The sequence below is a fragment of the Prionailurus bengalensis genome, chromosome C1 (genome assembly GCF_016509475.1).
Source record: "Prionailurus bengalensis isolate Pbe53 chromosome C1, Fcat_Pben_1.1_paternal_pri, whole genome shotgun sequence".
In the NCBI taxonomy this organism is placed as follows: domain Eukaryota; kingdom Metazoa; phylum Chordata; class Mammalia; order Carnivora; family Felidae; genus Prionailurus; species Prionailurus bengalensis.
In genome coordinates this window covers 17,727,307-17,798,386 of record NC_057345.1, presented here as the reverse complement: position 1 = coordinate 17,798,386, position 71,080 = coordinate 17,727,307, and the positions used below count along the sequence as shown (strand labels likewise).

General features: G+C 43.2%; 2 protein-coding genes, 1 long non-coding RNA gene and 1 pseudogene across 10 annotated transcripts; 2 read left to right on the top strand and 2 right to left on the bottom strand.

Annotated features, from left to right (window-relative positions):
* The first annotated feature begins 15,518 nt into the window (after positions 1–15,518).
* LOC122482058 lies at positions 15,519–17,498 on the top strand (annotated as a pseudogene).
* Positions 17,499–30,742: 13,244 nt separating this feature from the next.
* On the bottom strand, positions 30,743–33,367 carry LOC122482094. Its single transcript, XR_006296987.1, has 2 exons — positions 33,254–33,367; positions 30,743–31,057 (listed from the first exon to the last, which is right to left on the bottom strand). It is a non-coding gene; the product is annotated as an uncharacterized LOC122482094 (long non-coding RNA).
* An 81-nt stretch (positions 33,368–33,448) lies between these two features.
* On the top strand, positions 33,449–47,171 carry SRSF10 (serine and arginine rich splicing factor 10). Of its 6 annotated transcripts, XM_043578583.1 has the most exons (7): positions 33,449–33,554; positions 35,018–35,122; positions 38,695–38,798; positions 40,606–40,768; positions 40,996–41,049; positions 41,183–41,284; positions 44,649–47,171. In XM_043578583.1, exons 1-7 carry the CDS (start codon positions 33,490–33,492, stop codon positions 44,707–44,709), a joined length of 654 nt encoding a protein of 217 aa, XP_043434518.1. In that variant the 5' UTR covers positions 33,449–33,489; the 3' UTR covers positions 44,710–47,171. The 6 variants fall into 6 exon arrangements, with proteins under 6 accessions (XP_043434518.1, XP_043434516.1, XP_043434514.1 ...); XM_043578581.1 differs by lacking the exon at positions 41,183–41,284 and having other exon boundaries at positions 40,999–41,049; XM_043578579.1 differs by lacking the exon at positions 41,183–41,284.
* Positions 47,172–48,289: 1,118 nt separating this feature from the next.
* Positions 48,290–67,677, bottom strand: PNRC2 (proline rich nuclear receptor coactivator 2). 3 transcript variants are annotated; one of them, XM_043578586.1, is made up of 4 exons: positions 67,665–67,677; positions 51,715–51,857; positions 50,640–50,845; positions 48,290–50,369 (listed from the first exon to the last, which is right to left on the bottom strand). In XM_043578586.1, exon 4 carries the CDS (start codon positions 50,349–50,351, stop codon positions 49,932–49,934), a length of 420 nt encoding a protein of 139 aa, XP_043434521.1. In that variant the 5' UTR covers positions 50,352–50,369; positions 50,640–50,845; positions 51,715–51,857; positions 67,665–67,677; the 3' UTR covers positions 48,290–49,931. The 3 variants fall into 3 exon arrangements, with proteins under 3 accessions (XP_043434521.1, XP_043434520.1, XP_043434519.1); XM_043578585.1 differs by lacking the exons at positions 51,715–51,857; positions 67,665–67,677 and adding an exon at positions 52,335–52,655; XM_043578584.1 differs by lacking the exon at positions 67,665–67,677 and having other exon boundaries at positions 51,715–52,287.
* Between the last annotated feature and the right edge of the window lie 3,403 nt (positions 67,678–71,080).

Sequence of the window (71,080 nt, the reverse complement as noted above, 5' to 3'; positions counted from 1 at the left end):
GAGAGAGAGAGAGAGAATCCCAAGGAGGATCTGCACTGTCAAAGCAGAGCCCGACCCAGGGCTTGATCCCACAAACCATGAGATCATCACCTGAGCTGAAATCAAGAGTCTAATGCTTAACCAACTGAGCCACCCAGGGGCCCCCAAAGCATTTGATTTTTAAAGAAGCAATACAATGTCCCACATTGTATTGAGGAGGAGGGAAAGGAGAAAGAAGGAGAGGGAGGAGAGGAAGAGGAAGAGGAGGAGGAGGAGGAGGAGGAGGAGGAAGAAGAAGAAGAAGAAGAAGCAGCAGCCAGAATGAACCAGGTCAGGACCAGTGACCTCCTCTTTGAGCTCAAAAAACAAAAACCAAACAAACAAAAAAAGAAATCAACCCTCTTTTACTTAGTGACTTCTTTTATCTGATTTTGCATTAAGTAGCTCTTCTCCCCTTCAGCCAGACCCTTTTCTGCTTGCCCTTAAAAAATCCGTGACTCTTCCCTTTGGAGAAGCGGGTTTGAGGCTTGTGTCCTCAACACTCCCCCACCCCCTCCACCCCATTCATTTGGCAGCCTTTCGAATGAACTTTTTCCTTGCGGCACATTCAACGTCTCCGCGATCAGCTTTGCTGCACATCGGGCTCATGCACTTGGGTTCGGTTACAATGGCAACCCAAACTAGTTTGCCATTTAAAATTTGGGAGCTCACTGTGTCTTTTAAGATTTTTTTTTTTTTTAACGTTTATTTATTTTTGAGACAGAGAGAGACAGAGCATGAACGGGGAAGGGGCAGAGAGAGAGGGAGACACAGAATCGGAAGCAGGCTCCAGGCTCTGAGCCATCAGCCCAGAGCCCGACACGGGGCTCGAACTCACGGACCGCAAGATCGTGACCTGAGCTGAAGTCGGACGCTTAACCGACTGAGCCACCCAGGCGCCCCTTTTAAGATTTTTAAAAAATTATTGTTGAAGTATAATTTGCACGCAGAAAAATGCACAGGTCTTAAGTGTACAGTTTGATGAGTTTTGACAAATATATAAAACAATAATACCAATACCTAAAACAAGTAGAAAGGGTTAGGAGTCCCCAGAAAAAGAAAGATGAGACATAGCTCTCTTGACATAAGAGAAGTCATTTTAGGCCCTGGGACATCTTACTGAGGTCTATGCCTAACCGGCACTACTTTCCCAAAGCACAAAATTTCCTGGGATATGTTGACATTGCAAAAGAATAGATCCCAGGAGTCAGTGATTTTAAGGGAACAAAAGAATATAAGAACAGCCACTGTCAGGCCAAGAGATGACCTAATCACATCAGGGACAGTAAGTCAGTGGTAAAACTCCCAGTGCTGATTCAAAAGTAAAGGTTGACCTGATACACATTCCTAAGTTATCTTTGCAGGATTTAAACCCCCTTCAGTACTCAGGTACAGGACCAACTGAAGCCAGAAAATTGATGGTGTTGACCCTTACTGCCCTTGTGACTTCGACCTGGACTCTGTCATCTTAAGATGACTTTTGCCCCAATGCCATGCTGAATTCCCCATCGTGCAGCCCCTGCTTGAATACATGTGTACCTTCCCGAGTTTTGTTGTTGGAGGAGACACCGCTTTGGGAAATTTCCTTGGTGGTCTTTGTTGCAAGGAAAACCTCTTTTTCCTATTCTTTGGCTTGGTTGTGTCTTTGGCTCAACACCCACCAAGAGGTGAACCCAGGTGTGGGTAACAGTAGGACCTTTTTATCAACCCAGTTTTTTTCATGAGACTTCATGAAACTTTGCTGGTCAAGCCCCTTCAGAGGTTACACTGTTCAGACTCTTACAACCATATAGTAGTTTCTACCTGCTCTTGAACTTCATATCAAGTGCAAAATTGAGCTTATCTTGCTTCTTTCCCTCGACCCTAAATATATTTTTAAATCTAAAAAACAGAGCTAACTTTTGAATATAGGTTGGCTGAACTCCTCTAGCAGAAGCCCTTGTGTCAGCGAAGCACCATTTACTTTGGGTACCTACTCACTTAGCATGAGCCCAGCTCCACTTATCTGGGAAAAAATATTTGGAACAACAGTTCATCCTAGCACAAAAATATAGAAGGAAACCTAGTTGCATAATATCACAAACATTAAGTCCTCATATAACACGTGAAGATCACTGAAATCCAGGCTTGAAATTATCACTCTTCATCCCCAAAGGGCAGGCAAGGACCTCTCGTGCCTGTCTGTAGAGCAAGGCAAAAAGGTATTAGCAAAATGCATACAGGCTCTTTAAGGAACCCACCTCGAAATAGCCATAGGCCCTAACTGACCAGTTACAGACAGGCACAGGTCCTAAGATTACCAAAAAAGAGAAAATTCCATACGTCCCCATACTCCCTCACTCTGCCCTATAACTATAGCCCCTCACCACCACCACATGGTGAACAGTCTCCTTTGCTGTCCTGCCCTCTGTTCCCTTGCAGTGTATTCAAAAACTTCTATTGCTTTTGTTCTGCCTCCGGTGAATTCTTTCACTGCCATGCTGCAGGCCTCCCCCTGATTGGAGGACCCCACATTTATTTGGTGGCCCCTCCAACCCATACAAGTCCCCACACCGTCCTGAGCTCTCGGCTTCATACTGTTTCCAGCTATCTTCCCCCCTGGCGGGCCTTCCTTAATTTCCCAAAAGTCTGACCTCACCCTGGGAGCCCTCTTATATTTTCCAAGAGCAGAGGAAGCCTTCCAAATCATTTCCCACTTACTAGAATTTTCTTTTCACCATTTTTTTTTTCCTCCTCCAAAGGAAATTTTCTCTCCTGCTGGAAAAAAAGAAAAAAAAAGTCTTTCAGTCAAAAGGTCAGTGACTCTGACCTCCAGAAAAGATACCCAACAAAGAGATTCATAGGTGAACAGGAATCTCCCAGAATTGCCACAGTGACACATGGGGGTTTGCTTCTGTGGTTTGTGTGCACATATGAAGGCCTATCAACAGATAGAAAGGTTGCTGTTTCACCAGCTAACACGTGTGATAGGGCAAGACGCCAGCTCCTCCTCTCTGGGGCTCCTGGCCCCCTACTGGATCTCTCCAGGGAGTGTCTCTCATATCCTCAGCCCACATCGAGCCTCTCTGACTGAACATCTTGCCGCCCCTCTTCGACCAAAGCCCCTGTGCACCATTGTAGTGACCCCTAATGTGGTCGCCAACACTGCCCAAACCACTCTTGCCCTAAGGCACCAGTCCCATTGGTCACCTCCCCACTGGCGTCACATTGACTTGAACACCCAGCTCAGCTCTGATTGTCCCTTATCTGGCTTTGAGTTCTCCACAGCCATTGCCACCTCCTTAGCGACTGTCAAACAAAGCTGGACATGAGCTAAAGCAGCAAAAACAGAGTCTATTCAGTAACCACTGACAGCTGGGAAAATTTCTGAGCTCTATTCCAATTTGTGCAGAGGTGACTGGGTGTTTTAAAGGAAAGAGGAGGGAGTAGGGAGGGAAGACACTGGGACACTATCCTTCCTGACAATTACTTTCCAAAGGAATGGCTCTTGGGACCTCGGGAAAGCCACTCCTGACTTGTAGGAAATACTTACACATCTCCAAAGGACAGAAGAAGGACTTCTAAGCCCTTTTTAGTAAATGCTCTAAGAAAGAGGTCAGAGTCTATGCCAAGTTCTGGCTAGAACACAGTAACTTCTTTTGACAGCCCTGAGTTTTTCCAGACAGGACCTCAAAAGGGGGCTGAGTCAACCCAGAGACTCCACCTTAGGCTTCTAGAAGCCCTGCTAGGGTTGGTCAGGTCTCAAAGTGCAGAGGTTTGGACAGAGCTATTGTGTGCCAAAATTTCTTGCAACTCTCACTAGCCATCACCCAGATCCTCACCCTCAGGCTACGGACCTTGCTGTTGCTACTTGCCTGCCTGCCTCCAACCTCTCTCTGTTCCTGCCCACAAGGTGCCAAATGCACCACCACCAGTCGCCACTTATATATCTGTCTCTGCTGTTGCCAGTCTGCTGCTGGCAGGGGAAGAACTCCATTTTCTCTGTTGCTTGGCTGGCCTCCCGTTGCTACGACCCTCTCAGCTTTTCTGCCCAGAGCACTCTCCTTGTCCTGTGTAACCAGGAGCCACCACCAAGGGATTCCAGATACAGCCTCAGCCTGGGCAGAGAGCCACTGCTCACATCCCACCCAAGGCCCCAAATCTGAGCTCAGAGGGGCCAGATTCCTTCTTCCCCACTGTCACCTCTCTCCCTGGAACATAGTCCACCTACAGTGAATTCATCCACTCCCTGCCAATCCACTCCACCCACCCACCCACCCACCCCCACCAAATAAGCCCAAACAAATTCTATCCCAAGTGAGAGCAAAGTTCAAATTATTTCCCTTGGCGCTCCTAGGCCTACGTACATAAACAGCTCTAACCATGCAGCGGGTACTTTTTTTTTTTTTTTCCTCCTACTTTACAGTGTAATCTGATGTGGATTTTATCTTTGAATCCTTCCCCTCAGCAAGAAGCAGCCAGGGCATTTGAAGCTCTCCCTCTGGGAAGTGATGGAGGATATAGCAGAACAAAGACTCCATTCTTAGCTTTCGAGTTTCAAAATAGACCTTGAAATTCATGGCCAAGGCCATATTTGAAGGAGGAAAAAAAAAAAGCAGGCAGAGGGAGGTGAGGGAAAGAGGATGTTGAATTTTAAAATCTTGGTCATGAAAGGGGAGCCTGGTGGCTCAGTCGGTTGAGCGTCCAACTTCTGCTCAGGTCATGATCTCGCTGTTGACGAGTTCGAGCCCCACACTGGGCTCTGTGCTGATGGCTCGGAGCCTGGAGCCTGCCTCGGTATCTGTGTCTCCCTCTGCCTCTGCCCCTCCCCTGCTCATGCTCTGTCTCTCTCTGTCTCAAAAAGAAACATTTAAAAAAAAATAAATCTTAGTCATGAAAGATTCAGAGCATAACATTTATATCTCAAGAAATTCAGAAGCATGTGAAATAAAGTAAGAGAAGTTTTTCCAGGCCCAGGGTTGCGAGGACAGCAGGGAAACGTGTGGGGGCCCTTCCCCCTGCCACCCTCAGTTTCTGGTCCCTTCCCAAGAATGGGAATGACAGTGGAATCCCATAAAGGTTCACTGAGGGCCCAAGAGCAGAGAAGGCCATAAGTGGATGTACCAGAGGATCATGAAGCTCAAGTTTTTGGGTCCCTGACTTCCAAGGTCCTGTGCCTGATTTTATAGTAGTAATTTTTTTTTTTTTTTTAATTTTCATGAGAAGGCCCCCAGAACTGCGTGAGTTCCAGGATCTTCCCCTGAAGGTCCCTGAACTTCACTCCTGAGCAGAGCCTGGGAAAGCAGCAGACTTCCAAGGACCCCAGCCTGCCATGCCAAGAAGCCCAGGCAGCCTATTTGAGGATAAAACCACGAGGAGCAGTGACTCATCCTCACTGAGGGCCCAAGCAACCCACCCGCTGACTGCAGCTGTAGAGTGATCCCAGGCAAGACCTGCAGAAGAACTGCCCTACCCGGCCACATAGCTGACCCACAGAAGCCAGAGCAAACAAAACAATGGTTGTTATAAGCCACAGAGCTTGAGAGTGGTTGATTACACAGAAACAGATAACTGATATAGTGAATTTGGACAAAACATTGGTGGGAAAAAGAAATAAATTATATAATCACTTCTAGAGCATGAGCCTTCTATTTTTAAAGGTGTGCATTCTGGGTATCTGCAGAGAAAATATCTGGAAGATCACGTAAGAGACTGACCAGGGGTTAGAGATGGGAGCTGTGGGGGAAGTAAGCACACTCTCAGTAGGTTTAGGTGTTTACAAATGTGCATTACATTTAAATAAAAGGAAATTCACTGAGTACTTGGCTATGTACCAGGCACTATGCTAGGCGTTAGGGTCCAAAAATGAGCTAGACACCATTCCTCCCTTCAGGAAGCTCCAAGCCTGAGTGTGATGACATGCAAACAGACCAGTGGAGTCATGGAGACACTGTGATAGTGATGGGGGGGGGGAGGGGGGCGCGCGGCAGGAGGGGCAAAAGAAGCACATGACTGATGCTATGGGACAGAGCGGGAAATGAAAACACTGAACACAGGACAGATTGAAATAGTCCACAGGGGAGCCTTAAAAATGACTAGGTCCTGATTGAGCAAACTGGGAGAGGGCCTGAGAGTTGGGGCGGTGGTCTGGGGGAGGTACTTCCCTATCTGGGCTTTGGATCTTCATTCCAAAATGAGGGAATCAAGCTAAATTATCTTAGGGCCACTTCTAGTTCTGAAGCTCTACACCTTCACCTTCTCTCTCTCTCTCTGCTCAGGTGGCATACTTCTCACACAGCACAAATTCCAAAACTAACCCCATATTTAGGGGGTGCTCAATATGTGGACAGAGCTAAAAATATGAGTTTCTTAATCAGACATCTGCAGGCAAATACTATTTTGTGTTTCTGTGATTCAGATGCCATATGTGTGAATTTCCGATGTCAGGTGTAGGCTAGGAAACGTTTTTTTCCTCTACCCATTTTAAGTTCTAAGTCCATAACAAAAGACAGATTAACAAGAGAAAAACAAAGAGAACTTTATTAACATGTGTATGTGGGAGAAACTCAGGGCTGAGTAACTCAAAGAGTGGCTTAGAACTCAGGCTTATGTAGCATCTTCAACAAAGAGAAATGGCAGGACACAGGAAAGTGGCTTCAGGCTTCCAAGGGTGGCAAACTGTATGAAGATAAATAAATGAAGAGTAACTAACAGAGTAAGGATTCCTCAGGTGCCGTCTCTGGGCTGACAAGAGTCTAAAGTAAAAGAAAACTTATATCCTGTCTTAAGGCAAAAAAGGGGAAGGTATAGAGAACTTTTCCTGATTTTGTGGTTTCTTAATTGCCTTTAGCACAAAATAATTCTTACATGAAAGAGGCATCTTTTAGGGTGACATATTCTTTTATAGATAGATAGATAGATAAAATTTACTGTCAAATTGATTTCCACACAACACCCAGTGTTCATCCCAACAAGTGCCCTCTTCAGTGCCCATCACCCACTTTCCCCTGTCCCCCACCCCCCATCAACCCTCAGTTTGTTCTAGGGCGACATATTCTGGTCTCCTTCACAGGTTATATGGACCAGCCACATTGCACCTGCAGTTGGAATCTTGGAAACATTTGGAAATTATGAAACAGAAGATGGTGTCTTGCCCTGGCATCCAAGGCAAGTTCTTAGTAGGACTGAGTAGTGAAATAGGAAAAAAAATACTGAACTCAGAAAATTGAGTTCAAATCTGGATCCGGGGTACCTGGCTGGTTGAACATGTGAGTCTTGATTTCGGGGTCATGGGTTTGAGCCCCACATTGGGGCTCAAAATTTTAATAAAGTCTTTTTAAAAAAATCTGGATCCAGATGTGGGATCTTGGGCAAATTATTCTCTCTCAAATCAATTATTCTTGGTTTCTCCATTGACATGTCACTCAAATGTAACTAAGCGTCCTTGGACCTACCCAAGACTTAAAGTCAATCTCACATGTAATCACATTAAGGGGTGCCTGGGTGGCTCAGTTGGTTAAGCATCAACTTTGGCTCAGGTCATGATTTTATGGTTCATGAGTTCGAGCCCTACATTGGGCTCTGTGCTGACAGCTCAGAGCCTGGAGCCTACTTTGGATTCTATGTCTCTGTCTCTTTCTGCTCCTCCCCCACTTGCTCTCTCTCTCTCTCTCTCTTTTTCTCTCTCTCAAAAATAAATAAACATTTTTAAAAATTTATATGTTCACACACACACACAACTGCAAAGGCAAAGATGAATAATGTGGTCTTATTTTTCCTTCAAGTGCCCAAGATCCCACATCTGGATCCAGATTTTTTTTAAAAGATTGTATTTAAAAAATTTTTGTAAGTAAATTCTACACCCAATGTGGGACCCAAACTCAGGACCCCGAAATCAAGACTCACATGTTCTACCAACTGAACCAGTCAGGTACCCCTGGATCCAGATTTGAACTCAATTTTCTGAATTCAGTGTTTTTTCCTATTTCACTACTCCGTCCTATTTCACTACTTGGAGGAGGGAATCACTGTACATATCACATAGAAAACTTCCCCAAAATCTTGATTCTGTAAGGGAGGAAAAACAATTTTCCCTTTACACTTCTGAATTCTTGGCTGAGATCCCTGTAATGAAAGACTAACAAGAAAGATTAACGAGACAAAAAAGCCACCAAAGAGTTAGCTTTAGACTTCAGGATTAAACACCATCTTAATAGGGAGAGGGGAGAGGGGACGTAGGAGAGGAGAGAGGGTGATTTTCAAGAAAGCTGAACGGGCCATTAGAGGAACACACGGGAGACGCGTTAGCTTTCCTAGTGCGATGTCACTTCTAGTCTCTCCTGTGATAAGAGTCCACTCGATCTTTTCTGACTGATGAAGCTCCCAGGAAGCGGATTTATGACAATTGAGTTCCTTTTGGAAGACTTAGTTTTAGGCAGATGAGAAGAGTTCAGAGAAAGCCTCTCCCTGCTTGTGTTGTCTTTCAAGTGCCTATGGCTCAAAATAATCAATATGCCAAAGCAACGTATTTGAGGGTGGAAGGTCCTGAGGTCCCACAGTCATATATTGGGGTAGCATGTTGTGCTGGCCTTCAGTGCTTTCCTCAAATTTCTCTCCCTTTGGCAGTGGCCACAGTTGTTCCCTCCCTGTGTGTGTGTGTGTGTCTCTCTCTCTGCCTCTGCCTCTCAGTCTCTCTCTCTCTCTCTCTCATCTTCCAGTCTCTCTTTATTCTCTCAGCTACTGATTACCCTGGTGCCTTAGCCCCCAGGTCCGGCTGCCCCTTTTCTATGAATAACAATGACTCCACCTAGCACTCTCCTTGGAGAATTCTCTATAACCACTGCTGGTCTCAAAAACCAGAAGAATGCAGACCCCACCAAGTCACTGAGAAGATTAAATAGGTGTGTCAAGCACCCAGCACCGAGTGGCAAATGTGTGTTCCGCTTTTTGCCTTCCTTTCTCCTGGACAAGAGCAGATAGACCAAAGAGAAAAATGGGACAGAAAAGCAAGCTGGCCTGAAAAGAGCTGTTGATCACTGAAAACCAGACGTTGTGCTGAGATTTTGGTGTATGTGATCTTGAATCCCGCTCCCCCCACCACATCTTTCTAAATTCCCCTCTATCCCCCCTTCACCCAGTCGCCGGCCATTGTCTTCAGACATTACTTCTTGCGGCCACTTCCCTACCTGGCCCTGTTCACAGCTACCTACTGATTTGAGAAACAAAGGCAGAAGAAAATGGCAGATAAAATCAAATTTCCTTATAACCAGCAGCCCATTGAGAACTACTTGAGGCAGGCAAAGAGGAATGCGTCTCCAGGAACTCCCTGCTGTCTTAACGCTAATGCTTTGCTAGAGGAAAAAACAACCTTAGCTTGACAACAGCTAGGCCTCCGGTATCCAGAGTCTTCTTTAGCATATGAAAACCTCACTGGAAACTTCCCCTGGACTTTACCTCCCCCAACCCCATAGTATATAACTAGTCTCTCTTCATGGTCCCAGGCGGGTAGCTCTTCCTGCCCACAGGTCCGGTCCCGTTCTTTAATAAAATCACCTTTTTTGCACCAAAGACGTCTTCAAGAATTCTTTCCTGGCCGTTGGCTCTGGACCCCACAAAACCCCACTATCACCCCAAAAACCTCATCACCGACCAAGAGGTGTTCATGGACCTCCCCAAGTAAACAGGCAAGTTACCATTAAAGGACCCCAGTCTCCCTTCTTGCTACCTTGGAATCCCCCTGCATCATACTCAGGAGCCATTGATTGTTCCAGTCCCTGGGAGCAACCCCTAACTGCCCCCAGGTCTTCCTCCACGCATGCTGTCTGGCAGCTTCTTAAAAAGGTAAGTATGGGGGCGCCTGGGTGGCGCAGTCGGTTAAGCGTCCGACTTCAGCCAGGTCACGATCTTGCGGTCCGTGAGTTCGAGCCCCGCGTCGGGCTCTGGGCTGATGGCTCAGAGCCTGGAGCCTGTTTCCGATTCTGTGTCTCCCTCTCTCTCTGCCCCTACCCCGTTCATGCTCTGTCTCTCTCTCTGTCCCAAAAATAAATAAACTTTGAAAAAAAAATTTTTTTTAAAAAAAAAGGTAAGTATGCATTTGCCACCACGTGGACGCAGCCATTCCTTGGGGTATTACCCAGGGCCATGAGAGGAGAGGATATGTTCACACAAAGACTGGTACACAAATGTACCTGGCAACCGGATTTGCGGTAACCAAGGCCTGAAAACAATCCAAATGCCCATCAACAAGAGAACAGACAAATGGCGGCCACTCCGCACAACGGAACCAGCAATGAAAAGGCGTGGAGCGCGGAGTGTGGCCACTCAGATGAATCTCAAACACACGCTAAGAAAAGAAGCCCGCCACCCAAGTGTATGCGCTAGATGAGTCCATTTGTAAGAGCTTCTAGAATCTGTGGTGACAGACCACAGATCAGCCGTGGCTGGGGGGGGGGGGGGGGGGGGGGGGGTAGGGGGCAAGGGGGAGTGGGGGGGAGGGGGTATAACTGCAAAGCGTCAGAAGAAACGTTGGGGGTCGACGGAAAAGTTTTATACCTTCATTGTAGTGGTCATTACCCCAGTGTATGCATTGTCAAAACTTATCAAACTGTACGTTCGAAATGGGTGCATTTTATCATGTGCGATCCATACCTCCACGAGGCCGATCTCTTAAAACAGCTTCTGTTTCAGCAGGGCTCTCAGAAGCGGGCTCTGAATCTAACACCTGGAATGTAACAACTGGAAGAAGGAGCTGTCCCGGCGGCCTAAGGAAAGCCATCCCCAACTCTAAACCTGCGGGGCCCCACAGCACACTCCCCAGAAATCTTTCTCACCCAGGGTCCCGGTTTCCTAACTCAGTTCGCCATGCCAAAGTTCATCCTGCTGTGGGCTGGGAGCAGGGCTGGGAGCAGGCCTGGACTATTTCAAGCCCAAGGGCAACATCCCTGAGAAGTTCTATCTGGAAAGAGTGGGAGATCGCCACGGCAACCTGTCCCAGGCCCAGCCCTGGCAGAGCTCCAAAGCACACAAATAAAGCCATAGGAATGTGGTGCAGGGCTGGGCGGGGCAACTAGGAAGTTGCCAAGTTTCCATGAAAATCAACTGCGGGAGGCCTCAGCCTCTGGAAGGGGTCAGTAGGGAATCTTTCCAATTTTAGTATATGTGCTGCCGAAGTGAGCACGGGAATCTTGAGTCCCAACAGCAGGATCAGCCCAGGGAAATGTAACACATTCTCAAACACACACACACACACACACACACGCACCCTCCTTGGAGCACAGCCGTACTGCCTCTTGAAAAAGAGAACTGGTTCCATAGGAGCACTGGCTTCTGAGCCTGACAAACCGAGTCTGGTGCCCTAGGTCACTTCCTGGCAATCTCAGCAAGTTTCTGAACCAGTTATCCACATGGTCCCCTCCCTCCCCTCTCCTCCTTGTCTCCCCTTCCCCAGGAGACCTTCCCTGATCACCTTAGATCAAACTGCAGCCTCCCCTCCACCCTCAACTCCTGCCCTGCTTGATTTTTCTCCATGGCTGCTAAGCACCACCCGACACACCATGATTTACTTGTTTATCCTGTTTGTTGCCTTGTTAGTATCAGCTCCGTGAGGGCAGGGAGTTTTGTCTGTTTCGTCAACGCTCCGTCCAGTGCCTAGAATGGTGCCTGGCACTTGGTAGGTGCACGAGGAACATTATAGAATGCACGGACTGCTCTGAAGCAAAATGGGGATAATTCTACCCCCATGGAGTTCGCGTGAAGGTTAAAGCAGTGGGCTTAAGGCTGTGGGTTAAGTCCCCAGCCCTTAGTGGGGGCACTAGTGTTATTCACAGTTATAGCTCTCCTTTGGTGAGACGTAATCACGAACACAGTTTTCATTACCGCCCCTTAGCGCTTTGGTCCATATCTAAGAACACCTTTCACTGGATCTTACCTTGCCTCCCCGACCCCGGAGCCCAAGAGCTTACCCCTGTCCTAATTCTGCAAAACCACTAGATAATAAAGACAATGGAACCAGAGATGGAGTCCACAGAGAAACTCTCTCGCTCCAAGTATTTGTTAGGAGACTGAATACATGAACTAATTCATTCATAGGAAAGCAAGCTCTTCAAAAATGTAACGACGATTTGAACAGGCAGGAAATGCTTCACCTGTAAAAGAAGAGAACAGGTATTTCTTGTACCCTTAACACGTGCCAGGTGGTGTGTTAGGTACCTGACATGTCTTATGTTGTTTCACTTTTGTATCAACCTTACCAGGAAGGTATCTAAGAATGAGGAAATTGAGGCCAGGAGGTTATGACACCGGCTTGAGACCTCAGAGCGCTAAGCAGTGGGGCAGGAGTTGAACCCAAAGTTGCTCAAGCCCCAGAGCCTGTGTTCTTCCTGCCACCCTACCCCACCTCCTTTGAAACTACTTGGGAAAAGGTCCCTCTGCCAAGCGAGGGAGTTTGGATATATTCTGTAGGCAATTCTAAAAATAAAAAGGCGACTGAGTATAGATATATCGAAACTCCTAGGAAGGAGGAATTATTTTTGCCTGCGAGAAATCAGAAAATCTACCAAGAGGAGCTGCAGGGGACTTGTATTTCTGGTTCATTAACTCATCTTTGTGGAGGTTATCACTGGCTTTTGGTTCTAACGCATGACAATGAACAACACTCTGCATTCATACACGTTTTCCATCTTGTCATATTTTCAGCAGGTCATCCCTTTGGGATCCTTTATTGTTATTTATAGCCGCGTGCATCATTTCATCGCCAGAATTTAGCGCGTTCTGGCAACAGCTACGCTCTCAGAGGCTGGAGCCTCCAGCACCACAAGCCTGAGAGAGAGCAGAGAGCATGGAAATTTGGAGCCTGCTCGGACCAGCTCTCGTGTTCAACGAGTTCGTATAGGTGGCTTGAAATTAGCCAAGGTGAAAGTCTTGACACCCCAGAAAATGACAAATGCTACAAATCGAGGCTTTTCGTTCCCCCTCTGGGGAGCCAGTTGTTAAGCATTGCACCAAACACACACCTGGCTTAGCCAGTGGAAAGAGCGGATAAGAATTCTGGAGAGGAGTCAGAGAGCTTGAGTTTTAACTTCGTGTCATTATTAACTCACCGTAAACCTTACAAAGTCATTCCTCTTCCCTCGACCTCACTTTCCTGATCAATTAAATTTGGGGAGATTGAGTATATTCGAAAACCAGGGGTGCCTGGCTGGCTCGGTTAGTGGGGCGTCTGACTCTTGATCTCAGGGTCGTGAGTTCAAGCCCCACGTCGGGCGCGAGGTCTACTTAAAAACACAAAACCCAAACACGAAACAAAAACAAAAGCAAACCCAAAAAACAGGACTGCTAGGTGCTGAGTTATTCCCCCAGAAGCAAACAGCTTGGCAAATCTTCAAGCAATTTTCGATAATAAAAGAAAAAGAACCCCACTCATTAAATCCCCTGAGAAGTCCAAATAGGTTAACTTAATAACTAAATCGTGTTTAGTGGTGCAAAGCTTTCAAAATCTGAAACCTGGGCGAAGGACAATAAAAGGCGGTCAGCCCTCTGTTGCCTTCAGTCCAACATACTGAGCACCTGAAATGGGGCAGTCACTGCTGGCCATTGATGCTGTCACACTGTAGAAGACCCAGACCCTGCCCCCGGGAGCTGATGAGGGAGGTAGACAGACCTTAGGCATGTATCATAATTAGTGGAATCTGGGCTCTGATGGGGTAGGAACCAGGTTTTAAGACAGCATGCAGCGGGGGCACTCTCAGTGTTTGGGGAGCCAAGGATGGCTTGGGAGAAGGGACTGCTAATCAGAATTAAGTCCCGAGGTCAGACACCACAGGAACTTTGGGGAATTGCAATCTTCAAGAGGAGCTGGGGAGCATGATGCAAATCAATGCTAGAAAGCCACGTAGAGCCTTCGGGATCAGGTAAAGGAGTCCGGAATTGATCTTTAAGGGCAGGAATTTGAGCTTTAGAAATCTTGTTCAGGCTCTTATATGGAGAATGAATGGAAAGAAAGCAACACTGGAAACTGGGAGGCCAGTTCAGTGGCTTTTGCAGCCAATGAGGGATCCAGTAAACCGAGGCAGAGAGTGAATGAATTAGGGCCTGAGGCAGAGAGTGAATGAATTAGGGCCTCGTGATACTGTGATTTATCATAAGAAATACAGATTTGGTCTTTGTTGCCAGTCCCTGACACAGGGCTCTCAAAACTCTTGTAAATGCCTAAGTGAGAAGAGCACTGGGAGCTTCTTTTGTTTTACTGAAGGGACCCTGAGTGGGCTCCTGATGGCTCTGGATGGGGGCTGCTCCCCAGGAAGACCAAGCCATCATTAGAAACTTAGAATTTCCAGCCACTCACCACCACCACTTCTCTAGACAGGCGAGAGGGGCTGGAAATAGAATTAATAATCAATCATGCCTAGGGGCGCCTGGGTGGCTCCGTCGATTAATCGTTTGGCTCAGCCCATGATCTCACAGTTTGTGAGTTCAAGCCCCATGTCAGGCTCTGTGCTGGCTACCTCGCAGCCTGGAGCCTGCTTCAGATTCTGTGTCTCACTCTCTCTCTCTGTCCCCCCCCCCCAGCCGCCCTTTCTTAAAAATGAATAAACATATTTAAAAAAAAATAACTGATCATGCCTATATGAGGAATCTTCCATAAGACCCCAGTAGCACAGGGTTTGGAGAACTTCCAGGTGGGTGAACCTGTCCACATACGGGGAGGGTGACAGTCCCCACCTCCACCGAGACAGCAGCTCCTGTGCTCGGGCCCTCCCAGACCTCACCCTACGTATCTCTTCATCTGGCCGTGCATCTGTACCCTTGATCCTATCCTTTCATAAGCTGGCAATTGTTTCCCTAAGTTTTGCCAGATTATTCTAGCAAATAATCAAATCCAAGGGGGAATAAGTCATGGAAACAGAAGTTGTGGGTAACTTAGGGACCTACACTTGCAGTGGGCATTTGAAGTGGGGGGAGGGGGGTGAGGGGGGTTGGGAAACAGTCTCCTGAGACCAAACTCTTAACCGGTGGGATCTGACACTATCTCTTGGTACACAGTGTCAAAAGTGAGTTAAGTTGTAGGGTACCCAGCTGGTGTCACAGAATCGCTTGGCATTTGGAAAAAAAACCCACAAACTCTTGACCAGAAGTGTCGGAAGCATTCTCTGTGAAAGTAAAGAAGACACAGGTTTTTCCGAGACAGGCGTGTATGAGTCTCCTGGGGCTACCATCACAAAGTGCCACAAATTATCTCACGGTTCTGGAGGCTAGACGTCCGAAAGCAAGGCGTCAGCCAGGCCACGCCCCCTCCAAGAGCTGGGTAGGATCTTCCTTCCCTCTCCCTAGTTTCTGGAGGTGGCCATCAATCATTGGTGCCCCTTGGCTCGTAGCTGCCTACTCTCGTTTCTGCTTCTGTAGTCCCGTGGCGTCTCCCCGGGTGGCTGTCTCTTCATATCCTCTTCTTACAAGGACACCGGGTGTATCGGATCAAGGACCCACCCTGTTCCAACATGACCTCCTCTTAACTAATCATACCCACGATGACCCTCTTTCCAAACAAGGTCACATTCTGAGCTTCTGGGAGTTAGGACTTCAACATATCTTTTGCCAGGGGCGGCGATGGATTAGAGATTGATTACGTCTTTAGGGGAAGGGCAAACAAAGGACAGACGTCGAGTGTTCACACACTGATTTCTGTGAGCGGATGGTAGTCAGGTGAACTGGGTAGGGAACGCAGGAAGGGAAGTGCATTTCAGGGGGAAGGTGGTGAGTTTTATTTTGGACGTGCGTCAGTTGCCTTCCGGGCAGCACAGGCTGCGTGGGACAGCCATGGGGCTCCTTTGACAATCCACACCTGGAGATCTAGCCGCCTTTCTCTGTTTGCTTCACTTCCATGAATAACCCTAATCAAAAGATCTTGTCCAGGCAGAGCTGAAGAGTGGCAGAATACCCCACCCCAGTATACGCCACTTTGGCATAGGATTGTTTTAAGCCAAAGACACTTGAAAAACAGAAGGTACAAAGGACAGTCTGCTCCGGCCCCCCGCCCCCCACCGCCCTTTTCTTTCTGAAAGCAGGAGATTAAATTCTCATGTGAAAGATGTCCTCCTATGCCAGGAGGAAAGAAAAATTCTGATCACCAAGGATGGGGAGTAATTCTGTCCAAACAGACCTTGTCAAAATAATTCTTACCTTCCCTTGGCCCCCCTCCCCCCCCATATATTTCAGTTACTTTTCCACAACTGTCTCCCTTTGCTCAACCTGGTATGTAAGCCCTTGGGCCTTTCTGCTTTTTGGAGCTTCATTTTCCTCTGGGGGCTCCCATGGCCACGTAAACATCCACGTGCCCTTCTCCTGCTAATCTGTCTTGGTCAACTTAATTCTCAGGTCTGGCCGGAAACCCAGATGGAATGGGGGTGAAGCTTTGTCTCCCCTACGGAGCCTTTAAGGCTCAAGACCTGAATTTAAGAGTTAAGAAATGAGAGGGTCCTAGGTGAGGCAAGGCGCAGGGGGCAGCCACTTAGGGGAAGCAGAGGTAAAAGTCACTGGTATTGAGGGTCACAGGACTAGCAGGTTGCCCTTGCTGTGTCACTGGCAGCCTGTGCTGCCCACTCCTCTTCACCTCTCCCGTCACCGGCAGAAGCCCAAGGTAAAAGGGCAAGGAGCTAGGACCATGCCGCAAGCATGGCAGCTTCAACTGCAAAGACGATACACGATTCAGAAACTTTATTATTTAGCCCAAAGACCAGGAAATCAGACCCTACAGGATCGAAGACAGAAGTAATTTAAGAAGCATCCGCAGCGGAGACTGGCCCAGTGTCTCTGAAAAGTGTTTCAGAGATGTTAACTGTCCTTTCAAGATTCAAGATCGCCAAGAAGCAACAGACTGCCTTCTTGGGTTAGCTGTCCGATTTGAACACGGAGATAATGCTGAAAAACACAAGAACTTGGTACCAGATAATGCAAAACGTATTGGCGGTGCAACGAAAAATGCAGAACCATCCATCAGGCTGGATGTAAATAACTCTGGTTTTCGGGCTGGTGCCATGGCTTCGGTTAACCTTCTTGGGGAAGTCAGGGTGACGACCTGGTTGTGCTTAAGGCGATTTACGGCTCCTGACGGCAGGATGCGGTTGCCAAAGCAAATCAAACAAAAGAGGGCTTGCCTGGCGCCTTAGATAAGACTATCTCAGAACAGGAAGTGCAGTTCTTAGGAAAGCTGCTCAAATTCTGCTATCTCTGCACCTGGAAGAGCTCCGAGGGCTGCAGACAAAAATTCATGAAATCATAGCAGCTGTTCAGGTGATTCTTGTGGATCCAGAGACCAAAGTGGGGGCAGTAAGGTGGGGGGGGGGGCCGGTGGCAGCGGGAAGACAAACCAAGACCGGGGAAAGTTGGAGGATGAACATTTTAGGATTTCAGCTTTTCACCTACTTTGTGCAACTGGGAATCACGTACGCTCTGGCATGCGTTTGGAAACCCAATGCCACCTTTTCCAGGGAGGGACCCCGGAAAATTGAGGATGTTCTAGAGATTGACCGTCATTGCTTTTTCTTTAATAAAGTTCAAGGAAGTGGGGCGCCTGGGTGGCTCAGTCGGTTGAGCGTCCGACTTCAGCTCAGGTCACGATCTCACACTCCGTGAGTTCAAGCCCCGCGTCGGGCTCTGTGTTGATGGCTCAGAGCCTGGAGTCCGCTTCGGATTCTGTGTCTCCCCCTCTCTCTGCCCCTCCCCTGCTCATGCTCTGTCTCTTTCTGGGCCATCTGCATAGACATTGAAGATGCAGAAGGAGGCTCAGAGCCAGGTGCCCAATACAGCAACACCAACAGAAATCATCATCACTAACGTTTATCGAGTGCCTACCGTGGGCCAGCACTGTGCTGAGTGTTCGCACGTATCTTCATCCCATTTAATCTTTCTTTTCTTTCTTCAGGTTTCGGCTTAAATGGCACCCCCCTCTCCAGACCCCCCTCCCCCGATGTAAGCCCTCTGTATTCTCTACCTCAAGCCCTTCACAGAATATACACCGATTGATGATTATTTGCTTACTTTCTAGCTGAATGAGCATGGAATGCCAAGGTATTATTTCTATCCCATTTTACATCTAAGGCAAGGGAAGTTCAGATATTAAGTAATTTGCCCAAGATCACATAGCCACAAAGCGGCATGCCTGAAACCAGAGCCCGGGAATACCTGACTCCTCAAGCCTACATTCTGGATGATACCACCTCCAAAAAAATCTGCAATGGATGAGAGGAAATAACCTAGGAAGAGGACAGGGCAGAGGTGGGTGAACTGGATGATAGGATAGTGGTAGGAACGAGGCCTTCATGCTAGAAATGGTTCAGAAGCAGCACTGGGAAGGAAGGAGGGCTCCTAACCCAAGTCCTGCCCCAGGGATTGGAGAAGTGGGCAACGAGGAGCATCTTTTTGAGAAAGCTACAGACAGAAAACTTTCAGAGGAGTAGTCAAACCCCGCAGCCTAGGTTTAAGGACCTGCTAAGCTAGACCAAACTCCCTTTCATAATTTCTCCATACTCCGTTTATTTTCTTTTAATTTTTAAATGTTTATTTATTTTTGAGAGAGAGACAGAAACAGAGACAGAGCCTGGTGGGGGAGGGGCAGAGAGAGGGAGACAGAATTCAAGGCAGGCTCCAGGCTCTCAGATGTCAGCCCCGGAGCCCGACGCGGGGCTCGAACCCCCGAACCGCGAGATCATGACCTGAGCTGAAGTCAGACGCTTAACCGACGGAGCCACCCAGGCGCCCCTGATTTTGAATTATAATTTGAAGCAATTTGTCAACTCTGCACAGCAGACTTTAAAGGAGTTCACTTGGCCTCCAGAGACACTGTTCTTGAGTTAATACCAAGCTAACAACCTAGTCGAGGGTGTTAGTAAACTACACAGCTTGCCAACTAATATCAAGTCAAAAACAGAAGCAAACAAAGTGCTTGCAAGGGGTGTTGCTCAATAGGGATTTTTCGGCCTGAGGAAACTTCCAAGACACTGAAGTGCAAGGGCCCAGAACTAAATAAATTTCTGCTGAGCCCTCCTGAGTCTATTCTGAACAAAGTTTAGAAGACGCAAAACAGCCACAGATCTTCTTTCTCTGTGGAAGTTTTAAAATATGGTGCAGAATACTAACTCCTACCAACAAAGAAAATTATTCACAAACACAAAGGGCAATTACCAAAGAACCTAGAGACATGATTTTTGTCCCAGTTCTGCCCTGGATGATGCCTGTCCCTTTCCCTCTCTGGATCTCAGTTTTCACATCTGAAAAATGAGGAAGTGGAACCATATAATCTCCAAGGGACCTTCCAACCATAAAATTCTTTAACTGCTTTCTGCTCTCCTTGTTACAAAACATCCCATTATTAAATGAAGACCATTAATCATATGTTATCCTCGGGGCCACCACCATGACTGTTCAGGTTGCACACTGAGCAAATCCAGAGGTCACCATTCACATTACACTCTGTGTAAACTATACCCCTGTGTTGGGGGGTATATAACCTAAACATCCATACATGGCAACCTTGATGATGCTCTTCAATCTTATAAATATTTAGTGTTTCACTTTTTATTTTCTTAATACCCATTGTTTCCCTACCATGGGTCCCCACCAGCAGAGATCAAACTACATTAATAACGATACTGAACAAAGTACTCTCAAGGATTAACTCTTACTCATGGTCAGCATACATATATTTAAACCCGATGAAACCCTGTGATTATCATCTTTATCCTTCAAATAAGGGATATTGAGGAAACTGCCCAGGATTCCGCTAGAAAGTGGCTGGGACAAGAATTCAGACCCACCTCTGACTCCAAAGTTCATTCTCTTTTAACTCCACTGTCCATCTCGCCTGCTGTATGCTTTGGAATCCCCCCACAATCCTGACACTCTTGGGACATCAGTGAACAAGTGTAAGTAATTACAACATTCGGTTAGCTGGAAACGGCAGTGATGCAGCATAAACACACTGGAAGGAAAGTCGGCACCCGCCAATTTCCATCCCGATCTTGTCACTAACTACAGATGTTTTTGCCTCTCCGTGGGCCTCAGTGTTCTCATCTGTCAAACAGGGGTGATGGCTTGGGTCCTTTTCAGGATATGCAAGTAGCAGCAATTCCTATAGCGACAACTATTTAGCCGTTTGCATTCTCTGACTTTTAAAGTGTATTAGTCTTTTGGGCTCCAACTAAACTCCTGTGCCTCTCTTATGATGACTATAGCCACCAAGGAGAATTCCTTGTGGCCCCTGCTTCTCTGGGCCTCCCTAAGGGCACTGCTGTGCTTTCCTCCTCACCCTCAAGACCCCAGATCCGAGAGTTTATTCCATACAATTGGTAGCCTTTGAGACACTCGCTTCTTATCATCAACGCTTGTTTCCTTCCCTCTCACGTCTCCAGCTTGCTGGGGATCTTTCCCAATGGATCACGCATTGCATTCCCAAAGAGGGTCGATGTGAGAGTCACGGTCCAGCAGAGGTGAAGCGTTTGCTCTTCCACAGACGCTGTCTTTTGATTTGACATCGCTCAATAGAACTAGAAGACATCTGAATGAGCAAATGCCCAAGTTTCAGACCCAGACCCAGTTTTCCCTCTCGCTACGAATGGTCAAGTCACTGTGGGCGTGATGATGAGGGTGGACACAAGCTGAGATCTGAGTAAAATTAAGAACATGTGTGCATTATTTCCCAAGTACAGCTAATATTTTATGCTCCCTAGTACTTGGATGCAAGATACAAACCTTTTCCTTATTTTTCTACACCAAAGTATAGCTGGCTCTGAACTCTTACTTATCAGGATGGGAAAATGTAATCCCAGTTGCATAGAGGCCCGCATCCTTCTCAGAATTGTACTTGGGTGTCAGAGCACTTAGGCAATCCTGCAATTTGGGGGAAGATTCTCTGTCTTCGTTCTATCCAAGTTGACAGTAAGATGCTCATTACCCAAAATGATATGGCCCATTAAAAGATGACAGGGGTGCCTGGGTGGCTCAGTCGGTTAAGCGTTCGACTTCGGCTCAGGTCATGATCTCGCGGTCTGTGAGTTCGAGCCCCGCGTCGGGCTCTGTGCTGACAGCTCAGAGCCTGGAGCCTGCTTCGGATTCTGTGTCTCCCTCTCTCTCTCTGCCCCTCCCCAGCTCATGCCATGTATCTCTCTGTCTCTCAAAAATAAATAAACATTAAAAAAAAAGTTGACAGCCCATAGCATCCCCTTCCTCCATGCCCAGCCCAGCCATAGAGACCCCACTCATCCCAAAACCCCCATGATGCTTAGAGTTTGAACCCCAGGGCTCCAACACCACACTTAAATCAGAGGAGCTGCCCGTCCTGGAGTGCTGAATGATGACTGGCCAGGTACTGGTTCCTGCCACTCTTGTGACCACCACAGCCACCAAGGAGAGTTCTCTGCGGTCCCTGCTTCTTTGTGACTCCAGCCCAGGCTATCCAAATCCTCAAAAGAGGTATGTGATGGGTTAAGCCTAGATCGCAGGTTCACACCTTAGCTGCAAGGGAGGCTGGGAAAAAAAGCGTCCGCTTCTATAGCATCTAAACTGTGAGGCAGGTTTTCCTTCTCAGTGAGACACATAAAGTCGGGAATCCCCCGAACAGGAAATAAGAACAGCAAATGTCAACCCAGTTTCAGCCTGTGGATCTTGGGGAAACCCCTTGTCTTCTCTTAGCCTCAGCTTCCTCAGTCAAAAATAAGGATAATAATACGTACTTCACAGGGTGAAAGTCCAGGAGACAAAGACAAACCTGAGGGATTTGCCCGCCGCCCCCCCCCCCCCCCTCTCGTGGATATGGCAAGATTGGGAAAAAGAAGACTGGATACCAGGAGAGAGTTGAACCCATAAGGAGCACAGCTAGAGGTGATTATGTTTTGATCATCAGGGCAAGGAACTAAGCTGAAATGCCCATTAAAAATGGGTATGGTGGGGCGCCCGGGTGGCTTAGTCGGTTGAGTGTCTGACTTTCGCTCAGGTCAGGATCTCGCGGTTCGTGTGTTCGAGCCCTGCATGAGGCTCTGTGCTGACAGCTCAGAGCCTGGAACCAGCTTCGGATTCTGGGTCTCCCTCTCTTTCTGCCCCTCCCTCCCTCTCAAAAATAAATACACATTTCAAAAAAATTCTTTAATAAAGAAATAATTAAATAAAAATGGGTATGGTCCAGGGGCACCTGGCCAGTTCAGTTGGCAGAACATGTGATGCTTTACCTAGGGGTTGGGAGTTCAAGCCCCAGGTTGGGTGTAGAACCCACTAAAAAAAATTTTTTGAAGAAACAAATAAAAGCGGGAATGGTCCAGAAGTTATTCCATTCCAACAGTTATCAGTGAGCAAAGAGGATTCTAGAAAGCGTCAGACTTAAAGAAAGGAAAAAGAGAAAGAAACAGATGCTCTAAAGTGGGACACACTGTGCATAGGAGCCAGGAGAGAGGAAAGTCAAAAGATGGGCAGAGGTCATCTTGCCCTAAATCAGAACCCAGTAACACCTGGAACTTTTCACTGAGAGCTCCAAGTCACCTGATCCTCCCACATGCCAGCAGGCTGGCCGGTCACCAAGTCACATAGTCGTGAGTACAGTAAGAGTAAATAATTAAATCTCTGTGTCTTTGCGTTTTGTGCCTAAGTTCTCTCCATGTGAAAAATAAACCTAATGCGCTTTTTCCCCATAATCGTGGGCCTCTCCTCATGTTCCAGATACAGAAATAAATAACAAGTGGTTATGAAATATGGTTCCAAGAACATTAATAAGCTTGTTTACTGGTATTTTTTAAATCTCTGCAATAATTTGAGCCCCAAAATAACAAGAAAACTATAATTACACACAATGAGTGTATATATGTACGTGCGTGTGTGTTTAAAAAAAACTCCCTACACAATTCTTTGTTACCATATATTTATACGCCATAGTGATAATATACACAAACTCTATATTACATATGTACACATATATACATAAATAAATACATGTACATACATGCATATATATATATATATATATACATAACACATACAAACTACAAATTTTATTTTATTTTATTTTTCAAATTTTATTTAAGTAATCTCTACCCCCAATGCGGGGCTCAAATCCACGACCCCGAGATCAAAATTAGCACGCTCTTCCTACTGAGTCAGCCAGGTGCTCCTAAATTTTACTTTTTTTTTCCAGTGGGTGGAGGCTGTCTTTATTTTTTTAAGATTTTACTTATGGGGCGCCTGGGCGGCTCAGTTGGTTAGGCAATCTCCTTCGGCTCAGGTCATGATCTTGCTGCTTGTGGGTTCGAGACCCACATCAGGCTCCGTGCTGACAGCTGGGAGCCTGGAACTTGCTTCAGATTCTGTGTCTCCTTCTCTCTCTGCCCCATCCCCACTCATGCCCTGTCTGTCTGTCTGTCTGTCTCAAAAATAAATAAACATTAAAAAAAATTTTTTAAAAACTATTTTATTTTTAAGGGGCGTCTGGGTGGTTCAGTCGGTTAAGTGTTCAGTTCTTGATTTCGGCTCAGGTCATGATCTCATGGTCATGAGATCGAGCCCCAGGTTGGGCTCCTCACTGGGTGTGAAGCTTAAGATTCTCTCTCTCTCCCTCTCTCTCTCTCTGCCCCTCCCCTGCTCGTGCACTCTCTCTCAAAATAAATAAACATTTTTTAAAAATCACTGATGTATAGTATATAAATTAAACCTCAATAAAGCTGTTTTTAAAAACCACCCTGCAGGAGATTTGAAAGCAAACTACAAATCGGCAGTATACATTTGCCATGAAAATAACTGGAACAGAAGCGTCCTTACAATAAAAAGAACTCCTCAAAATCCTAAGATAAACCTTTATATCCCAATGGGGAAATGGGCAAAAGAAGAAACAGAAATAAATAAGCGGTCAATGAACGTGAGAAAAACCATCTTCGCTAGCAATCAAATAAACATGGTTTTAAGCAGTAAAAGTTTTGGGGCGCCTGGCTGGCTCAGTCAGAAGAGCGTGCTACTCTGGATCTTGAGGTCCTGAGTTCGAACTCCACGTTGGGTGTAAAGATGACTTAAATAAGCTTTTTAAAAAATGTTTAAAAGAAAGGGAAGTAAAAGTTTTCATTTCTAAAAATGGCAACTTCTTTTTTAAGGTTCTGTCCAGAACTGGAGAGGGTGGCTGGCCCAGGCTGAGAAACCTGGGTTTCCTAGGCATCACCTCCCTTGGCAACCAGGGCTGAATTAAGTCCTCCTGCTCACGTCCCGGGTCACCCTAAATTTACATCTGTCATGCCTTCTTGTTACCGGTTACGTGACTATATCACCCAGTTAGATTTCAAAGCCCTAAGAACTGTAGCTTATTCTTCAGATATATCCCAGTGTATCCCAGCAGCACAGAGTATAAACCCCACACATATTTATTGTCAGTTTCTTGAACGAATAAGGAGGGTGAATTAGTAGAATCTTTCCAAAGCGTATTTTGACCATATATATTAAGTTCTTAAAATTCATATTCTTTGACCCACCAAGTCAACACTTAGGAATGTGTCCCAACCAAAATGTACAAAACGTTGGATATGCAATGACATTCCTCTCGCGGTGAGTTTTTTTTTTTAATTTAATTTTTTTTTTTAACGTATATTTACTTTTGAGACAGAGAGAGACAGAGCATGAACGGGGAAGGGGCAGAGAGAGAGGGAGACACAGAATCGGAAGCAGGCTCCAGGCTCTGAGCCATCAGCCCAGAGCCCGACGCGGGGCTCGAACTCACGGACCGCGAGATCGTGACCTGAGCTGAAGTCGGACGCTTAACCAACTGAGCCACCCAGGTGCCCCACTCGCGGTGAGTTTTAATAATGAAAATTTGGGGGGAGGGTAAATGCAAAGGTCCAGCATTTTACTGAATGATCAAAGTCTTTTCTATTTTTATAGCCTGGTGTTTTTCTTTAATGTGGGGAAATACACATAATATAACAATTTGCCATGTTAACCATTTTAAAGTACATCAGTAGGAAGAGGTAGGGTTATTATTGTCCCACCATGGGGGTTGGGAGGAATATGTGTGGAACCCAAGTGATCTAGTTAGATCCCTCTGGACATCCCTTAACAGTTGTACTGTGAAGGGACAAGTGCTGTCACCCTGGCCTGAGAAGGGCATGGTGACCAGGAGCTCAGACTGCCACTGGGCATGCATCAGGACTTGCAGAAGCTCTAGTGAGGAAGAGGAGGAGGAGGAAGACAGAGTAGGAGTACCAGCTGTGGCCTGAGACCAGCTGCAGCTACAGGGGCTATCGTCCATCACAATAGCCTCCCTCTTCTGAGTTTTCCTCTTAGTAAGAGGCACTCATGGGACCCATAACGGAGCTGCTCCTCAGTAATGCACAGAGAAGGGGATCTGCATGGAGCAAGGCTTGAACTTTGACCGCCGTGGAAGTGTGCCACTTACATCTCCCATCAGGGGTGACTCTACCCCCCAAAGGCTGTAGTGAGCCTGCAGTCTCGGCCACAGAGCCTTCAGGATCCACTGCAACATTTGAGCCGAGGCCATGCTCTTCCCAGGCAGACCCAACCAAAGACTGAGCACAGTGGGGATCCTAGGGCCCGGCCATTTCTGTCCAACAAAGGACCCCTCAAGGGGTGATGAGTTGGTAAAACTTTCTCAGAGCTGCGCTGCAGTATGAGGTTCTTCCTAGTCAATCTTTCTCCTTCCGCCTCTCCTTTCACAGGGTGAGATCCGGTCTGAAGACCTTCCCTGCCCTCTCTTACTCCCTTCTCCCCTTTTTATTTCACAGACATTAACACCAAGTAATGTCTTGCCTTTCTCACCCATCTTGGTATCTTCTTCCTGGAGGACACAACAGATAACCTAACCTAGCAATTCCATTTCTAGATATTTACTCATGAGAACTGAAAACACACACACACACACACACACACACACACACACACACACACACATATATAAAGACCTGTGCACAGATGTTCATGGAAGTTTCATTCATAATGGCCAGAAATAATCCAAATGTCCAGAAATTGGTGAATGGATAAACAAATTATAATACAGCCATGTGTGTTAGGGTTCTCCAGAGAAATAGAACCAATAGGATATGGGTGTTTATGTATCCATTCATTCACTCTTTTGTTCATTCATATAGAGAGACTTATTGTATGGAATTGGCTCACCTGATTACAGAGACTGAGAAGTCTCAAAATCTGCAATTAGCAAACTGGAGACCTACAAGAGCCAATGTTATAAGTTCCAATCTAAGAGCCCACGAAGACAAATGTCCTAGCTCAATCAGACAGGGAGGCAAAATTTCCTCTCATCCAATTTTTTGTTCTATTTCAGTCTTGCACTGAGTGGATAAAGGCCCGTCCACATTAGGGAGGACAATCTGCTTTACTCAGTCTATGGGATTCAAATGTTGGATGAGATCATCCAAAAACACCTTCATAGACACACCCAGAATAATGTTTGATCAAATGTCTGGCATCCCATGGCCCAGTCAAGTTGACTGTTTGCTTACTTTGTGTGTTTCGAACAACCTCTGACTATAGTCCGTGGCACTCATAAAATAAGTAGATAACTATAAACAAGTCGGCAACAGCCTTTAGGACTTGGCCTATCCTATCTCTGGGATTGGATAGTTACTGTTGAGCAGCTTAGCTGACATAGACTAATCTGATCAAAATTGAGACAAATGAATTACGAACAATATAAAACTAACCTGAAATTCAATTTTACAAATACCGTGTACTTTGCTGTACCCCTTGAACCCCTTGAAAACACAGGAGGTATCTTAAATTATCTTTTATCCTGTAAGCCTTATATATTGTCAGAGAGCATCACAGTGTCTCAAAGTCTCAGTTTCTTCATCTATATAATGGTCAGAGTCATAATACCTCCTTCAAATGAAGCCTTTTATCATGTTGACAAAATCCTTTCTTTCCCTTGTCCTTACAGACTCTGATTTTGTAGACAGTAACAATGGTTAGCCTCCCTTGAGGAAAAGGTTGGCTATGAGACTCAGTTCTGGCCAATTAAGTATAAGTGGGAATTGCTCGAACAGGTTTAACAAAAGTACCTTGGGTGTTGGGGGTGGGTGGTGACTTAGCTAGCATATGCCTTTTGAACTTTGTCCTTTCCTTTTTTTTTCCTGGGATATAGACATGATGCTTACAGCTCCAGCAGCCATCTTGTGACCATGAGGCAATTTGGGTACAGAAGCCAGTACTGGGGTTAATGGAGAAGAAAGAAAGAAGGAGGAGCCTGCATATCTCAAAGCTGCCATACCAGTCCTGGACTCCCTATTTCTGACTTGTAATTACACAAAAAAATAAGTATATAAGTGAAACTCCTAATTTGTTTAGCCCACTCTGTAAATCTGCTTCCCCATCAAAAAATGGAAAGGATAATAGTAATGTAGCCTGTAAGTTTAGTGTGAGGATTAAATGGGTTCATATATGTGACTCTAAAAAACTATAATTGAAACCATAAACTACCTAGGAATAAATCTAACCAAAGAGGTGAAAATCTATACACTGAAAACTATAGAAAGCTTATGAAATAAATTGAAGAAGACACAAAGAAATGGAAAAAGATTCCATGCTCCTGGATAGGAAGAACAAATATTGTTAAAATGTTGATACTACCCAAAGCAATCTACATATTCAACACAATCACTATCAAAGTAACACCAGCATTCTTCACAGAGCTAGAACAAATAATCCTGAAATTTGTATGGAACCAGAAAAGACCCCGAATAGCCAAAGCAATCTTGAAAAAGAAAACCAAAGCAGGAGGCATCACAATCCCAGACTTCAAGCTATACTAAAAAGCTGTAATCATCAAGACAGTATGGTACTGGCACAAGAACAGACACCCAGATCAATGGAATAGAATACAGAACCCAGAAATGGACCCACAAATGGATGGCCAACTAATCTTCGACAAAGCAGGAGAGAATATCCAATGGAATAAAGACAGCCTCTTCAGCCAGTGGTGCTGGGAAAACTGGACAGCGACATGCAGAAGAATGAGCCTGGACCACTTTCTTACACCATACACAAAAATAAACTCAAAATGGATGAAAGACTTCAATGTAACACAGGAAGCCATCAAAATCCTCGAGGAGAAAGCAGGCAAAAACCTCTTTGACCTTGGCTGCAGCAACTTCTTACTCAACACGTCTCTGGAGGGAAACAAAAGCAAAAATGAACTACTGGGACCTCATCAAAATAAAAAGCTTCTGCACAGCGAAGGAAACAATCAGCAAAACTAAACGGCAACCGACAGAATTGGAGAAGATATTTGCAAATGACATATCAGATAAAGGGTTAGTATCCAAAATCTACAAAGAACTTATCAAACTCAACACTCAAAAAACAAATAATCCAGTGAAGAAATGGGCAAAAGACATGAATAGACACTTCTCCAAAGAAGACATCCAGATGGCCAACCGACACATGAAAAAACGCTCAACATCACTCATCATCAGGGAAATACAAATCAAAACCACAATGAGATACCACCTTACACCTGTCAGAATGGCTAATATTAACAACTCAGGCAATAACAGATGTTGGCGAGGATGCGGAGAAAGAGGATCTCTTTTGCGTTGTTTGTGGGAATACAAGCTGGTGTAGCCACTCTAGAAAACAGTATGGAGGTTCCTCAAAAAACTAAAAATAGAACTACCCTAGGACCCAGCAATTGCACTACTAGGCATTTATCCAAGGGATACAGGTGTGCTGTTTCAAAGGGACACAGGTACCCCCCATGTTTATAGCAGCACTATCCACAATAGCCAAAATATGGAAAGAGCCCAAATGTCCATCGATGGATGAATGGATAAAGAAGATGTGGGATATATATTACAATGGAGTATTACTCGGCAATCAAAAAGAATGAAATCTTACCATTTGCAACTACGTGGATGGAACTGGGGGGTATTATGCTAAGTGAAATTAGTCAGAGAAAGACAAAAATCATATGGCTTCACTCATATGAGGACTTTAAGAGACAAAACAGATGAGCATATGGGAAGGGAAACAAAAAGAATATAAAAACAGGGAGGGGGACAAAACAGAAGAGACTCATAAATATGGAGAACAAACTGAGGGTTGCTGGAGGGATTGTGGGAGGGGGGATGGACTAAATGGGTAAAGGGCATTAAGGAATCTACTCCTGAAATCATTGCTTCACTATATGCTAACTAACTTGGATGTAAATTTTTAAAAATAAAAAATAAAGTTAAACAATTAAAAAAACCATATAATTGAAAATCATGAGTTAAATGGCTGCTAAAACTGTAACATTCTACTATGTGAGTTTTTTTCTTTGCTTTTCTGTGAGAAAAGTGCCTGGCATTGAAGTGCTCAATAAGTGTTAGCTATCATCATCAAGATTATTTCAGGCTTCTGTTACCAGCAATTGAACCCAATTTATACTTGCTACAGCAGCTATTAAAAACTGTATTTATTAAAACTATTTAATGGCCAGGGAAGATATTCTTTATAATCTATCTGGTGGAAAAAAAAAACAAACCATGTTATGAAACTATACAGTATGACTCCAATTTTAACAATTAGATACATGCATAGAATGCATAAAAGTGTTAATAGTAATGAATTCTGAGTTGTAGGATCACAGGTGATATTTGTTTTCATTTTTAATACTTTTTTAAGTTTATTTATTTTATTTTTAGAGAGAGAGACAGAGAGAATCCTAAGCAGGCTCCGCACTGCCAGCACAGAGCCCGAACTCTGTGCTGTGGGGCTCGAACTCAGGAACCACGAGATCATGACCTGAGCCGAAACCAATAATCGGACACTTAACCGACTGGAGCCACCCAGGTGCCCCTGTTTTCTTTATAGTAAAGAAATTATTTTGGAAATTAAAAAAAAAAATTTTAATGTTTATTTATTTTTGAGAGACAGAGAGTATGAGCAGGGGAAGGGCAGAGAGTGGGGGAGACACAGAATCTGAAGCAGGCTCCAGGCTCCGAGCTGTTAGTGCAGAGCTCAATGTGGGGCTCGAACCCATGAACCTCGAGATCACGACTTGAGCTGAAGTTGGACACTCAACCGACTGAGCCCCCCAGGAGCCCCTCGGAAAATTTTTAAATACATGCTGGACACTTATAACTACAAAAAATGTTATTTTAAGATATTAAAATGAGGCCAAGATATACCAAGTAATTTTTTCTTACCTTAAGCAAATTCAAGGTAGCAACCTATGTGCTAATAGATTATCTAAGGAATATGATGAACACATGTGCATATTCACAGTGTCTTCACCCTCAGAGCAGAACTAGTGAGAGCCAGAGGTTATAAGAACCTGAACACAAGTAAATCGATAATGTGTACATAATGCGTGTGCTCCAAAATTCCCAACCCACAAATAAGGAATGTTTAAATCTTCCTCAGTCTGGGGAACTTGGCCTGTTGCCTACTCATTAGTGAGAAGGCTTATAGGAAAATCAGGCATGTCTTATGAAATAAATTTAAAAAGCATGCTTCTAATTGACTGTTTGCCCATGGAGACAGAGGCCCCAGTGCTAAGCACCGTCTGTGACAATCATCGGAATTCAACGGTTATCCCAGTAAAGTTAATCTTGATATATTGACGCAAGGTTTGGGTTCTGCTGATGGAGACAGGCTCATCATTCCAAGGCCTTAGCACCTGGATTTTGCGTTTGTGAGTCTCCCTCTAGCAAATAGCACAACTCACTCAGGCATGACGTCTGTGCTACGGCCCGTAAATCAAGAAAGAGCAGTCTCAGGATCAAGGAAATTCATAGCTGTATTATTGTACGTTTTGGTCTTCTTTGTGTGGTTCTGAGAATACTACCCAAGGAAAGTGGTTTTCTGACATAAACCCCAATAAAACATAATTTCCTCAAGAAGCAGCACAGTGCTGACAGACCATTTTCCGAGATTAACGTTTGGTCTTCGGAAAAATGACCAGTCCTGGTATTGTGTGCTCGGAGTGAAATGTGGTGCTTTTATGGCAAACCGTCTACCTCAAGCTCCTGCTGGCTGAAAGACGCTGGCTTTCTCTGCTTTTCCCAACAGCATCTTTTTTTGAGGCTCCGGGATTCTAAAACACAAAAGATCAAAGGGGCACTTGGTATGTGAAGCCGAAAGCAATTCCAGTTAGTAAATATTCACACCTCACCTGCTCCTATTTATTTCTCAAACATTATGAGTAATGACAGTAATGGCTAACATTTAGAACAGCCTTCATGGGCATATGCCACCTGTGCAGTTACACGGGGCACCACACTCAAAACAACCTTGCACTTGGGGGCGCCCGGGGGGCTCAGTCGGTTAAGCATCTGACTTCGGCTCAGGTCACGATCTCACAGTTTGTGGGTTCGAGCCCTGCGTCGGGCTCTGTGCTGACGGCTCAGGGCCTGCAGCCTGCTTGGGATTCTGTCTCCTCCTCTCTCTCTGCCCCTCCCCCACCCGTGCTCTATCTCCATCTCTCTCTCAAAAAATGAATACATTAAAAAAAAAAAAAACCAACCCTGCACTTGGCTTAGTGCTCTGCTATTGTCTATCATCTTAATAATTTTTGAATATTTTTTTTCTCTACTCTTTCTTTTTAGAGAGAGAGAGTGTGTGTGTGTGTGTGCGAGCGAGGGAGAAGGGCAGAGGAAGACAGAGAGAATCTTAAGCAGGCTCCACAGTCAGCATGGAGCCTGATGAGGGGCTCAATCCCTTGACCTTGGGATCACCACCTGAGCCAAAATCAAGCATCAGATGCTCAATGAGCCGAGCCAGCCAGGCACCCCTTGTTTTATTTTCTATGAAAATGTTAAGTTCCATGTTTTTCACCCCTGAATTTCCAGCATCTAGCACAATGTCTGACACATAATGGGTAATTAATAAGTGTTTTAACAAACTGTGTCCAAAGCTTCTTGGAAAACATAAGTGCAGGAAAACAATAGCTCTGCTACAGAGCAGAGCCGACCATCACCACCCTTGTCACCTAACTGCTTTGGATTGAAGCAAAAATAATGCTTTTATTGCCTTTTATAAAATAAAAGTTCATATAATCAAACAGTACTTGAGTTCCCGCTATCTGTTTGACATTATGCTACATGCCAGAGGCATTTTAATAAGTGATCCCTCATCTGCAAAAATTGAGTCTGATAGAGCAGGGAGTGGTTCTCAATGTCTGGTAGGGGTCCCCAGGACCCTTTCAAGGGATCAAAACTATAGTAAACATTATTTATCTTTTTCATTTGCACAGTCTTTCACAAGCAGAGAGCGGAGCTTCCCAGGGGCCACAGGATGCGTGATGAAGGGCAGTGGGCTGTGTGCTTGTGTGTTAATGCGCCCTAAAATTTCCTCTGTTTGAAATTCTAGTTCAGTAGGGGCGCCTGGGTGGCTCAGTCTGTTAAGCGTCCCACTTCGGCTCAGGTCATGATCTCACAGTCTGTGAGTTCGAGCCCCGCCTCTGGGCTCTGTGCTGACTGCTCAGAGCCTGGAGCCTGTTTCAGATTCTGTGTCTCCCTCTCTCTCTCTCTGACCCTCCCCCGTTCATGCTCTGTCTCTCTGTGTCTCAAAAATAAATAAACGTTAAAAAAAAATTAAATTCTAGTTCAGTAAATATTAGTTAACTGTAACCCACACAAACAAAACCCTTTGGGGTCTTCCATAATTTTTAAGGGCGTAAAGAGATTCTGAGACCAAAAAGTTGAAAGGACTATTGCGACACAGGCCGTTAGCAACAAGGGCTAGCTGTGGATGACAACGGAGACTAAAATGTGAGGTTTGCGGTCCAATCAAAAGGTTGAGAAGGGCCTTTGATCAAGAGGCAACAGGGTGGGCAGGTGGAAGAAGGGTGGGAGAAGGGTGTGAGCGAGGGGCAGCCCTGGCACAGGCCCTCTGGGAGTGCACCCACGGCGTGCTGAAAGCCCTGGAGAGGCAGGCCCACCTCCTCTCAAGGACACACACTTCCTTCCCTTTCATACTCAATACGAGCGGCTGATCAGCAATCTTATAAAAGCCAGGGCATTACTTGGACCAGACAGGAAACCGTATGGCAGTCTCTCTCAAGGCTAAGGTTTAAAACTCCGTCTAAGTTGGCAATAACTGTAAAGTTTGGCGTAGGGGTTAAAACGTCTGTTTCCTGACTTGGGGTGGAGAGGGGAAGGAAAGGAAAAAACCGCTGCAAGGCAGAAAAGGGCGGGAAAATAAAGCACCAAAGAAAGAAAGAGCGGGCTTGGGGGAGGGGAAAGATACAGCTCAAGAAGCCAATGAATGAGACCGAGGCTGCCGCACGTACCCTAGCCGCCCGCCTGCGCAGGCGTACGTCGGGTGATCTCGCGGGAAAGAACCGTTGCCGGTCCAGGCGTTGCGCCCAGGTAGGGGGGGTGGGGGGGTGGAGGCGGGAGTGAAGTCTCGCGAGAAGAGGAGGTTTCGTAGCGGAGCCCTCTGGCTGAGCGTCTGAGGATCCGCCGCCGGATCCGCGGACGGTTTAGTGAGCCCGTTAGTGCCCCTGCCGAGACTCGCGTCGCCGTCATGTCCCGCTACCTGCGCCCCCCCAACACGTCTCTGTTCGTAAGGAACGTGGCCGACGATACCAGGTATGTACGAGGAGGTACTCCGGGCCTAGCCCGGGAGGCCGCAGGCGCTTGGGGAGGACCCGTGCGGCGGCGGCGGCGCGCTGGGCCGGGGGAGGGGAAGCGCGAAGATGGCGGGTCCCGCGCGGGCTTTCGGGCCCAACTAGGCCGCGTCGCCGGCTCAACCGCCTCGTGGGAGCGAGGGCGGCGCCCCTGGTCCTCCCAGGCAGCCGCCGGGAACGCGGACCGCGTGGCGCGAGTTCGGTGCCCCTCCCCCTCCGCAGCTCGGCCTCTCTTCCTCCTCGCTTCCTCTCGGCGCGTCCAGCCCCCGCCGCGGCCGAACATCCGCTCCCCATGGATTTGAAGTTCACGTTCCTTGGGGTACACGCCCCCTCGGCCCAGAGATTTTTTTTTTTTTCCCGTAGTTAAAAAATCGCAGCGAAATAACGGGATCGGGGGAGGGGCGTTATGGCGAAGCATTCGCTACCCCTTTTTTGTCGTGTTACGTTTGTGATTTTTTAAAACATTGGAGATGTTTAGAGAAAGAGAATGTCGAAAATTGGGAGGTAAAATTATTCCAGTAGACCCTGCGAACTAGCTCTTCTCATTTCCCGGAAATATAACTGGTCACCCTTCGAGAAGTGAGGTTTAGGAAGCATCTACCATTTGGGCCTTGATAAGCTAAATTGGATTAATCCAGTCCGTGCCTTTGTTCTCACCAATTCCCTTAATTGCTTGTAGTTGCCGTCAGAATTTTTTGGAATAGATCTTATCACAAGGAGAGACTGCGTTTTCACAATCACTCTGACACCCCCCACCCCCACCCCCAAAAGTCAGTTTTATTTTGGTAGCCTTGTGATTTACATTATTCTGTCCTAACTTTAAGTAGGAAAGTAAGCAGTATTCTAGCGTCCAGAAAAATTCCTCCTTAGGTCATTTTGACCTTTATTATTTAAGGAGTTACATATATTTTTGTGCCTTTTATTTTTCCAACTTTTGTCTACCTCCTATTAAGTGTCTAACCCTGTTTCTGTAATTTTGGGGATGAAAGTGATTGGTATTTTTCAGACTACTAATGTTGGTTTGATAGTGTTAAAAAAACAAACAAACACACTAATACTTAATACAACCTAATGTTACTGTACCCTCTACGAAAAATTAAAAGATGCGGTTAGAAACAATAGGTAAACTGTGACCAAGTTTCCTTAGATGTGTTTTCCTGTTATAATGTAAAATAGTAATGGGTTTTATTACAAACTGCATTATCTTCCAGAATCTTGGATCTTAGCTTTCCTTTGTTTTTTGTATGTTCTTAAAGTTGGCTCTTGATGTTGAGATTTAGAAAGCTTGTCTGTTTCAGGTAACCCAGGGATACATCACAGTCCCTTTCGTTAAATGACAGATTACAGAAAGTTATCTATTTCTTACAGAGACATTCTTTTAAGGGAGTGAACATAAAAATTGGGGGTCTTTTTATGATGTTTTAGGTCCGAAGATTTACGACGAGAATTTGGTCGTTATGGTCCTATAGTTGATGTGTATGTTCCACTTGATTTCTACACGCGTCGTCCAAGAGGATTTGCTTATGTTCAATATCCTTTCTTCAGATGGCTGATTAGTGAGGGGTGTTGAAGTTTGAAATTCAAGTTTATGTAAGAGGTAACATCTAAAAAGTAGTTTACTTTTGTCCTCTAATAATAAATGTTTTGTCTTCAAATTTTTGAAAATTAATTATGACTCACACATTGCTCTTAATTATTTCTTAAAGTTAATCCAAAAATAATAAAATATTTAAATTCCCATTCATGCTGCTGAAACTCAAATCAATGATTATAATATGTGATTTAAATTTGAATACACTCTGGTTGCTACCACCTTTAATGTAAGTCAAAAGTTAATATGTTCTTGTGCTTAGCAATTAAAGTTTGGTATTGTCTGTTAATTTGAATCACTTGATCAAAAACAAATTGTATAACAATGAGGTAAACTTCTTTAATATTGTCCCCTAATTTGCTGTCCTCTGTTGTTACCTCAGAGAATGTAAAGCTGTACAGTTATGGCGACCCCAAAGAGAAAGCATGAAAGAACCTTTAGAGTAGAATTCAACACTTAAGGCAAGTAGACAAGCCAAAGACCTCTTAAGGATCAGGCTTGAAGAGAAGGGAGAGTTTGGGAAAAGAAAAAATAAAGAAAAGCTGGAAGAAGGACAAGCCTAATGGGAGACAAAGCCTCGCTTTATCTACAAAAGGGGGAAAAGGTTGTTTTTCAAAGTTAAAGATAAAGCCATCTGTCATATTTGGCCAAGCATCTCATGACAAGTCCTTCTGACAAGCACTTAAAGAGTTAAAGGTCAAGATGAAGTTGAATGATGGCCAAGATTAAAGGAGTCATACCTGATGTATCCTACAGAATAACTATTTTCCTTTTTTTTTTTTTTTTTTTTTTTTTTAATGTTTGTAAGCAGTTAATTTTCAAAACTTCTGGTTTGGTCTAGTGACAAAACCTGTAACTTGATTTATGTGGGCCTTTGATGTTGTGATTGTGGTCTTGTATAAATGCACTTTCTCTTAGATTGTCAAGTTAAAGTGTATCAGGATGTAATGTTGTTAAGCTTAAATTCAGCATATTTTTGTTTTGGGCCATATGGTCAGATGCCATAGGGTAATAGGCAATGCTCTTTGGAGTAGCATGAGGTTCTAGGGTCAGGCTAACTCCACAGAGCCGTGCTTAAAGGGAGACAGGTGCTTGCACTGGGACCTCCTTAGAAACAACTCTGGTGGTCTTGTAAGGTCAAATCCACTGGAGATACTACCTGTTTAGAGATTTTAAAGTGGCTGCTATGGGCACACACATACTCTTGACTTCTAAACTTAGCTCTGTGAAGTCTGCTGGTCCTGCACTGCTTTAGCACATAGGATCAGTTGGCTCTGAGTGGATTGCAGAAGGCCTTATCCCTGCTATAGGTATCTAATCAGGACCTATGGGAAGTCATGCCCTGACCCAGAGTTTTAGGTGACATTACTTCCTTCAGTGAGACAGCAAGGGTTTGGGCTGTGGGTGTCAGACTAGGAAAAGTTCTTCCTGTTAAATTCATTGGGTCTCTTGAAACTTATCAGGGGCCCTAGTGAGACTTAGGGGAAATGCTGAAAGCTGCTATTTCTACAAAGCTAATGATCAAGGACAGTTGGGGGGATTGGCTGCAAAGTTCTGTTACAGAGCGGATAAGAGCTATATTTGGCTTGGTTTTTTGTTTGTCTATTTTTAAAAGGCGATGCTTTCTGGCTTACAATGCTGACCTGCTTTTACTTGGTTTGGGGTGGCCTGGGAACCAGGATGAACACTAGTTTGCCTCAAGAGTATGTGATACTTGAGCTAGAATAGAAGAGAGTTGTCATCTAAAGGAGGATCATGTATTTTATATACACAAAGTCTTTCTATGGTCTTAAAATAGTTAAAAAGAAGTAGGTCTCAGGATTTTGGAAAGATCCCAAGTACAGATTTCTCTATAACTAGCATCAGAGTGATATTTGACACTTCCCAATTAGGCTTCTCTTTTGTATATAGTAAAACTTTGCCATGGTTGATTCAGCTCAGGATTCTGTTTTTGCAGGTAGACCCAAAGAATGATTTAGATTTACTCTCAATGATTTTTACACCTTTTAATTTTATCCTTTAGAAAGTAATTGTATTCTGCATCCTGGGGTAATAAATAAAGTGGTATACATGTTAAGCCAGCTTACTCTTTTTAATATTTTAGAGCCCAAATGCATTAACCTTGACAGGTGTTGAATTATAATAGTACTCAAGGTTCTGAACTCCCTATCAACCTTTTTCGTTTCTTGTTAAAAGTCCTATGACTTAGACTTGGGAAAACCTCTCCTCCTTTAACACATACATAATATATTCGGGAAGAGAGACCTGGGAACGGGCAATGGTCCTTAATTCCTTTCAGAATGAAAAATAGGAAATCTGGTGAGGTAGACGTTTTAGTACTTGAAATAAACAGATATTAGTATCAGTCTTGGAGAGAGTATGTCTCATCAGCACTGTTTTTTAATCAGCCTAAGATCTACACTCTTTGTCTCTCAAGTTTGAGAAATATAAATGGACACGTTAGAATAGTAATTTTTAGGATAGAATGAAAATCTACACTCCAACTTAACCTAGGTCCCTTTCCAGAGCTTTTATATCAAACACTGCTCTGATTTGCTTGGCTTCCGTCAGAATGGTGGTTTTAGGAAAGGAGCTAAATTTGGACAGAATAACTTTGTAAAGCCAAGAGTTGTCATAGTACTATTGCTGACAAGGAGGGAAGAGGGCAAGGCAGCTTCTCCAGTCAGGGTACCAGCAGTTCCTGGGTCAGGTTTATAAATGTTACGTTGAAGTTTCTGAGGTTGAAAACCAGTCCCAAATTCACTTCTTTGCAGTAAGCTATATATGTCTAGTATTATGGTTAGGGCTTTTCAGTCCAGGAATCTTTAGAAATGGTCTGTTATTTCTTGACCGCATGCTTTTATAGTCTTTGCATGGGTGTAATATGCTTTTGGTGTAGCGATGTCTTGACGATTGATTGATTGATTCTATCTTGATATCCTCAAATGGATAGCATACCAATCTTTCCTGTATAGTATAAGGGAGACAGCTATGTGAAATAATAGTGTTAGATATATCTGAGAAAAACAGCAAAATAAATTTGAAGTTAATTCTTTTGTAAGGTAAGGTATATTATGCTTGCTTACACAAGAACTATTGGCATTTTCTTTTTTTCTTTGAAACAAAAACATGAAAAGCGGTTTTGGTTTTATTTTAAGAAATTTTTGTTTTAGCATACAACAGAAGTGACATTTGTTTTTCTTTTTTGTTTTCTAAAACTTAAAACTCAGGAAAATTTTTTGATAGGATTACTTGGTAGTTCAGCTATAACAGATCTTATTTTAATAATTTTATATATTCACATGTGTTTTCAAATGTATGCTGTAGGAAATCACAAGTGCTTTAATGCTGTCAAGTATCTGTAGCTGAATTAACCAACCTAAGTTAAGTGAGATCTGGATGATTTTCTAGAATAATGTTGAGAGATTGTGAAATATTCCAGACTTACCAAGTGAATGTTCACTCGTTATCAAAGTATGCAAAACTTCCCAAGCCCCTTAACATTTAGCACATTTGAGGATGTACGTGATGCCGAAGACGCTTTACATAATTTGGACAGAAAATGGATTTGTGGACGCCAAATTGAAATACAGTTTGCACAGGGGGATCGGAAGAGTAAGTACCCTTATGCCTATTATACGTATAATACGTCATTTTTAAAACAGTGCTTTGATGTTTCTTATTGGAAATATTTGCAATTTGTCTTATTTAAAATCTAAAAAGATCTTGAAAAGATAGAGTAACTCAGATACTTTGCAGAAAGGTAGAATGTGAAAATCAGAATGACAGAAATTGGACTCTGGCATGGTTAGCATTCTGGGGATGGAATTAAAAGGGAAATAATTTGGAAAGTATTAGGTCTTTTCAGCCATTTCTCTTCATACAGATTTTCAAGGTATAATTGGGTATTGTTGTTTGTTTTTTTTTCTTTTTGTAACAAAGAGAGCACAAGCAGGGTAGGGGCAGAGAGAGAGGGAGACACAGAATCCGAAACAGGCTGTGTGTCATCTGTGCTGACAGCTCAAAGCCTGTTGTGGGGCTTGAACCTATGAACCATGAAATCATGACCTGAGCCGAAGTCGGACACTTAACCGACTGATACACCGGCACCCTGGTATAATTGGGTATTTGTGTAGGTGTGTGGCTGTGGAAATGAACAGATAGAATTAAACAGATGATTACGGAATTACTAGAATCCGTTTTATATTAGTATGTGGTTTTATTATGCAGGCATGTACTAGGTGTTAGCTGCATGCTAATGAGGCTGGAGTACAGGCTTCAGAGTCAGGTAGACCAGGGTTTAAATTTTGGCTCAACCATTTTGTTACCTTAGGCAAGATAGTAAAAGAGATGAAGGTGCCTGGGTGGCTCAGTCGGTTAAGTGTCTGCCTTTGACTTTGGGGCTCTCTGCGCTGCCCCCCCCCCCAAATAAACGTTGAAAAAAAATTGTTTTAAGTTAGAGGTGAAAATAGCTGCTGAAGAGAGGAGCGCTCAGACACAGGCTATAATTCTCTGGCTCTTGGGTTGGGTGATGGGTCCTTCAGTATTTACTGTGTTATTTACTTAAACGCACATATGCATTTAGTATCCGTTTCATAGAATTGAATGAGATAACATAGGAATTTGAGGACTGTCCAGGGGTGTGGGTGGGTCTAAGGCATCCAATAAATGTTCACTCTTTTCTACTTTTGTTGTGATCTCAGAACCCTATATCCATATGTTACTGCATTTTGATGCTAAAGCATTGTCCATAGGTTACCAATAAGTATTTTGTCGTTGTTAATTGTGTTTCTAATAAATGAAAAACACGCAAAATAATTCCAAATTAGTATATGGTTCAAAGTCATTTTGTATTTTAATTTGGAATTTTTTTTAAATATGGTAAATTTCCTCAATGTTGAAATAGTTGGCATATTTTTATTTTATTTTATTTTTTTAACGTTTATTTATTTTTGAGACAGAGAGAGACAGAGCATGAACGGGGGAGGGTCAGAGAGAGGGAGACACAGAATCTGAAACAGGCTCCAGGCTCTGAGCTGTCAGCACAGAGCCCGACGTGGGGCTCGAACTCACGGACCCGGAGATCATGACCTGAGCCAAAGTCGGCTGCTTAACCGACTGAGCCACCCAGGCGCCCCAGTTGGCATATTTTTAGACAAGCTAGGTGGTGAAAGGTCTCTGAAAGAAAATAGTTGGGAAGATATTTGAGAGTATCATTTTTAACCTAAAACAGTATTCTTATAGACTTCCTTGGAAACAAATACCTTTTCCAAGATTAACAGTCTTACATTTAACCTTGACACAGATTGGGGGTATAAGAGAAGAGAATGCAGACATTTTCCCTATAATTTGAAGACTTAAAATACTAGGTTAGGTTTCAAATATCTCTGTTTTCTAAATCTCTGTTCTGTGTATTTCATAGCTCCAAATCAAATGAAAGCCAAGGAAGGGAGGAACGTGTACAGTTCTTCACGCTATGATGATTATGACAGATACAGACGTTCTAGAAGCCGAAGTTATGAAAGAAGAAGATCAAGAAGCCGGTCCTTTGATTACAACTATAGAAGATCTTATAGTCCTAGAAAGTAAGTTTGATGTGTAGTACAGTAATCTGTCAGAAAAGATTTGTTAGCTTTTGATTTTTTTAATCTTTTTGTACACTTTAATTATATACATTGTATGCTTCATTGAGACTAAAATTATTTTAGTGCTTTATTTTAAAAGTTTTATGGTTCAGTTTTTTTAATTAGAAACTTGAGAAGAGTGTAAATAGACATTTGTCACTGTTTGCTTTTTCTGATGTACTTTTTAGCAGTAGACCGGCTGGAAGACCACGGCGTAGCAGAAGCCATTCCGACAATGATAGGTAAATAACTTTGCTTTGAAAACGACTTCTACGTTTTTCAATTTCAGAGTGAACTTTTGCTCTAAAAATAACAAATTTGATTAACATAGAATCTAATTTTTACTCTAATTGTATCTCTCCTCTGTTTTGAAAGATTCAAACACCGAAATCGATCTTTTTCAAGATCTAAATCCAATTCAAGATCACGGTCCAAGTCCCAGCCCAAGAAAGAAATGAAGGCTAAATCACGTTCTAGGTCTGCATCTCACACCAAAACTAGAGGCACCTCTAAAACAGATTCCAAAACACATTATAAGTCTGGCTCAAGATATGAAAAGGAATCAAGGAAAAAAGAACCACCTAGATCCAAATCTCAGTCAAGATCACAATCTAGGTCTAGGTCAAAATCTAGATCAAGGTCTTGGACTAGTCCTAAGTCCAGTGGCCACTGATAGTATAAACCTTGATATTTTTAGGCATGTATCATTCATTTACTCATAGTTTGGTTTACTTAAATTATCAGGAATACAATGTTGCAATGATGCTTAAAAAAAACACTTGTCAGTTTTCCCTGTACCAGGCAAATGGTTATAATTAAAATGATATGCTGTTGAGAAGCCACTCTTAAGAGTCCAGTTTGTTTAATGTTATGGGCAGCTACCAATTTGTGGTGTCTCTGTATATTTTTGTAAAGATTCTCATTTTTTATGCTTGAAGTATTGGTGAAAAGATGTTGGTTGACCATAATTTGCAACATTGTCTTATTAAAAATAAACTTTCATATCCATATTTGGTAGAACTGTTAACCTAGAAATGTAGCTTGCTAATAAGATAGAATGATACAAAAGTGAGTTGTAGCCACAGTACAACACTGACTGATCAGACACATTTAGGTTCAGGGTGGACCTTTTTGTCTTGTTGAGATGTTTAGGCCCGTGATAATAACAGTTAATTTATGACAGCGTGGAATAGTTCTTTTGTTAACCCCACTGTCTTGGGGAATGATGCCAACTGGGTTAAGTAGGATTTGGGGGACGATTGAGTGTTTTGACCGAAACATGGAGCCTTCACTGCTTTTTTCTGTTTTCTATGAAGAGTTGGAACATACAAACACGGGAAGAACTCAAACCTTAAAATTTGAGCAGGACAATGATGGCAGAAATAATTTCAAGGGAAAAAAAATGCTCTCATGTAGTTACTCTAAACTTTAAGGAGCATTGTTGGTCGTATTGCTTAGTTTTCTTACTGCTGTTAAAAAAAGCAGCAAGTAAATTGTTTCAAAGTAGGTTTTGTTTATGCATATGCATAGTGTAAAACTGAATTTTGATGCTTCTAGCACTCGGTCTGTGCGTTTGTATCAAAATTTGCCTGCTACTTTATGAAGGAGGCTTGTTCTTCACACTTCAGTTTATTTCATGTGAGGCAAGTTGAAGGAGAACACTCCCACTCTAGGTGATTCCGTGGTGCCATGAAATTTAAAATATTTTGGAAAAAGAATTTTCAGTAGGAATCTCATCTCTTTGAGTTTGATTATCAATGTAGTACCTGGCAGTACCTGACTAAAACAAAACAAAACAACAAAAAAAACCCAATACCCTAACCATTTATAATTTTTAGCATTTCTCTGAGAGATCTTTTGGGGACAATAAAAGGGACATGTCCAGTCTCATTTCAGAATAAAAGCTAGCATCTTTAAAATTTTAGATTGCTTGCTTGCAGGTATAAGTAAATATTGTGGGGAAACGATTCCTTTTAGAGGATTACTTTTTTTGATTTTGGTTTTAGTAATATAGGCCTTGCCTGTAAAGAACAAAAGATGGTTTTTAAATACTGTTTGTGGAATGTGTTTAAAGGATTGATTCTAGAACCTTTGTATATTTGATAGTATTTCTAACTTTCATTTCTTTACTGTTTGCAGTTAATGTTCATGTTCTGCTATGCAATCATTTATATGCACGTTTCTTTAATTTTTTAGATTTTCCTGGATGTATAGTTTAAACAACAAAAAGTCTATTTAAAACTGTAGCAGTAGTTTGCAGTTCTAGCAAAGAGGAAAGTTGTGGGGTTAAACTTTGTATTTTCTTTCTTATAGAAGCTTCTAAAAAGGTATTTTTATATGTTCTTTTTAACAAATATTGTGTACAACCTTTAAAACATCAATGTTTGGATCAAAACAAGACCCAGCTTATTTTCTGCTTGCTGTAAATTAAGCAAACATGCTATAATAAAAACAAAATGAAGGAAATAATGATTAACTGGAATTATTATAGTTTTGAATGAGATTCTAAAATAACAGTGGAAACAATCCTTTGTAGATTTAGGAATATTTTTAATCACAGTGTTGCACTAGGCACAACTAACTTTTACTTTGGAAATGATAGAACTTGCCAGAAAGGTACATCTTTTATATACTACTTAAAAATTCCTTATGTAATGTCAAAGTTGTTTCATGACTGCTTATTAAGCCCCTTGGGTTAAATAACTTAGAGATTATTGGTAGTATTAAGTATTAAAATGAAATTTGAGTCAGCTAAATTGTAAGTTTATATTTTCATTATTGAATGGACCAATAATTCTGCTCTTCCTTGTCCTAAACAAGATGCGTTGGGCCTTATATTAATGGCTTGATTTTAAATATGTTTGCATTGAATGTCAGTGAGCAGTTAGTATATTAAGTGATAACCACATTGGGGAACTGATTTAGGTGTTTTATGGTTTGAGTTCTAGCTACTTATAATGACAACAATGATAGCCGATACTTAGCATTTATGATGTGCCAGACACGCTACTAAAAATTTTGTGTTAACTCATTTATTTTTCACAAAACCCTTTGAGAAAGATATTGATTTACCCCATATCGTAGATGAGGAAATCGAGATACAAAGAAAAGGCTGTAAAAAAGGCAGATCGAAGCTTTGAGCCCAGGCCTGGTGCTTCGTGACTTTTTTTTCTTTTCAATGGACTGTAATTTGAGAGAGAGAGAGATTGAGGAGGTGGATGGCCCATTGAAACTGTTCTCAGTCTTTGTGCAGAAATAGAAGGCCTGATGATTTCATTTTTATTTTTTATTTGTGTCACTTAAAATGACTCACATGGTTTCCTTGAGAACTTTTTGTTACTCCTAAAGTGACCTACCTAATGAGCTTCAGAAGGACTAAATTATAGTTGAACCCAGGATAGGATCCTGCTCATAGTTGATGAGGATCCTTACACAGTGCTTTAATTTTGGGCTACTTAGTTCCACAGTTCTGGAGTATCCACTGTGTGTCTGGCACTGTTGTCACTGTTAGAGTAGATCATATCAAGACGCAGTGAGGACTGACACTTCACCTCTCTTTTTACTTAAGATCTCTCTGCATTTTGTTCTGTTTTGTTTTGTTTTGAAGCCAAGTAAGCAAGAAGAAAAATGACAGATAATGCTTCAGTGAGAAAGGAAAGGTGCTACATAGAGTATGAGCTGTTAAGTTTACAACCCAGGGAAAAGACCTGGGAACTATTGTACTATTCTCTTGCAAATTTGGCCCAGTAAGCTGCTACATCCAGTTCAACTAACAAAATCCTGTATACCACAGAGAAGAATAAAGAAAACCAAACTGACAAACATCCTTCTTTTATTTAAGACCAAACTGCAGCTGGAATACCCAGTACAGTTCTGCTTACTACACTTCAAGAAAGATCTGAGAAAGCGGAAAAAGAACCAAAGAAGGGCAGTTCAAGCGACCAAAGGGTGGGTGGAAGGTGCTGCAGTATGAATACTGTACGAATATTTTGACTCTGGTCTGAAAAGATAAAAGAATGTTATCGAAACTACATGGAATAATTGAAGTCCCTTCAAGTTTGAAAGTAAGCATTTTAGGACAAATAAAAAGAAATTCAACTTTGTACTTGTGGAAACTAATCCCTAAATCTGAATAGGTTTATATTGATTCGTGGGTAACAGGTCCATAATAAACTATTGGAAACTAGGATGTTTGAATATCAAGGAAGACAGCCATAGTCTCTTACAGTGCCTCTATTGGTCTGTCTCAAACTGAATTGGGTGAGAAAAGGTATGGTCCAATATAAACTTTTTCTTGGTTATCTCTTAAAGTCAGTTCCATTTTCGCTATTGGCAAATCTTGCCTTTGTTTATTCCAGTGCCAGTGTTTTTCTGCTTAATGGTTTGCTTTGTTGGCATCTGAGTTTATTTACTTGTATGCCATGTGCAGTTTACATCTTACACTCTCTTTTCCAGATAAATTCCAATTAGAATACTTGACATCTAGCTAAGAGGGTCCATCTCTTCTCACCTCTGTCCTAAGTCAGTATATTCAGCAAACATTTATTTACTGAGCCCTTACTGTGGGCAAAAATTGTCCTGGGTGATCGGGGAGAAAAATAGAGAAAATTGACTTAATAAATACCTACTGAGCACAATCTAGTCAATCATTACAGTATGGCCTCATTGTTTTGAGGTGTATTTTTCGTAACGATATTTTACACCATTCATATCTTAATGTAATTATAAAACCCAGAATACTATCAATGATCATTTTGTGGTTATCTGCCATTTAAAAGTATCCAGTATTTCTGTTTGCATCCCATTAATACAAATAATGAAAAAATGATGTTTTAATCTGTAATAAACTGATTCATTGTGCAGTGACTGTAATATACTAGAGTTATATTAAATTGTTAACTCTGCCTCCTCAAACACACATTAGGAAATAATCCCAAAAATAAGTAACTTTGCATTAGATCTAAAGGAGACTCTGGGTGCTATAATTAGATTATTTTGAGGCAGACAGAGAGCTGTTATCCCAACTGATTTAGTGTGTTCTGTAATTGAGAAAATGTTCACCAGATTATACTTTTTAGTGATTTACTTGTACATTTTATAGGGGACATGTTCTGTGTATAGTGAATAAATAACTTTTATAGTATCACAAAAATGTTTTGGATTCCTTAGTTCCTTATTAGGATATTAAGTTTGTTTATACATTGATTCTTCCATCACTCATACTTGATTTTTGTCATTTCTGCCACATATTTTAAGTTGTTCGTGTGAAGTTCTTCATCTAAAAGTATGGAAGTGTTTAAGCCTTTACAAAAAAAAATTTGAAAGTTGCAGAATATACATAACGGTTGGAGATATGAAATGTAGGTATTTTTATCCGTTTGATTAAAAAATTTTTTTTCAAACTTGCCTAAGATCACACGGCAAGTGGCAGATCCTGTGTTAGAGTTAACGGTTTTTTCATTTGGTTCCTGTTTTGTGCCTTTTTTTTTTAATCAAATGGAAGATTTTTTATAACTTACTAAAATTAATATAATGGAATCTAGAGTTCATGCAGAGGGAAGATTTAATAGATTTATGAAAAAGATTTAATATCAAAAAGTATTTTGTTTGTACTTTGTGGATGAAAAAGAGGTTAAATGTAACCCAAGATCTCAAGCTATTGTGACTCAGGCTCTCCATCCTGGCTTTCCAAAATTTCAGTCGCATTGTATTGCATTTTGACCATATTCTTGTTTACAAAATCCTGAGATACTTTGAAAGGAGGCGGCTGTGATTTGAGACAGCACAATGATAGTGGAGGAATAATCTTAATGGCATTTCTACCAGGTCAGAGCTTTTAGGAACAAACTGTTGTCATTGATAAATGAAGTAAGCAACCTACTTGTTTTCGTTCAACTATTGACGTAGTTACTATAGAAAAATTTCCTTCTCCAGGGTTTTTGTCTCTGCCCCTTCCTCCAACAGTGTTGGTTATTATGTTTATTGCATTGTGTTTCTGTGTATTCCTAACGGCTGTTTCACCCTTATTAAAGTGGGAATCTTTATTTGGAATAAAAAGCAAGGCATGTAAATTCCTTTCATTGATAATTGACAGAGTAGTTTGTAAAGAAAAGGCCTTTGTGTCTAGTTTTTGTAGATCCACATCTCTTTGAATGCTAGAGAGTGAAATAAACAACTGGTCTAGGAGCCAAACAATTTGGGGTTCCCCCCCCTTCTCTTTTCCTTAGGTTTAACTCTGCCCCCCAGGTTTGTGGCTGGGTGGGCTTTCCTCATTTGAGTAGGAGGCTTTAGAGATGTACTTTGTCCCTCCTGTTTTGCAAAGTAATTGCCAATGAGAATGCAATTAAAGAAGCCAGAAAACTTACCCAAACCTTCAGTTTTTTTTCCACTTTGTGCTTGCTTTGGGGAAGAATAGAACTTAACCAACCAGAAATTAGATGTAAGGATAGGTTACAGTTATTCTATCATACTGTACACTGCCATCAAAAAGATGACAACAAATTTAAACATGAACATTGACTGACTTAAGATTCACGCTATGGCTGACTTCAGTCTTAGAGGATAGGTTGTTTCTAAAACAACTTTTTGGTTCTCACAACTACAATGGTTAGGGAATTTCTGTCACTATAATTCCTGTAGGCTAACCAAAACTATTAGTACGTCTCTGGGATGTGCGATGTTGAAATCATTAACCTTTTCTTTAGGTTACCCTCAACTTTCAAAAACTTCAGTTAGAAGCCTTTCTACACCCACCCTCAAGTCTGAACAACTAACCACTGGAGTCCATCCCAAACCAAACACCTAATACTGCATAAATCCAGAATTAACACACTTAGGCTGAGAACTGTTAAATCTAGTGAAATTCCACTGGTTATAGTAAAGAATTTGACAGTCCTTGGCACTGACTGCCTGTAGACATTACACAGAGAATAGGGGGGAAAATGGAGACTCCTTCCTCCAAATCATTTATTTCCTATGGTTTGCATGATAAAATAATGGCCTTGCCGTGGTAACAACCTATTCTTGAACTAGTTTAAGCTACCCCTATCTCTTGGAACCTATGGAGTATTCTGATGCCTTAACCCACCCCCCCAAAGCCTCCTGATGGAAATTATACTTTTACATAGGAACATATGTAACCGTTCTTGTCAATTTGAGGAATGTTGTTTTCTATAAACCTCAGTCATCTTAGAATGTAGAGAAAAGGGAGAGATGCAGGGAATTAAACCTGGTTTACTCTTGAATTAGAATCTTAGTTTCCAAAGTATGCTGTGTCGTTTTACTGTTAGCCCTGCTTCGGGAAGGGGGGGGGGCTGGTCATAAACAGCAGGTTTAATTGTATAGCTGTTGAACTGATCCAAATGTGTCTATCAGTTGGCAGATTGGTTGCCTTGTAAAAACCAGCAGTCCTACCGTTTCTTCAGTTGGATTATGAGTGCATTAAAAATAGTCGTAATTTTTTACAAAATACAAACCAACCACTGGGGGGGAAGAAGCAATTTTATTTTTTAATTTCATGCTTGAAATTTGCATATGTACATTAAGTACTATGTAAACTTGTCTTTAGAATACCATTATTTGATTTGGGCAATATTACCTCATCTGAATTTACTTGGAGAAATACAACTTCACCCTTCTCCTTTAAAATGTCAAAAGCTGCCAAGTTAGAATAGGGCACCTAAAATCAGAAATTTTAAATTGACTCTCCCACACACATTTGTAATTCACTATTGGGTTAATTTATATTTAGGTAAAATATGTTATCAAGTTATGCAAGAAATTACATCTTTTACATTAAGTGGTCCCCTGGGTTGCACTTACTAGTAACAAAAAAATATATATACTGGCATCATACACTAAACTATATTCATGTTACAGATTACAAAAATTATTAAAAGCCAAAATGAATCTTTAAGGTTGGAGGGACCTTTTCATGGTTAATCTTTGGGCTTAAGGAGGAAAAATTAAAATAGTCCCATACTGCATTTCACATCTCTTAAAAATAGGAAGTGTTTTAGCAGCTTTAAAACCTTTTCAGTTATATAAAACTTATTACACTAGGGTTTACTTTGAAATATAGTTTACCACCAGATCAATTATACATACACCGGCACTTTAGCACAAGGGCAAACCTTAAAAACAAATTATTTTGGACCTTTAAAATCAGGCCATAGCATAAAAAACAAGAGTCATGGTCTTACATTCAGCAAATTCATACTAAAATATTCTATTTTTATAGGATAAATGCCAACAAAACTTTACATATGCTACAAGTTTATTACATATATTTACATGGCTCTTTCCTAGGTACTTAAAACTTTCACATTATACAGCTCCCCACTTAAGTAAGCTTTGCAGGGATAACTTTTGAGACCAGATCACTGTCAGAATAGCTTATGCAGTGCTAGAATACAAAAAAATGTATTCTGAAAGCTACTCAGTGACCACCAAATACTGTTTCTATAAAAACTGGTTTTGGTGCATTAGTTGGCAGACGCTTATCCACTCACTGCATGAAAGAAATGGCCATTGGGGTATGTGGTCTCATTCTAAATTAGACAGCCACGAGTGCCCTTTCTACATTCACCAGCATACAGTTTACTAAAATGCAACCATTCTCTAAGAAAAAGTCACATTTTCTTTTTGGCAGTGCATAGGATTGTTGGCATATTATTGGTTTGGGTGTTTCTAGGACTTTAAACTTTCAAATACTCAACTACTTCTTAGTCCCTGTATGTCTTAACTAGATGCTTAAAATCAGATTCACTAGCTTTCAACAGGTCAATCTAGTGATCCATGAATGATAATCTTAAATTAGTATTTTCACCCAACAGATAGGAAAAGTTGATTACCATTCCCCAAATCTAAACTTAAACCACTTAAGTTACTCAGTTGAGAACACTTAATATTAAGTACTATGATGAATAATTTTGTTATTTTAAGTTGCACTGATCCCACCATCACATCACAGTGCACACAACACATAAAACAAGTTAAGATGAAGTCTAATTAGATTTTCTACATTAATTAGCAATTTTACAAATAGATTAGTTCCCTAGTGAATTTGGTCTGAAACAATTGACAACTACCCTCCAATATAACTAAGTTTAAATAGTATTTTATCTTATACCTGTACTTTAAGTAAGGTTTTAAGTTGAAATGTCATTATTTCCTTATCAGAAGGATTAAAGGAAACTGGAACCCAGTGGCTTGGTGGTTTAGGGAGAACACTTGGTGATGGTGGCTCACTAAATTTGGCTCCAGCATAGTTCTGATTAGTTTGAGACTTAAAAAGTAAGCTAGAACTTGATAAGCTAGAGTTCCAGTTTTGATTATTTGGAAAATTTTTGTTCTTCCCCCCATTTTGCATGGCCTGCCGTGCAGCTGCTGAGGAGGTGTAAGTATGTCCCCTTTCTTTTTTCTTATGAACAATCTTCATCTGGGAATTCTGATCCTTGGTCTTCTGTCTATTAAGCTGTTGCTGGTTCTTACTAACATTTCTCGACTGAGGGGCTGGAATGTTATACCTCTCTCCACCACCCATCTTCAGCTTCTTTGTCACCTGTAAGTAAAGGGAAAATATTGAGCAAAATTCCAGTAAGAAAAGTTCAAAACTTTAATAAGCTTCTATAGATAAGCCTCAACTTGTAATTCCAGAAATCATTTTAAAATTGCTACTCAACTGCTTTAACCCCATCCTATGTATGTACACACATTATATTCACAGCCTTTATCACCTTAAAAACAAGCTTCTCCACAAATCTGAATCAACAAAAACAAAAAGTAAAAACAAACGGTTTAGGATGTTTGCCCCACAACATGAGTTTTATACCTTTCAGTCTGCTTTTCGGATTGCAGGATTTCCACTACCTGTCCCCTTCCTTGCTGCCAAGCCCAGGATAATAGATGTTGCTTTCTGCCGGATCCTTTCCTTTGTCTCAATACAGAAGTTTTCATGGGCCGATCTGCTGAGTTCAGCCTAGGAGCTGAGGCCAACATCTGAGTCTCCTCAGCACACAAGTATGAGAGAAGTCGTAGCTAGAAAAGCAAAGACTAGTTCATTACTTCAACTCAAAAACACGGGGGAAAGCGATCACTTAGATTTACGGCGGAAATACAGTTAAGAATGGCTACTTCCTGAACTAACAAAGGTAGAAAATAACCTTGTAACTGTCATCATTTAAAAGTTCTTCTCAGCCTTGAGATCCAGGAGGTGGGGAATTTGGGGACGGGGGTCTGCAAGTCCCACAAATTATTTTACCTTTACTGGGGAACTTTTCTGAGTCTCACACGGATTTTGTCACCAGTATGTTCAGACTAGGGAAGCATTAGCGTCTGCAACCATGCCAAGAAGCTGGCTTAAAAGGAGTTTCCTAAAGAGACCCATGTTTTCAAAATCCTTTCAGAAAGTTCCAATCTTGCGGGAGATCGCGTATCCGTTTTCGAAAAGCCTCCTCGCCCAACACGCCTACGTCCAGAAGTGTCTCCTTTAGTTACGAACTCTCGACTCCACCTCATCTTAAAGTTTTCCCAAGTCATAACCCAAGCCGATGTTCCCTCTGAACTATAAGAGATGCCTCCTTACAGTGAGCATTAAACATTCCGAGTTTTCATGTAACACTCCAAGAAACCAAGTTCCCAAACAAATAAGCCCTCTTTTCGGAAGGCTCAGAGGGCCTTGCACACTGTTTTAACAGCCCGTGAGTCATTCACAGCGCGAGCCCGGAAAGTTCGGGCCTTCCGACGGGGCCTGGCTTCCGAGCGGCTCCCTTTCTCGAGCCCGGCCCGGGGCCCCGGTGCTCCCGGCCGCCCGCGCCCGACCCGGTTTCCCGATCTCCCCTCCTTCCCCCAACAATGGGGAGCGCGGCCGCCAACATGGCCGCGCCCGCGGCGCCGCCGCCACTCACCGACTTCAAGCTCGGAACGGCGGCGGCGGCGGCACTCGCTCGGCGTCTAAGCCCCCCTCCCCTTCCAGGGAGAGACGAGGCGCGGGACGTACGAAACCCACGGGCACCGAGGAGCTAGCTGCTGACCGCCTCAGCTTCCCGACCTCCTCCTTCCGCCTCTACCGACAAAATGGAGGAGGCGACGAGCGCCGAAGCGGGGCCGGGAGGCACCGCGGCCAATCAACACACGCCGACGCGCCGCCCGGCCAATGAGACGCGCGCCACCGCCTGTTGCTGGGGCCGGCCGGGGCGAGGGAGGCGAGCTTGTGGCCCAGGGTTTGAAATCCTCCCCGAGAGGAGCATGTCGGGAACAACTGCTGAGGCCCCGGCGGCCGCCCGCCCGCCGGTCCGTCCGTCCGTCCGTCCGCGGAGGCGCTTGCCCCGCTGCCGCCGGCCCCACTGGACGCGGCGGCGCCCGCGACCCCAGGCGCCCGTCTTGCCCGCGCGCGCTCGGCGTCTGGGAAGGGGCGTCAGCCGCCCTCGGGGCCGCAGCTTCAGCCGGGGCTACCGGCGCGCGGACCCCGTGGCCCTGAGACCCCTGGTGGCCCAGCCTCCCACCCACGGGCGGGGGTGCGGATTACCGAAGCGGCGTCGGTTCCCGAGGTGGGTCCGCAGTGCCGCGTAACCGGTTTTTACAGACGGAAGATACTCAACAAAGTTGCCTCCCGAGGCCCGGCCCCTCCCCACTTTGCTCCTGACGCTCTTCTCCTTCTCCTACATCACGGGACCTTCTTTGTCGCTCCCAAAGCTTGCGGTTCTCCTGCGGGTCTCTCTCGTGTCCTCCGCCCCAGCCTCGAAACTTCCCCAAGTGGCCGCCCTTGGGAAGGCGTTTCCGACACATGCGCGGATCGAGTCCATCACTTCCTCCTTTGTGCCCCCACTGGTCCTTAACTTCAGTTAGAGCCCTTCGGCGTCCCGCCCGGTAACTGCGGCTGCCTGTGTCTGAAACCCACGCACCCACCCGCCACCACGTCCTCGAAGGGCGAGGCCGGCTTCTAGTTTTCTGAACAGAGCCTCTCGAACAAGAAAACTCTGTGGCGAGAACGGGGGCTCCCTTATTCGCCTTTCTGCCCAATTGTAAGTGTGAACGGGGAGAAAAGACCTAGTTTAGGTGATTACGCCAGCGAGGTGCTGGGAAGAGGGAAAGGCAACTTCTTTGGGGTAAATGGATAAGCAACCCAAAATGAGTGTTGCAAAAGAGAACGCCATATTCTCTGTACATATGAGCATGTTCACTGCCGGGTTTATGTCCACTTTTTGTTAACTCCCACGTAATTCGTTTTTTAGACTTCAGGTTTTCGCTGCCATCATCCCCCCCCCCCCACCCCACCCCTATGTTTTTCTAGTCACGGCTCTCAAGATTTCTTAAGAAAACCTACTGAAGCTGCTGCATTTTAAAAGAGGAGTTTGTTAATCAAATTGATTTGGTGAAATACATAGAAGAGATATTTTTGAGCATGGGGCTTTCTGGTGCTAATCATATTATAGTCAAATAAGATGAATGTAATAAGCACCAGCTAGTTTACTCAAAGTGTCATCTGTTTCCTAAAAACGCAAGATGCCCGGTAGTTGCCAGGCTGTATTTAATGACTTCAAGATTTTAACTTCGAAAAAGACCCTTGCAATAAACTTTTTTTTAATATAATGGTTTGTAAAGTGAACAGTCCGGTTTCAGTCTGAGCAGCTGCTTCTATTTCTTTTTTCTTCCTATCATCGAAATACCTTTCAAATTCATCCCTACTACACTCCCACCCCTGTGCTCTTCTCTCTGCTCTCCACAGGATCTTATTACTGTGTTACTTAAAAAAAAAATAAAATTCTTTGACTCCACATCGTATTACAGAATTCAATCGCCCTGCCATCTGATTCTTACCCGTGTAGTACATTGGATTATTTAAAAAAAAAAAAAAAATTTTTTTTTTAGAGTGTTTATTTTTTGAGAGAAAGAGATAAGAGTGTTGAACAGGGAGATACGGAGAGAGAGGCAGACACAGAATCCGAAGCGGGCTCCAGGATCCAAGCTGTCAGCACAGAGCCCCATGCAGGGCTCGAACTCACCAACCATGAGATCATGGCCTGGGCTGCTTAACGGACTGAGCCACCCAGGCGCCCCCTTGTGTATTGAAAACACACACGATGTATTGGCTATTTTCTCTGCACTGCCCCCTTCCCTGTGCTACATTGTTTTTGCTTATTTGCACAAATTCTGGGGTAGGTGCTATTTGGATCTCTACTGGGCAGATGAAGAATGTGAAGCCCAGGCAGTTTAAAGCCGAAAGCTACGTGCTGAGACTCTGGAGCCCAGGCTCTGCGTTCCCTGCAGCATCTGTGTCTGAGTCACCTCTGTCTTTCCCGGTGCCTGAAAGGTGCTTTGCCCAGAGCAGACGCTGAGTACCTGTTGACTGGGCTGCGGGGTTGCTTGGGCAGTTCGAAGCCTCCATTTCTGCTAGGTCAGAGCCAGGCTGCCCTCAGGAGAGCACTGCGAAAGCCTTTACCATGTCCCAGACTCCCAGCAGCCTCTCGGTATAGCTCCTGCCTCATCCTTCATCCTTAACCAAGTGCTGATTACAGCTCAGAACCAGAGAGCAGGAGCTAAAAACATAACGCATTCAGGACATCCCCTGCAGCCTCTGCCTATCCCCTGCCAGTGTTTAAAGTCAGTGCCACCAACACAATCCAATTAGTGGTTCTCAGTTCAAACAGGAAAATGGTGATACAGAGAAACAGCTCTCAGGATGTAGATCAGCCACCAACGCTGGGAGCCAAATGCATAATAAGTATGTGGGTGTTTAATACAAAACATTTATTTAACCAAGATTTATCTGCTGCCTTCTTTGCAGCAGGCACTCTGCCAAGCCCTGGGGATACAAAAGTGAATGAGGCTCCATCCCAAGGGTAAAGGAACTGAAAGGCTCTTCCCTGGACAATTTATCAGAGAGGAAAACTGGATGTCTGGGGAGATTCATTTCCTTGGTTCTTCCCGTAAGACTCAAGGACAGACAGTGCCAATTGTAAACCCAAAAATCAACCTGCTATGGAGTGCAGGTTACAGACATTATACCCGGACCCCCTGGAATGGAGGGGAAAAGGAAGATACTCGCACACTCGAAGGAATCCTTTCCCGGGAGGATGCATTTTGAATTATGTCTCAGCAGGAACCAAAATCGACAAAATCTGTGACATAAAATTTACCCACCTAATCTGTAAATAGAAGTGGGGCAAAAAGGTGTTTTGGAAAGTCTGGCTTTGTAGGATTGGCGAGTTGCAGGCTGATACCGTATTTTAGACCCGGTGAGTGGCAGGGCAGTGAGGCAATCACCCAGGTTTGCCACACCTTTCAAACAAGTCTCTAATTGGACCCACTGGCTTTCAGGCTCATCATGTACCTCCCAGTTTGTCTATCTCAAAACAAGCTGGTTTGGTTATTTGTCTTTCTCAAGCTCACCTGTGAATTCAAAATACAACTTTGAACGCTTGCAGGCCAGTCAACTGATGGCTAATTTCAGTTAGGAGAAGTGAGTTCTTGGAACTTGCCAAAAAAGCAAAGTGGAACACCTGTCTGATGTTTTGATGTCCCTTAGGGCTCTACTCTTGTTGCCAAACTGGTATCAGAACACACACCCCTCCACACACCGTGAATGCGTTTCCTGGGGAAGCATCTGCTGCGCTTCCCCGGTTGCTCACACATTCCCAAGCTGTTGCAAATCAGTTCTCAGTCATCACAGCCATTTCAGCCGAATTACTAAATGGGGTACAGGAAGTCAGTGCTAAACTCCCACACTTCCTGTGACTCTGACCCAGGGGTTCTCAGCCTCCAGGACCTTTAAGGGACTCTGATGCATGGACTCGCACCCCAGAATCAGAATCTTTGAGGGTGGCTGCGTGGGTGTTCCCGCAGAGCTCAAGAGTGGCAAATGTGCCACTCACAGATTTGCCACTGTGGCAAATAAGGATTATTTTGAACTAAAGGCACTTGAAAAACAGCAGGTGCAAGAAGGCCACTCTGACCTCTCCTCCCTTTGTCTTCCTGAAGACAGAACAGAAAATTCCCATGTGAAGATGTCCTCCAACACCAGGAGGAAAGAAACATTCTTATCACCAGAGATGGGAGCGGAGGCCTGGAGAATTCTGTCCTACCAGACCTTGTCAAAAGAACTTACCTTCCTTTACCTCCCCATGTATTTTAGTTACTCTTCCACGATTTATCTCTTGTTCCACCTAATGGGAAGGCATTTAGGCGTTGTCATTTCTTTGGGTCTTTATTTCCTTCTCACCTAAAATTTATATGAAATAAATCTGTGTGTTTTTCTCCTGTTAATGCCTTCTGTCATTTTAATCCTCAGGCCAGAGACCCTGAGAGGGTGGAGCTAAGGTTTTGTTTCCCCGACACAGCTGATTCCACTGTCTCACTCGGTTGAGAACTGGTCTCGGTTTTTCCAAGAGCAGTTCCCCTGATGGGAGGGAGGTGGTTTGTATGTGTGAAGGGGACTTCCTTTGTCCTTTGTAATCCTCAAAGGCGGTGATTATACCAAACAACCACAAAAAATGAACACCCAGAGTTATTTGGATCAGCTTTTTAAAGTGTTCATCACACAGGCGGACTCCCAAGGTCTACCACCAGTTTCCTTGCTAGTCTGTTGATCCAAACTGTCCATTTCTTGCTCCACTGTGAGGTCTGAGCTCCCAGTCCTTCAGGCCAGAAGCTGTATGAACAGAAAGGTGGGCAGCAACCTTGAGAAGAACAATCCAGACAGGCTCAGACTGGCAACCGGATTGATACCAAGAAGAAGTCTGGGACACCCAATACTATACTCACTGGAAAAAAAAAAAAAACTGGAATATGGGAGCCATCGAATTCTATGTAAGACCATGACTATACCTGTCTCCCAATTATTCACACCCATGATATGAAGAAGAGACACACTATCAAGAAGAAGAAGAGGAAGAAGAAGAAGAAGAAGAAGAAGAAGAAGAAGAAAAGGAGAAGGAGGAAGAGGAGGAGGAAGAAGAAGAAATAGAAGAGGAAGAGGAAGAAGAAGAGAAAAAGAAGAAGGAGGAGGAAGAAGAAGAAATAGAAGAAGAGGAAGAGGAGGAAGAAGAAGAAGAAGAGTTAGAAGAGGAAGAAGAAGAAGAAGAAAAGGAGAAGAAGGAGGAGGAGGAGGAAGAAGAAGAAATAGACGAGGAGGAAGGGGAAGAAGAAGAAGAAAAAGGGGAAGAAGAAGAAAAAGGGGAAGAAGAGACACACTGTCCTTAGGTATCATGGAAGGCTCTAAAGAGAATCCGGTGAGATAGAAAACCCACTCAAGCTCCTGCCAGGTTTGTTCAGCTCAACAGTCTCTGAATTTCCGTGGATGTTTTTGTCTTCCCGCTTTCTACTTTGTGTTGCCTTGTGTTACTGCACCTATAGCCTTTTGAACACGTTCCAAATCTGCACTATCAAAGTTTTTCCGCATACATCATCTCACTCAATCTCGGCCTTAGCGCAACAGGATAGGCATTATTACCATTCTATAGGTGAAGAAACCGAGGCTCTGAGAGACTGGTTCAAGTCTGCAATAGACATCCACCTTAAACATTTTTGTCAGAGTGTGTCTTGTCACGTAAGTAACATGTATTAACCGTAGAAGGCAGATCAACAACGACAAAATCACTCAACATCTTACCTCCCAGAGGTAACCACTGTTAAGGTTTTGAGGGAATGTCCTTCCAGTCTTTTTTCCATACTGAGAGGCAGTGTGCAGAAGAGCACAGACGCCACAGCCTGCCCGCAGTCTCCGCTCTGCAGCTTTTCAACCTCTCTGTTTTAGTTTCTTCACCTGTAAAATGGGGATAATCACAACACCTAACAGTTAATGTGAGGATTGAACAAATCAACATATTGGAAGTACTCAGAACAATGCCTGAAATCAACAATTTTGAAGTACTTAGAAAGCTTCCAATTACTGATCTTTGTGGGTTTTTTCTCTTCATAAAAATGGTAATGAATGGTATATTTTCTTTTGTTACCTTTTATTTTTCATGTTAAAAAAATTTTTAATGTTTATTTATTATTGAGAGACAGAGAGGGACAGAGCACGAGCATGGGAGGGGCGGAGAGAGGAGGAGACACAGAATCTGAAGCGGGCCCCAGGCTCTGAGCTGTCGGCACAGAGCCCAATGCAGGGGCTCGAACTCACAAACCGCGAGATCATGACCTGAGCCAAAGTCGGATGCTTAACCAACTGAGCCACCCAGGCACCCCTTATTTTTCATGTTTAAACTCAATACATTGTGATGGGGTGCCTGAGTGTCTCAGTCGGTTAAGCATCCAACTTCAGCTCAGGTCATGATCTTGCAGTCCATGAGTTCAAGCCCTGTGTTGGGCTCTGTGCTGACCGCTTGGAGCCTGGGGCCTGCTTCAGATTCTGTGTCTCCCTCTCTGCTCCTCCCCCACTTGCGCTCTCTCCCTCTCTCAAAAATAAATAAACATTTAAAAAAATAAACCCAATATATTGTGAACCTGTTTCTGTGTATGTATACATACCTAGATCATTAACAGTATTTTATATTATGACCGTGTTATGAATGTCACCATCCCCTACTGTCATTTCCAATTTTTTGCTATTATATGCTGATCTGAATGTCCCTGTAGATAAATCTTCATTTTGTTAAATAAATTTCCTTTAAATAAATTGTAGAGGTGAAATTACTACAGTAAATATCTAGGTAAGACTTCTGACTTACCCCCCCACCATCAGGGCGTTAAAGTCCAGTCTCCAGTTTCTGGCCTTAAGGATACTATACTCCCACCCGGTTATTTATGACTGCTTCTCTGACATCGGATCTGAAAGAGGAGTTGGTGAGTTTACATATAAAAGAAATAGTCAAAAGAATTTTTAAGGTTTTTAATTTAATTAATTTATTTTTTAACGTTTATTCATTTTTGAGAGACAGAGAGAGTGACAGATCGTGAGCAGGGGAGAGGCAGAGAGAGGGAGACACAGAATCCGAAGCAGGCTCCAGGCTCTGAGCTGTCAGCACAGAGCCCGATGCGGGGCTCAAACCCACAAACTGTGAGATCATGACCTGAGCCAAAGTCAGACAATTAACTTACTGAGCCACCCAAGTGCCCCAAAAGTTTTTTTAAAAGACCACAGTTTATGTATTGCCCCCAATTTTAAGAACTATGCGTGTGGGACGTCTTTCTATAGGGGGACTTGATGCCAATAAGATGTACTTATTCATCATAGGTGACAACCTCCATAGCTGTCAGTCCGGCAGTTAATGAGCCACAAACATCTGGACTTTTCCACTGACTCAGGCAGGCCAGTGTTTGTCCTCTAGCTGATTGCAGAGACTGTGAGTCAAGCTGCCACAGCACAAGAGCCCATGTTTTGCCACAACAGAAAAAGGCACCCAGACTGACATAGTTTTAATAGATGATTAAAAGTGTTTAGCCTACTTGACACCAATGGGACGACTCCCACTCCTGAGAATAGCAGACATCAAGGGAGCCTCCGTTAAACCCACATTAACCCACCCACGGGGAGAAGTAACCTGCCTAAGGACAATCCGATCTCTTGACTCTGGTTCACCATGGATGAATTTTTATATCATCTCCCTGCCTTTAACTGATATATCGTTATTTTATTTTGTTATAACCATTATCTTTTAGAATTCAAAAACATTCAAGGATTTTCTTTTGCATTCCCTAAAGGTGCTCCTCATTAGCAGTAAGTATTGACCACTTTACTATGAGCAAGACGCCGCACTGAGCAATTTATGTGCGTTACCTTGTTTGCTTCTCCCTGCAACTCTACTGAGGTCAGTAGTATTTTTATCCCCATTTAACAGATGAGAAAACTGAGGCCTGGGGAAATAGGTTAAGTGATTTGCCCAAAGTCACACACTCAGAACTCAAACCTGGGTGAGTGTGATACCAAAACCTCTGCTTGGAGCCACTCTGCTATGCTGGCACAGTCTTCAGAGCCCGTATTTCTAGGAGGGTCTCAGAATACAGCTTGCTGTAGAACAGGACGTAGCCACTCTTCTGAATCCAGGCTATCATCAGCCCAGTAAACTTGCACATATATTCTTACCTCCTTTTGGAAAGAAAGCAAAGAAAAAAACAGAGTATTTATGTATTCCTCCGTATATGGAGTTGTTTTCAAAGGCATCCTGCCCATGAGGGGGCATCCTTCCATGAAAGGATTCTGCTAAGAGGCAGAAGCTGAAGGAGCTTCTGCAGCAGCGAGGGCCTAAGGAGGAACAGTGCCCACCGTAGAGAAATGGCAACCAGGTGAACTCATGAGGAGGAGTTGGTGAAGAGCCCCCCCAAAGTGCCCATGATAGAAAGAGGCAGCTTTAGATATCCATCAAGCTAGGAAACCATAAAGCCATCTGACCAGATTTTCGGTCCAGAAGGAAATTTCCTTCTCTCCTTTACCCTTCTTCCCTGACTGCAATCCCAGAGATGTCAGGGATCTGGCAGTTAGCCAGCTGCAGAAGGCCGAGGAAGGAAGGACAGAGCATTCAACTGTCAATCAAGCTCAGAGTTCTGATTATTCCCTGGGCTGACCAATTTTAATTACTGAATCAAAATTGAATTTAAAATTTAAAATGACCGCTGAATTCTATTACCCAAAAGAAAGAGTGACAATGAAAAGATCAACTAGTGTCGCACACACAACATCCAATCAGACATCTGATTGACCAACATTAGACAGCCAATAGGGCCATCAGGAACATACTGGTTGAATGTCAGCCCTCCCTAGCAGAAAGCAAAAAGGTCACCTTGCCATGGAAATGGATGTTTTGCCCATTGGCTGGAGAAGAATTATCAGCCTTGAGTATATTTAAAGGAAGAATAAGTTTGGGACGCCTGGTTGGCTCAGTCGGTAGAGCATGCAACTGTTGATGTCCAGGCTGTGAGTTTAAGCCCCACACTGCATGTCGAGATCGCTTAAAAAATAAAATCTTGGAGAAGGAGGAGGAAGAGGGGTGGGGAGGGAGGAAGGAGGAGGAGAAAAAGAAGTTGTTTATGCAACTAGTCACAGACCATTAAATGTATGAACCAAAAACTGATAGAACTGAAGGGAGAAATAGACAGTTCCACAGTAATAGTGGATAGAACAACCAGATAGAAAGATGAGTAAAGAAATAGAAGATTTGAACAACATAATAAATGAACTAGAGCTAATAAATATGTATAGAATACTCTACCCAACAACTATGGCATACACTTTCTTCCCAAATGCACGTGGGACAAACACTTCTCAAATGCACATTCTCCAGGATAGATCATCTTTTAGGTGACAAATTAAATCTCAGTAGACTTAACAACCTAGGCATCCTTCAAAGTATCTTCTCGGACCATAGCAGGATGAAGTTAGAAGTTAATTACAGAAGAAAACTGGAAAATTCTCAAAACTATAAAAATTAAACTAAACAATACACTCTTTTTCTTAGCAAATGCAAATTTTATTTCAGCTGTACATAACAGATGTCTTTATTTATTTTTATTTTTTTTAATTTTAATGTTTATTTTTTGAGAGAGAGATGGAGACAGAGAGACAGAGACTGAGCAGGGAAGGAGCAGAGAGAGAGGGAAACACAGAATCAGAAGCAGGCTCCAGGTTCTGAGCTGTCAGCACGGAGCCCGATGCGGGGCTTGAAACCACAAACTGTGAGATCATGACCTGAGCCGAAGTCTGACGCCCAACCAACTAAGCCACCCAGGTGCCCCCAGATGTCTTTTTTTAAATAAAACAAACACTTCATTGCCATATGCAACCACAAACAATAATATGCATACTTTACAATACTGTACAATGCGACATTTAGGTATACATCCAACTGAATCTTCAAATGGCAGTCACCCACTAAAAATGACTCTCCCATTCACAGATAAAAAGCACAATATATAGATTTTTTTCAAGGTCTTATACCATTATATACATGTTACTGTGTTTTGGCAATTTCATGAAAAACACATAATTAATAGTTTATATACTGGGGCAAGTGTAAATTCAATGGCAACACCATGTAGGTCCCCCACAAAAGTCCCAGAGACGGCTTACACCTCCCTTCTGGTTCAGAGTCTTCACCCTCTCACTACAACACTAACTGCACATGCAGCCATGACAGATAAACAACACACTCTCAAACAACCAATGGGTCAAAAAATATATCACAAGGGAAATTATAAAATACTAGTTGAGTAAAAATGAAAGTACAACCTACCAAGACTTTGGGGACCCAGTGAAAGCAGTGCTAAGGTGGAAATGTTTAGATATAAACACATTAAAAAACAAGACATATCTCAAACCAACCACCTAACTTTACAACTTAAGGAAATAGAGAAGGACAAACTTAATGCACACCTAGCAGAAGAAAGGAAATTAGAACAGAGATAAGTGAAATAGAGAATTAAAAAAAAGAGAGAAAACCAATGAAACCAAAAGTTGTTTCTTTGAAAATATCAACAAAATTGACAAACCTTTAACTAGATTGACTACAAAAAACCCTCAAATTACTAAAATCAGGAATGAAAGTGGAGATATCACTACCAATTTTACAAAAGTAAAAAGATTATAAGAGAGTGCTAGGAACAATTGTACCCCCCAAAATTGTATCACCTAGATGAAATGGAAACATTCCTAGAAACAAAACCTACCAAGCCTAAATCATGAAGACAGAAAATCGGATTAGACCTGTAACTAGTAAGGTGATTTAATCAGAAGATTGAATCTCCTGAGAAAGAAAAGCCCTCCACCTAATGGCTTCACTGGTAAATTCTACCAATATTCAAGAGCCAATATTAAAAAAAAAAAGTTGAACAAGAGGGAAGAAATCCCAACTCATCCCATAATACCCTGATACCAAATCCAGACAAAGACACTGCAGGAAAGGAGAACTACAGACCAATTTCCCTTATAAACATTACTACAAAAATCCTCAACAAAATACTATCAAACTGAATTCAATAACATAGTGAAGCAATTATATACCGTGACCAAGTGGAATTTATTCCTGGAATGTAAGGATGGTTTGACATACAAACATCAATGTAATACACCACATGCACAGAATGAAGGATAAAACACGATCATCTCAATTGATGCAGAAAAAACATTTGACAAAATTCAACACTTTTTCATGATAAAAACCCTCAATAAACTAGAAATAGAAATAAACTGCTTTTAACATAATAAAAGCCATATCTGAGAAACCCACAACAAACATCATATTCAATGTGAAAGACTGAAAACTTTTCCTTTAAGAGCAGGAACAAGGCAAAAACACTCTCTTTCACCATTTCTTTTCAACACAGTGCTGGGAGTTCCAGACAGAGGAATTAGGCAATAAAAATGAATAAAAGGCATCTAAATTGGAAAGGAAGAGGTAAAATTATCTCTGCTCACAGATAATATGATCTTGTTTTTAGAGTTTACTTAGTTACTTTTGAGAGACAGAGAGAGAGAGAGAGAATAGGGGAGGGGCAGAGAGAGGGAGAGAGAGAATCCCAAGCAGAGCTTGTACCAACACAGGGTACAATCCCATGAACTGTGAGATCATAACCTGAGCCAAAATCAAGAGTTGCACACTTAACCAACTGAGCCACCCAGGCACCCCTGATATGATCTTATATATAGAAAACCTTATGGGTTCTACCAAAAGACTATTAGAACTAAGAAATAAATTTAGCAAAGTAGCAGGATACGAGGTCAACACTCAAAAATCAATTGCATTTCTATATAGCAGCAATGAAAATATGAAAATAAAATTAAGAAAGCACCTCCATTTATACAGCATCAAAAAGAATGAAATACTTAGTAATTAAGTTAACCAAGGAGGTGAAAGAGTTGTACAATGAAAACTACAAAACATTGCTAGAGGAAATTAAAGAAGACATAACTGAATGAAAGATATCAATACTCATAGATTGAAAGATTTAATGTTGCTAAGATGTCAGTACTGCCCAAGTGATCTACAGGTTCAATACAATTGTTATCAAATTCCCAACAATATTTTTTCTCAGAAATGGAAAAATCCATCCTAAAACATATGTGGAATTTCAAAACAAAGAAACAAACAATCAAACCCAAATAGCTAAAACAATCTTTCAAGAAGGACAGAAGAACAAAGTTGGAGGTCTCACACTTCCTGATTTCAAAACTTACCACAAATCTACAGGAATCAAAACAATATGATGCCAGCATAAAGACAGATATGCAGGTCAATGGAATAGAATAGACAGCCCAGAGGTAAATCCTTCTGTATATGGTCAAATGATTGTTCAACAAGGGTGCCAAGGACATTCATCAGGGAAAGGACAGTCTTTTCCACACACGGTTCTGGGAAAACTGGAGATCCACCTGCAAGAGAATGAAATTGGATTCCAATCTTGTACCATAGATAAAAAAAAAATAGCCACAAATGGATAAAGACCTAAATAAACATGAGAGCTGAAACTTGGGATAAAAGCTTTACCACATTAGATTTGGCAATAATTTATTGGATTCTGACACCAGAAAGGCACAGACAACACAAGAAAATATAGGCAAATTGGATTTTATGAAAACTAAAAATTCTTGTGCATCCAAGGACACTAACAACAGAATGAAAAGGCAACCTATGGATTGGGAGAAAATATTTGAAAACCGTATATCTTTTAAGGGCTTCATAACTAGAATATATAAAGAACTCCTAAAATCAACAACCACAAAACAACCCAGTTCAAAAATGGGCGAAAGGCTTGAATAGGTATTTCTCCAAAGAAGATCTAGAGATGGCAAATAAGTACATGAAAAGATGCTCAGCATAACTGATCATTAGGGAAATACCTAATGTGGAATCAAAACCACAGTTAGATGCCACCCCACAACCATTAGGATGACTATCATAAAAACAAAAACAAAAACAAAAGACAGAAAATGTCAACTTTTGGCAAGAATGTGGTAACACTGTAACCTCTGTGCATTGTTAGCGGGAATGTAAATTGCTATGGCCACTGTGGAAAACCATATGGTGGTTCCTGAAAAAAATTAAAAATAGAATTACCATATGAACCACCAATTCCAGTGCTGGGTATATACCCAAAAGAATTGAAAGTGGGGTCTTGAACAGATATTTGTTCACAGCAGCTTATTCACAACAGCTTAATCATGGAAGCAACCGAATATACACGGACAAATGAATGGATAAGCAAAATGTAGTATATACGTACAATGTAGTATTATTCAGTCCATCAGCCTTGAGGACATGACATTAAGTGAAATAAGCCAATCACCAAAAGATAAATACTGTGTGATTCCACTTACACACAGTTCCTTGAGTAGTCAAAATCACAGAGAGAAAATAGAACGGTGGTTTCCAGGGACTCAGGGGCTGCGGGGGTTTTGGGGGAGGGGCAGGAATGGGAAGTTACTGTTTAATGGGTATAGAGTTTCAGTTTTACGAGATGAAAAAGTTCTGGAGGCGAGTGGAGCTGATGGTTGCACAATGATATGAATGTACTTAATCACTGGACTGCACACCTTTTTTTCATTAAATTGGTAAATTGTATGCCATACGTATTTTAATTGGCATTAAAATGGACAAACGCTGAATTGACAAGAGAGTGAAATAAAGATACTTCTTTGTTGTTGTTTGTTTTTAAATTTTATGTATCTAAGTAATCTCTACCCCCAACACAGGGCTCGAACTCACGACCCTGAGATCAAGAGTCACACGCTTTTCCTACTGAACCAGTCAGGTGCCCCAATATTTCTTTATACCACGAATCTTTTTCAACATACCATCATACTTGCTAGACATATATGGGGTCTGAGGTAAGGATACAAACAGACACCCACATGTATTTGTCTAAATATTTAAGTGGGACAAACTAAATGAAAGTTGTTCTATATTCCTACTTCGTCAAATTGTCATTCAACTCCTGGCTGATAGAATCAGGTTTATTCGGACATTCTGGTTCGCATTTCTGGATCCATTTTGAGACAGGGTGCTAATCGCCTGCTTGTGTACGTCATTGATAACAATGATTTTTTGCAATTTGATTTGGATATTTCATTTTTACCTCTTATTCAATACATTTATTTTATGTGTGGCTGTGATAGGGGCCCTGTAAATCGTCAGGCCCAGAGCAAGGGCCTCTCTTGCCTGAAATAGGAGGTAATGTATCTGCTGATCTATCCCTAGAATCTGGTAGGAATGAAGGCAAGATCTAGTGACGTATCCAATGGTCCTGTGACCGCTGTGTCCATCACAAGCAGTGGACACATAAGGGCCTTGCATTGCCTTTTCGCTCTGTTGATAGTGAGTGTCCTTTGATGCACAAAAGTATTAAATTTTCATGAAATCCAATCTGCCTATCTTTTCTTTTGTTGTCTGTGCCTTTCAGTGTCAGAATCCAATAAATCGTTGCCAAGTGTAAATCGGTAAAGCTTCTATCCCAAGTTTTCCTAAAAGTTTCAGCTCTCACGTTTAGATCTTTCTCCGTTCGTGGTTTTTTTTGTCTAAGGTATAAGATTTGAGTCCAACTTCATTCTCTTGCAGGTGGGTCTCCAGTTTTCCCAGAGCCATGTGTGGAAAAGACTGTCCTTTCCCTGCCGAATCGCGTTGGCACCCTTGTTGAAAACCATTTGACCATATACGCGAGGATTTACTTCTGGGCTGTCTGTTCTATTCCATTGACCTGCATATCTATCTTTAGGCCGGTATCAAATATTTTGATTCCTGTAGATTTGTGGTAAGTTTTGAAATCAGGAAGTGTGAGACCTCCGACTTTGTTCTGTTTTCAAATTTATTTTGGCTATTCGGAGTCTCTAACGCCTCATCACTTTTGCTATATTCTGTTTGTTGGAAGCTAGTCACTGAGTCTGGCCCACAATCAAGAAGGGATTACACGAAGGCTATGAATACCAGGAGGCAAAGATTACTGGGAGCCATTTTAGGGGCTGCTTACCACAATAGCTAAAATATATTAAGGACTTAATACGTAAGCAATATGTATATAGAGTCATTTAATCCTGAAAATAACCCTGGGAATCTGGAGCTATTATTACACCTAAATTTTACTAGAAAGAACTGAGGTTTAAAGAGATTAAATTATTGGGGCATCGGGGTGGCTCAGTCGGTTAAGTATTTGACTTCGGCTCAGGTCACGATCTCATGGTTTGTGAGTTCGAGCCCCATGTAGTGAGTTCGAGCTGTGCTGACAGCATGGGGCCTGGAGCCTGCTTCAGATTCTGTGTCTCCCTCTCTCTCCGCTCCTCACGCTCTGTCTCTCTGTCTCTCAAAAACTGAATAAACATTTAAAAAAATGTTTAAAAGAGAGGGATTAAATTATTTTACCAATGGTCCCACAGCTACAAATGCTGGAGTTGGGACCCAGACCCAACCTGTCTAAATCCAAAGCTGTACTTTTAAGTGCTGTACGAACCACGGACACTTGGCTGCCTCAATATTTCAGATGCATGCAAAATGTTATTAGTTATAATTTAGAGCTTACATCTATGACTGGCCAAATCTCAGATGACTGCTCATGAGTAAAATAAGCTATTTCAGCTGTATTTGGCACTAGTCAAATGAGTTTAAGAAATTCTTCTATTTTGATTCCACGTCAACTTCTTATGGAAATTTGCCACCCACCGTGGAAAAGGAAGGACAAAGTCACTAACTGGAGCATGTTGAAGAATTTCCCTTCTGCCTACCCTGAAGCCTATTTAGGTTCTCCAGGCTTCTAAAAGAAGGACCTCAGCTAAGGGAAGCTTCGGGACCCGATTTCAGGGGCAGCTGCCTCATAACAACGAATTTCTCTTGAACTTCCCCCCAGTTTCTGGGTCAGGTCACACACAAGACAACTTTGTGAAAACAAGTTTCCACAGAACTTCTTGGCCTGAGAGAATTCTGCTTTCAAAGGACCCCACCCCACCTCCTCCCCAGTCGGATTCTGCCACTTGGGACCAAAGGCCTCTTTCCCAGCCTGGGGAATGCCTCAGGGAGTGTCTGAAGGAGTCACAAAGACTCTTTGCTTCTCTTTCTCCCCTTCTTTTGTGATTACATCTGCAAACTCTGAGAAGGAAAGCACTGGGTTGTGTTTTAAAGCCCGGGATAAAAATCTTGGGCTAAAAGTGGTTCAGAAATGTTGAGAGGGTTTTTCAAAGGTGTGCTTGTTCTCGTTACGTTTCTATGAGCGGATATAATTGCCTTCACGATTCAGCTTAAAAGGGGAATCCACACGGTCCACATTTTTATCTCAGAGCCCCAGTTCAGTCCCTGGAGCTGGGTTGGGCGCTGTGCAGGTGCAGAGACGAATTCTGGGTCTTACCTTTAAGAAGCCTTGACAGTAGGACCCAGAATCGGGAGCAACTGTGTCTACGGTGGGGCAGAGCATGCCAAGGGCCACAAGGGAGCGGCAAACACCATAAAGCGGGCTCCTCACCTTTGCACGAGGTGCCACTTTTGTTTACTTTGTGAAGCTCTCCTTGAGTTTCACTCACCCCAGCTGGGTCAGCACAATGTTAAGAACACAAGCTTTGGACGGAGCGCCTGGGTGGCTCAGTGGGGTAAGAGTCCAACTTCAGCTCAGGTCATGATCTTGTAGTGCGTGAGTTCGAGCCCTGCATCGGGGTCTGTGCTGACAGCTCAGAGCCTGGACTCTGCTTTGGATTCTGTGTGTGTGTGTCTCTCTCTCTCCCCCTCCCCCGGCTCATGCTCTCTCTCTCTCTCTCTCTTTCTCTCTCAAAAATAAATAAATATTAAAAGAAAGAAAGAGGGGTGCCTGGGTGGCGCAGTCGGTTGAGTGTCCGACTTCAGCCAGGTCACGATCTCGCGGTCCGGGAGTTTGAGCCCCGCGTCAGGCTCTGGGCTGATGGCTCAGAGCCTGGAGCCTGTTTCCGATTCTGTGTCTCCCTCTCTCTTTGCCCCTCCCCCGTTCATGCTCTGTCTCTTTCTGTCCCAAAAATAAATAAATAAACGTTGAAAAAAAATTTTGATTTAAAAGAAAGAAAGAAAGAACACAAGCTCTAGAGCTAGACAGTCTGCATTTGAATCCCAGCTCTGCTGTCCAGATGCATAACCTTGGGCAAATTATTCAACGTCTCTGGGTCAGTTTCCTCATTGCTAAAATGGAGACAATATTCTCTATCTCACTGACTGGTTGTGGTGGTCCACTTAAACGGCTCTGCGTTGGGGCGCCTGGGTGGCTCAGTTGGTTGGGTGGCCGACTGCAGCTCAGGTCATGATCTCACGGTCTGTGAGTTCGAGCTGTGCTGACAGCTCAGAGCCTGGAGCCTGCTTCCGATTCTGTGCCTCCCTCTCTCTCTGCCCCTTCCCTGCTTGGTCTCTGTGTCTCTCTCTCTCAAAAAAAAGTAATAAACATTAAAAAAATTTTAAACGGCTCTGCGCCAGGATGTGCAGAACATTCAAGAAATGTCAGCAGTTATGGCTTGTCCGTTTCATAAATGAGGAGGCTGAGCTTTAAAGTGACCTGCCCAGAATCATTCAGCTAGTGGGGGGGTGGGGGGGCTTGGACCCAGGGCTTCCAACTCCAAGTCCAGTGCTCTTTCCGTTGTTTGGCGGCCGAAAAGCTATGGGAGTCTTTCCCCCCTGGGGCTGGGGGAAAGGATGGAGGTGGGAGTGGGGAGGGGAAACCCAGGGAGGTTTCCCAAGATGGTACGAAGTGCAGACTTTTCTTAAGCTCCTGAATCCAAAAGCCTTCACCTAAAGATTACTTCCAACAACTCAGTTTGATGGTGTATCCTCTTAGATATATTAACGTAATTTCCTTCTTCATGTAGAACATTCCACCACCTTTAATGGCTGCCCCCGCCCCACCCTTGTGTTCTCCAACACACTGTACATCTAGGGCATTTGGGTTACCTGCTCTTCCAGTCTTGGTTGCTGCACAATAAACCACCCCAGAGCTTAGTGGTTTAAAGCAACAGCAAGCATTTTCTCATCTTTCTAGGTCTCTGAGGGTCAGGAATTCAGGAAGAGATCGGCTGGGGTCTATCGTGGGGCTGCTGGTGCGGGGGGCGGGGGTAGACGGAGCTGGAACAGCTGGGAGCTGGCTGGCCATCTCTGTGTCCTCATGTAACTCTCAGAGCCTCCCCCCGCCCCCCAGGTTGTCCCTCCACGTGGGAGAGTTTGGGTGGCTCCCAGCATGGCTACGTCATGGTAACTGAAGGCTCCGGGAGGGAGTATTCTCAGCCTTGAAAGTCACATAGCGTCACTTCTGCAATACTCCATGGGTTGAAATCATCACAAAAGCCTTCCTAATTTCAAGAGGGAGGGGACATATGGGAGAAGTCATATGGATGGGAGAGTCTACTGAGGTCATGTTTAGAAAAAAAAGTCTGCCAAAAAAAAAAAAAAATACAATCTGCCAGACATGTTTTTGTGTCTGCCTTCCCTGCTAGAACACTTATTCATTCAACCACTCATGTATAAATTTGTTCATGCATCAAACGTTTGTTGAGCACCTATTATGTGCCAAGCACTAAGCCAGCCCTTTATATTGATTATTTCACTTAATCTTCATGTCAACCCTTGGAAGTGAATGCATCATCCCCACTTAAGAGGTGAGGAAACTGAGGCTCAGAATGGGGCAGTGATCTACCCAAAGTCACGTGAATGGAGAAGCCATGATTTGAACCCAGAACTGCCCATTCTAGAACATTTGCCCATTCTTTACATCAAGCTACACTCCCAGCCTCAACATAATCTGGTCGACTCTAGGGCCTTTCCATCTGTACCTTGGCAAACCTCCTTGCCCTCCATTTCTCCGGAGCAGGTCAGTAGTTGGGGAAAGGAATAGAGAGACGCTGTATGGGACCAGTGGGAAGGAACCCCAAGTCTTGTGCCAGCAGCCACAGGACCACCGTTTGTGGTCTCAGAGGTTCTGGCCGCACAGTGCAGGGTTGCAAGGGATTCATGCCTTTATTGACTTGTGTTTTCGTGCATGAAACCAGGTTTATCTGGTGCCACCTGCGGTCGACAATGGCAGCCTGGAGTGCGACCCTGAGGATGATCGGGAGCAGCATCTGGGCTCCCCAGAAATAAGGACCTTGATCAACTAGTCCTGTCTACCACTGACATGTCACTGAGAGCCTCGGGCCTTGCATCCACCTTCCCAGTCTCAAAATGTCACACCTGTTTTCACATGGGAGGATACCAGGATGCGAGCAGGGTGAGGATTTTTGTCTATTTTGTTCACTGTTGTATCCCCAGCACCTAGAACAGTGCCCAACAGGAATTAGGCTCTCAATAAACATTCTCAGAACGAATGAAGCAGTTAAGGGATAAAGGTTACATGGGCCGAGGCCAAGGGCGTCACAGCTCC

Bases quoted from the DNA above. Each gene is read 5' to 3' on its own strand.
- SRSF10 (XM_043578577.1), top strand. From the start codon at position 33,490: ATGTCCCGCTACCTGCGCCCCCCCAACACGTCTCTGTTCGTAAGGAAC. The intron at 33,555-35,017 runs GTATGTACGAGG...ATGATGTTTTAG, and splicing joins AACGTGGCCGACGATACCAG to GTCCGAAGATTTACGACGAG. The intron at 38,799-40,605 runs GTAAGTACCCTT...TGTATTTCATAG, and splicing joins TGCACAGGGGGATCGGAAGA to CTCCAAATCAAATGAAAGCC.
- PNRC2 (XM_043578586.1), bottom strand. From the start codon at position 50,351: ATGGGTGGTGGAGAGAGGTATAACATTCCAGCCCCTCAGTCGAGAAAT.